This window comes from Babylonia areolata, chromosome 1, assembly GCF_041734735.1.
Source record: "Babylonia areolata isolate BAREFJ2019XMU chromosome 1, ASM4173473v1, whole genome shotgun sequence".
In the NCBI taxonomy this organism is placed as follows: domain Eukaryota; kingdom Metazoa; phylum Mollusca; class Gastropoda; order Neogastropoda; family Buccinidae; genus Babylonia; species Babylonia areolata.
The window spans coordinates 59250988-59323076 of NC_134876.1; the positions used below are offsets into that span (position 1 = coordinate 59250988).

The following is a 72089-nucleotide window of genomic DNA, read 5'->3' on the forward strand; positions in this document are numbered from 1 at the left end:
CAGGTTCATGATTTATTATACATGGTCTGTGGCTCCGTCCAGACAGTGGGGAGGGGAGGGGGGTTGAAGCCCGGGTGAGGGGGGAGGAGGGAGCTGCAGGGGGTCGGGGTGAGGGCTACGCAGGGAATGTGGGATTGGAAGTTGTCTGCATGTTCCACTAGGAAGTGTGTGTGTGTGTGTGTGTGTGTGTGTGTGTGTGTGTGTGTGTGTGTGTTGTGTGTGTGTGTGTGTGTGTGTGTGTGTGTGTGTGTGTGTGTGTGTGTGTGTGTGTGTTTGTGTGCGTTGTGTGTATATGTGTGTTTATTTGAGTACAAATCTGTGTGTGTGTGTGTGTGTGTGTGTGTGTGTGTGTGTGTGTATCGGTGTCGGTGTCGGTGTCGGTGGGTGTCTGTCTGTATTATTCAGCCGATGAATAGAACGCTTATGTTTTTTTGTTGTTGTTTGGTTGTTGTTGTTGTTTTATTGTTGTTGTTATTTTGTTGTTGCTGTTGTTGTTGCTTTGTTTGTTTGGTCTTTTTTTTTTTTTACATGACCAGTGTATGGAAAGGAAAATCGAGGACGAAAAGGCGTATATATAAAAACCGAAACTATAGTAAGGTATACAAGCTGGCAAAATAGGAAGACAGAGGACACGCCACTTATAAGTGTTGTTTTTAAGAAAGAAAATAGGAAGAGGGGGGAAAAAAGGACACACACACACACACACACACACACACACACACACACACGACAAAAATACCCTATACATGCACACACACACACACACACACACACACACACACACACTCACGAACACACTGACATGCTCGCGCACACACAAACACCCACCCACAGACCACCATCCCCCCTTCCCTCCCCACTCCCCACCCCAACACACACACGCACACTACATGATGATTTCAGAAGAGGGTAAAGTGGGGCAGACAATTAGCTATGCTTCATCACACCCAAAGGCCTGTTTGAATAGATGGGTTTTCAAGTTTGTTTTGAAAGAGGACAGCGTTGGTAAGTGACGGAGACCCAGAGGAAAAAACATTCCAGAGAGAAGGTGCTTGATACTGAAAGGCCCTTTGGCCAAATGTCTTTGAATACAATGCAATACAATTAACAGACAGAGACTGAGACGAATAATGTGTGAACTACAAGAAGGATCGATCCCTAGGCCGGCATTTCATACCTTTGTAGACTGCATGCTTTTTTCAGGCGCCAAATGCCATTCACACTCCATGCAATCCACGAAAGGCGCAACGATTCGCAACGATTTCCATCTACGAGGTGACGACACTGCTTGAGGTGTTTCCACAACTGGTTCTCAGCTGCCAGTCGAAGTCCCTCAAGTGCGGTGTACTGTTTCACAACACACTTGTGTTCCTCAGTCAGTATTTCTGCTCCATCATTTTCTTTTTCTTTTTTTCTTTCTTTCTTTTTCTGCTTTTTTCTTTTTTTTTTCTTTTTTTTTTTTTTTGTCTGGTAACATTCCAGCTCTGAAATGGCCTCATTGATATCCAACCAACGACAACAACAACAAAAACCGAGTCGCGCCGCGCTGTCCGCGGAGAGAAGCACGAATTTCACAGAGAAATATGTTGTGACAATACAATACAATACAATACAATACATCATGGCTTAAAAAAAAACTTGTCACACACAAAGACAACTGACCACATGATGTACGTAAGCCCGTTAATCCTTACACACACGCGCGCGCGCGCGCAAACGGGAAAGCAGGCACAATTAAAATTCGTGCTAAAGCACCTAAACCCAACATGCCTCGAGCCTTGACATTCTGTTATTGAATTTGTCACAACTGGATTGGAAAGAAAAATATAATATGATCATCTAATGACGTTAAAAATAAAAACGATGCGTTAAAAGGCAAAAACCCTCCAGCAGGGTAACCCGCATTTCCTGAATGCTAAAACATAATTACATAAATAAATGAATACAGTTCAACAAAAACAGCCTGGTAATTATCAGCATCAGAACAGACAAAAAGGATTTCCAGCCAAAAAATGTGAGTCAATAAACCGGAAAGAGAGAAAATGAGGAAGGGAGAGAACACATCATTTTTGTCTTGAGAGCGAAAACAAATAAGAGTGACAAGAAAGACAACGTTCCTTGCACAGAATTTCCAAAGCTACTGATGCTACATAAAGCTGACAGAGCGGGCCTCTAGCATCTCCATGTAGGGGAGGTAGGGGGGGGGCGGTGAGGACGGGGCAGGGGACATGAGGGGTGTGGGGAGGCGTTGGGGGCTGGAAGTGGAGGTGGAGGGAGCGCTGCGGGATATCAGTCTGTAATCACATTTCTGCACCTAGAACCTTCAGACAGAAAGGCGCGGCTGATGGAACGCAGTGCGCAACTGATTTAAAGGTCCTAAAATCACAGTGTTCTTGTGCAATAATGATTTGAAACGCGTCGGAGAATCCTTGAGAAACATACGTTGGTAGCATTTGCAAACTTTATATCCGAAAAACATAGTTAAAGTAACACTTTTCTGAGCTTTGGGGGGAAAAAGTGTACTTTTTTGTGACTTTATCAGTGTCGAGTGTCTGCTGTTTCATGCATTTTTATTATTCCAAATTCGAAACAATCTTTTGAATTTTATGTTGCATTTTCAAAGTGATTTTGCATGACTGCAAAAGTTTAAAACCGTGTTTTGGTGATCTTAAAGTACTTTGATTTGACAGTGTCATGCATCTCTCTCTCTCTCTTTCTCTCTCTCACACACACACACACACACACACACACACACACACAGATACTGATAGCCACCAAACAGAACAGACAGAAAGACAAACAGGCAGAGGCAATACTCCCACACCATTTATACTGGCGCAGTAATGGAATCACAACGTGGTCATATTTCAATGCAATACTACCTGTCAAACTAGAAATGTTCAGAGCAGACGTCTTGCAAGCATCAACCCTTTGGCAGCGGAACCATGTGAAATGAGATCAGTGTGGCAATGGTCTGAGGTGCAGTACTACTTTTGTGTACTTTTAAGTCGTGCAACTGATTTCACTGAGCAAAAGTAATGCAGTCCTAAGAGGAACGAGTCTAAATAAATAATGGTGACTGATATCCTGACCTTTGAGATCAATCTTATCTCAGTGGGGGGGAGGGAGCAGGGGGGGGGGAGTACTTTACTAACAAGCATACTCGTCAGCAACAAAAGGTTAAACCACTTGGAGATTTGAGACTGGGATCTCTCCCACACCTCTTAGAGCTTGTGTGGAAGAAAAAACAACTCGCATGTGTGATTATCTCACTGTCTCTCGCGAGTGTCAGAGTCATTGTCAATGTGTCTGTCTCCCCCTCTCTGTCCCTCCAAAATACTTCAAAAGAAATCTAATCTATCGGTTCTATTTATTTCCATCCACCCTCTCAACAACAAAAGAACTACTGATTTATTGTTACCTCTTGATATTGCCATCAGTCCATCTTTCACTCATTTCGCATTCTCCAGTCTTTTTCAGTATTTCTGCAAACGTAGCAAACTGCGTGCATCCACATAACTCTGACACAAGGAAAAGTTTGCATGTCCTTCCCAATCTGTTCTCAGTCAGTGAAGGGCATGAGGACATGCCATTTCCCAATCTTGTTTTCAATCGTTGACCATTCCCTTGTGTGCAAAACTTGTCAACATTCGCTGCTGTCGCCATCGTTATCGCCAGTTACAACACTGATGATCAAACATGATGGTTACACAACACGAAAACCACGTCACATTTCTGAATGTCCATCTTCGTCCCCCTTCCCCTCCCCTTTCATCTACCAGCCCCCTTCTTCATCTTTCCATATAGCTCGTCTTCCATGCTGGAGAACAATCCGCAACATACATATAACAGCAGCAGAAGCATCAACAATAACAACAACAGCAACTCAGAAGCAGCACAACAACAACAACAACAGAAACAAAAACAACGTTGTTAATGCACCTCCACCAAATTCCACGAAGCCAGCTGAAATCGATGAAACCAGAGAATATGATGTCCCCGTCACTGGCACAAACAATCCATTATCGTGTCCATAACCCCGCTATTTTTAACACGCCCTGTCTTTCTTCACTTTATCTTTCTTTTCTTTTGTGCCTTTCCTGTCTGTCTGTTTAGTAGTCTGTTATTTAGAGCGATATGCTGTGCAAAATATCAAGCAGTCTAGCTAATATTCAGTACATATAAAATACTGGAGACGTCTGGTAGGTCTAAGGTGCAGTCATCGATCGATCGATTAATTGAGGAATTAGGACCAGGGGCAACTACTAATGTTCTTCTTATTCTTTCGTGGGCTGCAACTCCCACGTTCACTCGTATGTACACGAGTGGACTTTCGTGTGTATGACCGTTTTTACCCCGCCATGTAGGCAGTCATACTCCGTTTTCGGGGGTGCGCATGCTAGGTATGTTCTTGTTTCCAAAAGCCACCGAACACTGACATGGATTACAGGATCTTAAACGTGCGTATTTGATCTTATGCTTGCGTATACACACGAAGGGGGTTCAGGCACTAGCAGGTTTGCACATACGTTGACCGGGGAGATCGGAAAAAAATCTCCACCCTTTACCCACCAGGCGCCGCCGCTACCGATATTCCAACCCGGGACCCTCAGATTTAAAGTCCAACGCGTTAACCACTCGGCTATTGCGCCCGTCACTGATCCACACTCCCCTGCAGCCACAACTTTTGGCAACAAAAGACCATATGCCTTCGACATTAAATGCCAGTGCAAGTTCCTTGATATAAAATGGCATGACTGTATTTCAAATGGAGAGGTAGATCCCATCGGGCTCTCGTGTCAACCATATCATGTGCAAACGGTGTCTCCGCTGACTGGGACACGTGCAGGTCGGAGAAGGAGGGGACGGGCCAAACTGAACTGTCGGCAAACAGCAAAGAAATACGTAGACGTGTCTCCAGACGATGGGGATGACACCAGGAACCAGACTGAGGACCATGGAAAATGGGGCGCCTCATGCTGCCATAGACACAGAGGCATGAAAGTCGGCTACAAAGCGCAGGTCACGGCTGGTCAAAAGAACGCCCCCTTCTCCGTTCCACGTTACTTTACAATGCTTTACAACGCTTAACTGATTTATAGAAATGGTCAATGGCAGTGAGGGGAAAACTTTCTGAGCGCAAAGGTATGCAGACAGCGGATTTTAGTGTAACCATTGTTTTTTTTTCAGGCTATGTTTGGGGGGGTGTTCTCTTCTTTTTTATCATCTATGTATTCATTTACTTTTTGACTTGTCTGATTTTTATTTCTTGTGGAGGAAAGGATTGTCATGGCCATGCTTTTGTTTCTCCTTCCACAAATTACTCGATCTTTGTTTTCATGCTAGGTTTAGAGGGTGTGCGTTCCCTTTACTCATTCATTTATCTATCTTTTCATCTGTATTTCATTTTGTAGAGGAAGAGAAATGAGTTGTCATGACCAAGACTGTGTAATGTTATTTCTCTGTGTCCTGTGCGCAATGCCTCCGTCTCACAAACCGTCATGAAATCACATTTGTGTGAAATATTAGGACAGCGCCGTGATACTGCCACAGAATTCTTTCTGTGAAGCCAAACGTTAGTGTCCATACTTCACCATACACTTCCCAGTAGCCAACGATTTTCTGTCATATACTTTATGGGGCATTGTTAAAATAGGGTTCTACCAAGAGAGAAGTCCTGACCGCAGAACCACGCCACAAACGTCAGATCCACTGTTCGTTGGTATATATATATATATATATATATATATATATATATATATATATATATATATATATATATATCTGTGTGTGTGTGTGTGTGTGTGTGTGTGTGTGTGTGTGTGTGTGTGTGTGTAATCTCTGATTCTGGGTTGTACTTAGAAAGTCTTCTCAACTCAAGAATCAAAACGTTTCAACTCATTTGATTATGTCGATGGTTTCTCACCACCTTCATACGCAAAACTAACCCAGGAAAGTTTTGGGTTGGTCAGGCTGTGAGTGAACTGAGTTCACTGCTGCATTAAGATTCCTGGCCAAAGACGCCTTGCCATGGTGTTGTAAAAGACACTGACTTCAATTCACTGTCATGATTATGTTCTTATTGATTGCAGCCCAGCCCAGACCGCGTACAACCATATCAGGACTGAAAACATATATATATAATTATAAATCAGCAACAACAAATGACCTCATCATGTACATGTTGGTATACTTCCGTTACTTCTAATAAGACAAAAATTTGCGAAAAGTCTAGCACCTAATCGAATCTGCCAAAGCACATCGCTTTGGAGGATTTAAAACAAAAATTACAGGCACAATTACTACTGTTTTGAAGTACCTTTTTCCATTATTTGCCTTGAGCATTCCCACAATTTTCACAACAGGAATAATTATGTATGTATGTATGCATGTATGTGTAATTAACTGCGTAAAATGAAACCCCGAACATTCTCTTTTTATAATCTTGCACTGCCAAAAACTGCCAACTGGCCCCATATTTTTTACTGGTCGCTAAAAATATATTTAAAAAAAAGCTTTCCAATCATCAACTCCAGACGAGACAAAAAACAAAAACAAAAACAAAAAAACGAAGAAGAGTGTGCAGCAGAGAAAATGGTGATGAATGAACGGTGAAGACAAAAAATGAGTAATGGAAAGACAAGTATCAGAGACGGGGGGGTGGGGGGGGGGGGGAGGAAAAGAGAAATGACAGACATGAGAGAAGAAAACTTGAGCACAGAATTTCCAGACAGCAGAAATACTGTTTATAAGTCAGTAGCTTAAACCTCGACATCCCCATGGGGAAAAGGAAATTGGTGGACTTGTGCCAGGTGGAGGGGGAGAGGTGGTGTAGTTGAGGAGCTGCTGATGGGGGTGGGGGTGGGGCAGGGGGTTGGGGGGGGGGAGGCGGAGGGCAGTTGCAGCCTACCAGCCGTTTCTGTGCATGTAGCATTTAAACAAATTATTGTGGCTGACGAAACAAGAGACTTCCAAGGGACGGAACACGGCTTCCAAGGGATTCAAATATTTCACTTCATAGTGTCATGCAGCAATATGTCAGTCTGTCAGTCCCTGGGAGAGAGAGAGAGAGACAGAGACAGAGACAATGTATAGCAAAAGTTTTCTCTACTGCAAAACGTTGCAACTCGATTGAATATTTCGGTGGTATCTCACCACCTTTATCAGTAAAACTGATCCAGGGAAGGAAGTCTTGGGTTGAACTGTGAGTGAATCCAGTTCACTGCTGCCTTCACGTTGTTTGACCACAGATGCCCAGCCGTGGCGTTGTAACAGACTGTCACAGACTGAAGGGAGTTCCAGGCAAATATCAAGGTTCAGGCTGGGCTTTCTCATCTTGATTTGGACGGCTGGCTTTTTTTCACCTTCCTCCTCCAGAAACGGGTTTCCATGCACCACACCGATGTCCCAACGATGACTGTGTGATGCAAGAGTATATGCAACTTCTTTATCAATGTAGCCTATTAATTGAGTAACAACTTGGTAAGACTTCAAAGAAAAAAATAATGCATAAAAATGAAAAGAAAAAAAAACAAAAAAAACAACAAAAAACATACTGAAATGATAATCCTCCAAAGGGATGTGCTTTGGCAGATTCGATTAGGTGCTAGACTTTTCGCCAATTGATCGTTGAACTCCACTTCAAGCAATCAAGTACATACACGAAAAGTTAATATAATGGAGGCGCCGTTGGTGGCAGAATCGGTTGGATATTGAACCTCTGATCCAGTGTTCACTAGTGGTCAGGGATACAGGTCCCATTTGTGCAGCGTCCATGAGAAATGTACTTCAATTATTCCGCATTTTCCTCGCTCCACCAAGTTTAGAATGGGTACATAACTTCGACTTGCATGGATTTAAACGGCGGAATGAAAGGACTGGCCGTTCTATACCAAACCATAGACACAGTGGACACGAATTCACTGCCCCAATGGCCACAAAAGTCTATGGGACTCATTAAGCTTTAAATCCACCAAAGGCGATTCGACAAAAAGAAAACAGAAACACCTCTGATGTGTCTGTTCAATGGCGCATCCTGCCTTATTTCATTAGTCTTCATAAAACATGGAAGGGTTTCCACTCCTCAGGGACCACTGGGCGGTCAGTAATAAGATACACAAGTGGTAGTGGTGGTGGTGGTGGTGGTTGTGGTGGTGTTGTGTGTGTGGTGTGTGTGTGTGTGTGCGTCCCCGTGGAGACATGTGTGCAGTCAACAAAAACAAACAGTATTGGCTGCAAGACAGGCGAAGGGATGCAGACAATGGGACGTCGATGGTGACGATAAAAGGAGTGGGAAGTACATGGATGACAAAGGGAGAGAGGGAGAGAAAGAGAGAGCGCGTGTGTGCATGTGAGTGAGTGTGACTGTGCGTGTGTGCATGGGGGTGTCTATGTGAATGCGTGCATGTTTGCCTTGTGTAATTATGGCTGTGCTTTGGTATTAAATATTTGATTTCCTAATGCAATTGGTTTCACGACGACATCCCCACTTTTCTTTCTTTTTCTGTTTTTATTGCTACGGTTATGAGGCGGACGATGTAGTTTTGAAGGCAATTTTCGATTTTGTTTGTTTTCTCATTAGAAAAAAAACAACAATCAGTAATGGTGGTAGAAAAAAATATTGTTGTCACATTTATGTTCAAAATGCAAAAGCCCATTTACATGAAGAAACTGACAATTACGGCCACACACACACACACACACACACACACACACACACACACACACACACACAACATACGTGCAAACGTGCATATATACACATATACATATCGTCACACACACACACACACACACACACACACACACACACACACACACACACCACCGCACGCAATACACATCACATCACATCAAATCACACTCGTACTCTCGCACTCACTTTTATAGGTCTGAGAGCTTGAAAGCTTTCATCCGCCTTTCAGTTAAGTAGACACACATTATAGGTAAATGGGGAAAGTGCTTCTGTGTGTGTGTGTGTGTGTGTGTGTGTGTGTGTGTGCGTGCGTGCTTGCGTGCGTGTGTGTGTGTGTGAGGATGGAGGAGTTCTTTCCAGTTTTTGTTTGTTTTGTTTTGTTGTGGGTTTTTTTGTTGTTGTTTTTTGTGGGGTTTTCTGGGGGGCAGAAGCCCTTAGTGACCATGTTGTAGATTAGACTAGAGGTAAAAAAATAATAATAAAAAAAAAAAGAATGAAAGAGAAGTGAAGGCAGACAAGAAGGAGAAGAAGAAGAAGACATGGAAAACAGGACATAGCATTTTCAGATTTCCATTGGACTAAGTACGCTGCAGTCGTTTTTGCGCTTCCTTTAAACTGCACGTGATCATCCTGCTTCAACACACCTGTGAGGCTCTACAACACAAAGCTCCACATTCCAACACCAAGCCAGCTTTTCCTTTTTATGTGCTGACGTTGGCTGCCGACTCCAAAGAGGATCAAACTAACAACACCACAAAAACACTCGTATTCTAACGCGTGCACACACACGCGCGCGCGCACGGAGAGAGAGAGAGAGAGAGCGTTCACACATACACACTCATATACACAAACATATACGCTCCTGCATGCGTACGTTTACACACACACACACACACACACACACACACACACACACACACACACACACACACACACACACACACACACACACACACATTTTCGAAACAGAAGAAAAGGGTATTAGATACGAAAAACAGACAAACGAGAGGTGAAGCAGACGAAACGCTATTGATGAATGGATATAGAAATGGAGTAATGTGCTTCTAGAACTTTTCGTTCGCGCGTGCGTACGCGTGTGTGTGTATATGTGTGTGTGTGTTTGTCTCTGTGTGTGTATGTGTGTAAAACAAAATACCAGAACATTGTATCAGCATTCTGCACAGTTTCAGTGTAGAAGTGGAGGCATTCATCTTAAGGTCGATACTTTTTCAGCCCCCACCCCGTTCCTCCACCCAGATAGAGACGGAGAAAGACAGACAAAGACAGAGGCAAAGATGGGGAGACAGAGACAGAGACAGGGTCAGAGAGACAGTGAGTTGGAAAGGAAAGGGTGTGAGAGAACGGATGAAGTCCAGAAGACCGACTGTGGACTGAAAAAACAACCAGCGTTTAGCTTGTCATGGTCTTGATACGCCCCCCACCCCACTCACGGCCCCTTCAACTAAACACACACACACACACACACACACACACACACACACACACACATATATATATATATATATATATATATATATATATATATATATATATGTATATAATAACCGCGCACGCATACACACGCACACATACTCACGGACGGACACACACACGCAAATACATGGAGAGACATAAAGAGATGAAACGCAGACATACAGACCTCCAGAGACACAGACAGGGGCAGAGACAGCCACAGTCGGAGACCGAGTGAGACAGAGAAAGGGGTTGGAGAGAAAAAGACACAGACCTCCCAGTGATGAAATCACTATAATTATCTCTCGATTCGCGGTAGGGGAAAAATTAGTAAGTAGAGCAGGGAGGAACTAAGCCGGGATGGGCCGAAAGTACACGCTATTTATATTTTATACCAGACTGAAACCTTTTTACTTGGGCTGGTAGAGAAACAGAGACAGAGAGGGAGAGATGGGGGGGGTGGGGGTGGGGGGGAGAGTATGTGGGCCAACATCTATTATTTATGGATGTGTCTCAACTTTGTCTGTCCAAAACAATAAGGCCACGCCAAGCCTTTACTCTTTACACCTCATGCAACATTGATGCTCATCTGCCACAGAAAGAAAAACGAACAACATTTAGAGGCGCCAGACTTGTGACGAGACTGAACACAAACCAGATTTGTCTTCTACAATCCTCTAGTGGTAGACTCTTAAGGAGGGAGGTGGGGAGGGGTGAGTTCCAGCAAAGGGGAACTCAAGTGTATCGCGCCAAAAAACACCCTCAGTTTAGGTTAAAATTGAATGAATAAAAATCAACTGTGGAAGTTATAAAAAAGCGGGGGGAAGGTGGTGAATACTAAAGGTGAATCTCGGTTCCAAAGAGTTTGTTTGTTTTTTGGGGGGGTTGTTGTTGCTGTTTTTCGGGTGGGGGTGGGGAGGGGGAAGGCGTGGAGGTCAATGCCGGATTTAAAACCTGCAATTTTCACACCATTACATGCCAGAAATTCTGAAGTAGTGCCAACACGCATTCAATCGTTCAGATTCTCCCCTGAATGCCCCTTGCACACGCACCTGCACTCACACTCATACACACGCGCGAACGCACACGCACGCAAAAAAAACAACCAACAAACAAATAAAAACACTCACACACGCGCCCAAACCACATGCACACACATACGCGCGCGCGCGCGCGTGCGCCGCACGCACACACACACACACACGCACACACACACACACACACACACACACACACACACAGAGCAAGTCCCAGTTCTCTTCTCCACAACAACCCTTGCCCGATATTCCCACAGGTCGATGACTCCAGGTCCAAGATATTTGTATATGTGTGTGTCTGTGTCTGTGTGTGTTTGTGTGTGCTTACTGTGTCTGTGTAAGTACCTGCGTGTGTACGTAGGTACGTATGTAAATGTGTGTGCGTGTCTGTGTACGTGCCTGCGTGTGGACATAGATACGTATGTACATGTGTGTGCATGTGTAAGAGAGCGCGTACGCGTGTGTGTCTGTCTGTCTGTGGGCGCGCGCGCCAACATGCCTGCACTCACGTGTGTGTCAGAGATATACTGGTTCTGCACCAGTCACCAAGGACAAAAACAAGGCGATCACACAACTGAACGAATAGATCGATGTCTGGGAAGGAGGGAAGGGAGGGGGGGGAGAGTGAGGAAGGAAGAAGGAAAGGAAGGGGATGGAGGAGAAAGTTAGAAAGGAAAGAAGGAAGAGAGTATGGAAGGAAGGAATGGAGGTAGGGAGGGAGGGAGGGGGTGAGGGAGGGAGGAAAGAAGGAAAGGAAGGGAGGGAGGGAGGAAGGGAGGATGATGAAATGGGAAAGTGTTTTGCTGCCAGCCGGAGCGACACTTCACCAACCTGAGAACAAACATCAACGTGCCAGTCAGTCACCACGTCTTTCCCGGCCGTCCACCTCGGTGTAACAGCCTCAAACTACCCCCTCTGTTTTTTTTCCCCGGGGGTCATTCTGGGCTATTTGGACCCAACCCCCCCACCCCCCTCCCCCGACGGGTTTAATTAAGCTATATATAAATGAAGGCGGTCGTTCTGCGCCAGCCTTTACTGACCTGTCCCACCTCCTCTATAAGGGTAAGGAGAGGATTCCAACAAGGGTGTGTGTGTGGGGGGGGTGGGGGGGGGCTGAGGGGGGACGTCAGTTCTAACTGGCTGAAGTTCTCCACTGGGGGTCATTACAGGTTAATCTGCACAGACCCTGCGGTTACTCACAGATTTGTCTCCCCTCAAGATAAAATCAAACGGGGGTAGGAATATGCTGCTGTTACACCGGTCCTTTCTCCATTTGGTGTGAAATACGAACGCAACATCCGTCCCGGCCTGAAGACAGCGTGGCAACGGACAACAACCAACCACCAACGGGCAACATTGCAGGGAGGACACTGTCTGGGCGTCACTGATAAAGGACTGGATGGATGGCTAGGGGCGAAGGGGGTGGGGGTGGGGGTTGCAGATGTGGGGAGGTGGGGGGAGGGGGTGAGACAAGCCGGAACTGAATCCTACACACAGACACAGACACAGACACACACACACTACACTACACTACACAGACACACACACCACACACACAGACACACACACACCACACATACAAGCACACACACACATACATACACACACGCGCGCGCGGACAGATATGAAGAACGAGAGGGGGAGGGGGGGGGGTTCAAATGGCGAACGGGAAACAACTATCTCCTTGTCTATCGATTCTGAGCTGGTCAAATGCGTAAAGCGGCATCCGTCGAAAAGACTTTCTTGCATCTTTGTCAAGATCATATTCATATTGGCAACCTACAACAATCCAGTAATAGTCTACACGATCCTAATCTTACGTGATATATAGATTGGAGAGACACCCGGAATAGCAAGTGTCAGAAATACGAAATTTATATAAATATAGCTGATTCAGTGTCTTTTTTTTTTTGTTTCAGTAATTCAAACCATTCAAACCAAAAGAAAACCTCTCAGCAGAACCCACGCTTTTTTATGACGCTTGAATTACACACACACACACACACACACACACACACACACACACACACACTGACATACACACACGCGCGCGCGCTCGTGCGCACGCACCGGCACGCACGCACTGACACACAAATACACACAACACACACACTCATACACGTACGCACACACACACACACACACACACACACACACACAAATAATAATAATAACGTCGGAGCCAGTGAACAACAGCTGTAGCCATTGCACTAGAGTCCCTGAATAAAAGAATTTGATCAATGTCCTAATTCAGTTTATCGTGGAACCGAAAAAACGAACACGCATGCTGAGTTGATAACCCAGAGTTGATTACCCCATTGTGTTTGAATTCAAACGCCCACACGTGCCACTCACGTACTCTGGGAGAGGAGGGGGGTACGGGGAGAAGGGGGGGGGGGGTAGGAGGGTGCAGAAAGAGATAGAGTGAGTCAAAACAAAATGACCTGAATCACTGCTGTGGGGCAATCAGTCACAGGTCTTTGGATACTTCAACACAAAAAGCTTCCGTTGATTAATTCTCCATAAACATAGGTCTAAAGCCTCCTAGTAGTGATAGGTTTTAAAGGTATTCAATCATTTTCTGCTCGACATGGGGTTTATACAGAAACTGTTTTCACCACAGTCAGATTGTAGTTAGGACAAGATCGCTCTTTACATATCAATGTTCAGCATTCTGTTTAGCCGGTATGTCCTCAAACGCATTCTGGATCTGCTATGTGTGTACGGTATGTATGTTAATCGATTGTGACATACCATTTGTTATTCGGTTATCTGTACAGTTGATTATAATGCAGTATTCATTATTAGGTTATCTCTAAATGATATACTTTATCTTCCTTTTTCGCCTTTATTTATTTTTATTTTATTTTATTTTGCGGCAGAAGTGATTTTAAACTTATCTCACTGATGCTCATGTTGGTTATATTGAGAACCCAAGAGGAAGGTTAGTATGCACATCAAGCAACAGCTGTTTTGTACTGTGTAGTGGATGATCAATATGACCAACATGTGCATTCGTCAAGGTGATATTTTGAAAACCACTATCCCACCTAAAGCGCAAAACAATTTTAAAGATTAAAAGTTCAACAAAGACTTTTTTTTTACTCTTCTTCCACTGTAGCGACTCTTGCCAGGGACTGAGATTTCACATAGATGATCTGCTGTGACATAAAAAAAAAGTAGTGCAATTTAACACAGTGCAATCTGTATCAGTGTACTTATCACTGATAATCAGTCATTCGCAAGTTACATCGAAACTGGGCCACACGTCTGCTGGGAATCATTGTCCACACATGCGGACAAACACATGACACGATGATCGCAGATTATACAATGTCATTACCTTTTACAAATTGTAAAATATCTATATCTGCTTTTCAAGAGATAGAATGGAAAACGGCGAGGGGCTAAGGAATAGCAGACACACTGCGTTGAATGAACAGTTCTTTGCGACACTTCACTGTTTAAGGGGGGAAAGAAGAAGACAGGAAGAAATAGGAGGAGTTTGTATTATACTCCATATTTGGTGTTACATATACTTACCATGTCAAACTGATGCAAACTAGGCCTATTGGCCAATAGGAGGAGTTTGTGAATACAGTAACTTATTGTTCACTTGCAAACCACCTTTTCCAACCTCTCATGAAATATTGAAGCTCGCCTGCCCTGAGCGGCTTTTCAACTGAAAACAAGGGGAAATGAAGCAGACGACAGTTGACGGAAAGGAAGCAGACGACAGCTGACAGGTTGACCCCCAGAGGTAGGATGCAGCGAAACTGGGGCGTTTGGGTCACCTGTTTGCTAAATGATGGTGGAATTTCCACCAGGCTGTTTTCATTTCCTTCTTCGTCACATTTCTCACGCCTGCACAAAAATCATACACTGAAACGTTTCTCTCGGTTACAGATTACAGATTTACAGAATACTATATTATCTCAACTAGAGAAATTCATTTGTGGTGTAAAACAATACACGGAAATCACAGTCATTCAACATGTATACATAAAAGACATAAAATGTTTAGATGGCAACCCATGCGTACAATAAATAATCACAGTAGATAACAACAACACAACACAAACCTTTAAAAGGTAACTTGGAGTAAATCATACCGACATCATCACAGCCATACATGTGCAACACAAAATCAATTAAAGGATATGAATAAAATAGGCATGAAATAGCATATTAAAAGTAGACATAGGACATAAAAAGATTATAATAACAATGCAATTCAACAATACTTTGATTTAAGATGTCACATTCCACAAACACACATTCTGGCATACTTTTTAAAAAAATTTTTTTATCACAGATCTGATAATTAATTATTGCTGTTTAATAGCTGGATTGAGGTTGGAATAAAGCTGCATTTGGTTCTGATTGTTTTAAATTTTGGAACACAGAACCGTTTGCCTGAAGGTAAGAGTTGGTAATGATCTGCCAGCGTATGGCTGCTGCCACGTGAATTGCATTTGGCTTTCTGTCGTACTGACATTGTACAGTTTGCTTAAGCTGTTCTGTCTCACTCCCACGACCTTACTGCACACATTCAGTCTTCTTCAGTATATTCTTATTCTTCACAGCTAGACCACCATATACCAGCACATAAAAGAGAAAGTTAACACAGATTCAATAAACATCTGTAAAATCCTTGAAGTACTTTCGAATTAACTCAGATGTTTCTGAGTTTCTGCAGACAATAGATGCGAGACTGGCATTTTTTGTGAATGTAAGTTGTATTTGGAGTAAAATTAAGCTTATGATCAATAATAGTTCCTAGGTATTTATATTCATGCACTCTTTCAACCTTTGTATCATTACGGTTTTTTGATTGTTTGTTGTTGTTGTTTTTTCGTTTCATAGTTTGTTGTTTTGTTTTTGTTTTTTCCATACTTTCAGTTAGGAGGAAGGTGGCAGAATGGTTAAAACCCTTCAGTGCCATAGAACGAATCACGTACGTGCATAGTGACGTCACTGATGACGTCATCAGAAGCAGGGGTATCACCCTGGAAGGCTGAAAATCCATACAGTTTATCTGCTATATCTCCAGACCATTTTCTCAGTTTTAGGCTTATTGTTTTGGATATTGTTTTATGACCTGAAACACCACTTTCTGCTGTTTTTCCCATGGCACTGAAGGGGTTTAATTAATAAGATGCTTAGATGCCAATATAGAGAGAGTCCGCGAGGGTGTGGGTTCAAATCCCGCTCTCGCCCCTTATCCCAAGTTTGCCTGGAAAATCAAACTATGCGTCTCATCTTTCGGATGAGACAATAAACCGAGTTCCTGTGTGCAGCACATACTTGGCACACTGTGAAAAGAACCCATGGCAACGAGAGTGTTGTCTTCAGACAAAATTATGCAAAAAGAAATCCAATCTGATAGGTACACAAACATATATGCATGCACTCGAGGCCTGACAAGTGCGTTGGGTTATGCTGCTGTCAGGCATCTGACTAGCAGATGCAGTGTAACGTATATGGATTTGTCGAACGTAGTAACGCCTCCTTGAGAAACTGAAACTCCATACTTTCAAACATTCCTTTCGGTGAAACTTTTACAATGTGCTCTTTTTAACTGCTTGCTTTAGCCTGTGTACATTTGTTTTCCTCTCATAATTTGGTATTCAAATACATGGTGGTTATATAACAGGAAGTATAACTACTGATTGTAAACGCCATTAGCTGTTGGGGAGGTATGAGGCCAGTCCCCACTATTGCTATTGCTGTGAAACTGTCTCCTCCTTGCAGACTGAAAATAGATGTGCTACCACTTACATATATCTGTGAAACTGAAATGTATGTCTGTGTCTGTGTGTGGATACATAGATAGATAGATAGATAGATACAGATGCATTTCTTTTTCCATGCTGTTTTCTGCATCACAAAATGCCAGTGAAATAACAGACTTTTGGCAAGCTGTACTTTATTTCAAAAGCTGACTTTTTCACAGTCAACACATAAGCAATAAATGGCACAGAGATGCACTACAATGTAAGATCACTCATTATATGTATTTGCCACATAACTCAGCAGTCTTCATAATTATGGCCCTGCACAGCTAGCTTGGCTGTAAGCAACAAGGAAAATAATCATGTACATTTGTAGCCTAAAATTTATCAAATACAACCACCCAAGCTGTACTACAGTGCACATATCAGCTTAAATTTTAAGAGAAAAATACATGTTAAATTTTGAAATTAGTACCACAACCACAAATGACCAAGATAATAAGAGAGAGCACTATCATAACTCACTCCAAGATCTTTTCATGTGATACATATTTTGGCAACAACATGCAAGAACTTATTTTTTCTTGAAAAGAAAACACCATCATAACTCATTTCAATATATTTTCATGTGATACATATATATGACGACAATATGCAAGAACTCTTTGTTTTGGTCCTATCAGCACTGATAAAAGTGTACACATCCAGTATGGGAATTAGTGGAGCACACAAGCACACACTGACAAGCATTAAAAATGGTACATGTGAACAAAAACAGCAATGAAACCATGTAAACAAATACACAGACATATAAACAAATATTCTTTTACATTGCAACATTTGATAAACACTTGTGAATTTCTCTGCAAGAGACAATAAAGCTGACTTGACTGTACTTGTGGAGACAAGTAAATAATGCTGCCTTTTGAAGAGGTAAATTAACAGAGAAATCAGAGACACATACATTATAAAATGTACAGCAAGTGACTAATAACAGTTTCACACGCATGATACTTGAGAAACAATAAATTTTACAGTTTTTTTTTCTTTTTTAATGAATGCAGAATTGCATACATATTTTAGTAATGCTTTGTCAGCATTTTATTCATGTTAAAAGTGAAAGGTATCTTCAAATCAGTACTTTCCTTTCCGTGACTGAAACTCATACAGTTCAATAGCAAAAATAAAGATGGACACACAACAAGTCAATTAGGAACTGCATGTAAAATTTATATCAACTATGATAACATCTTTTCTTCAGTTCTTACTAACAGAAAAAAGAAAAGAAATATGGGTGGCACTACACTGTGTCGATACACTCTTCCTAGAGAGAGCAGCCCAAATTTCACAGACTTGATTTATCTATTATTATCAGGAGTGCTCTACTACGCAAACTTCCAACAGAGTTAAACACAAAACTGTAACATACAAAACAAAAAAACAACAACAAAAAACACCATTAATACAAACCTACAAAACACAGTTCATGACACATTTTCTTAACCATTTAGTTCCTTAGGGCAAATAAGATTACGCCATGCTGAGTACGTCAGCCATTCTGCTTAATTCATCACCCCCAGATAACAAAAAAATCACAAAAAGGCACACACAAAAAACACAACAAAAAAAACCAAAAAAACACCCAACTTCAAAGCCACGCTAAAAATACATAAAAAGGCCATACTGGGGGAGGGGGGGGGGGGGGAAATAAAAACTGCTAGTGCCCATCCCAGTGTTTACAATTTCACCACCTAATCGCCAGAGCAAAACAGCACAGATAGTACATCATAAACTGCGGAAAAGAGAAAAAAGTGTCAAGGCTTGTTCATAAAAAGAAAGGAGAATTGACTGGGAAGGCAGAAAAAGGAGCAACAGTGAAGGAAGAAAAAAGGCAGAAATAAAGAGAGCAACAGAAGAGTGGAAATTTCTAGCACAAAATTCCCAGAAAGTGGGGATGCTAATCATTCTGAAACACAGTTGACAAAGTCATACAAAACAACACGATAAAAACTTTAAAATACACTGATTACAAATACAAAAAACCCTAAAATTTACAAAACCTAATTAGCTGTTCTATAATGCTCTTATTTTCCATTTTCTTCCATTAAAAGTCACAATGAAGGAATGGGAAAATTTGACTAGGCTAAAGAAGTTAGAAAAATAATGAAAGGAGTGGGTGGGGGATTAGATACATTTAAGATTTAGTGTCACTGCTTCCCCTTTTTGGCAAGTATTTCCTGGCTCATTCAAAATGATCATAAACAGGTTAGCTATCAGAATCTGCATGTATCCCAGACTAAACTGTGTACGCAATAACAGTTTCATGTCTTATTTGAAACAGAGCAAAGTCCAGATGAACTTGTACTGAGCCTAAATACAGCTAAACTGCATGACATAGGCAATATTAAAATTTTAGTTTCAAGGAGGTCAAAGTGACTGATCTATTTATGCTACATCTAATCTGCTTTGCCCCCTCCCCCCCCCCCCCCCTCAAAAAATAAAAGTAGATGCCTGACCCAAAGTACTGGTCAGGCCTTGAGTGTGTACCCTACCCAGATTTGTATAAAACAAACAACAAATTACTAAACAACAGTAAACTGTTTGTAAAATACTATGAGGAAGAAAATGTAAGGATTGATTCTGGAAGTTACCCTGTCTCCAGAAAAAAAGAGTATTAAGAACAGGGCTTTGTGAATGGTAGTTACTTAGTACATCCGATCCGAATGATGAGAGAGGAATGTGAGAATGAATTTACTCATCCCTTTTCTTGATAATATTTTTATGAACTGTTCTCTGGCATCATGTTATACATAAACATTGCAACATTTTCCTTTGGCCTTTGTCTTCTGTTCATACTCTCCTATACACTTTCTCTCTCACAATCGTCACATACATATGCTTTCATGTATGCACAAATGTCTCAGTGCATAAGACATTACCCAGAAACATTTGTCCATGTTAACATTCATTCAGAAACATAAAAAGTGAAGTATCATAGTAACAGCAGATATGCATAGACCTGAGGGGTCTTTATTTTCATTGGACACACACACACACACACACACACTTTCACCATTCTCTCAGCCACTGCTTGACACACTCTGGCAATGGCAACTTATCAACATCCTCATCACTCTTCAGACTGTTCTTCACCACTGACATACACTTTCCCTGCAGGGACAGATAGCGGCAGGTTCGAACTCCCAACTCCAGCTCTGTTTCTGTGGCAGTGGAACTGACGATCGGGTACAATGGGCCTTTCCCCCGGGGAAGTCCAGAGAAAGCAACACCCAGATCACGTCCATTACAGGAGAATGCCAGTGTTCCACGATACATGTCCAGGTAACAACCGATCACTGTTAGGCGATCAAAGAATGGCTCACAGTATGTGTGGCTGAGACCATCGTGCCAGGTGTAACCCTTGTAAGACAACCCCCAGCTCTCCTTGTCAGCACCTGAAATCATGCACAGCATGTTGCATGAAAAAAGTGTCCATTCCACTTTATAATCTCCCACGAGAGATTAACATATGGTCATGTAGCTCACAAGACAATCATAAATTACACAGCCAAGAGACATGTATGTGTCTAAAAAGTCTAAACATTCAAAGGGCTCAATAAAAGTACAGTAACACATCTAAGAACACTTTACAAATCCAAAAACAATTAGCAGTATTAAAACAAATGAAACAAAATAAAACCCTCTTGAGTGACATATAGTTATGTACATCAAAGTGATCACATAGATTACATTTCCACATATAAAACTGCATTATTCATCTGAGGATACTGCAATTACAATTATAGCATAAACAGAATACATTTTTTATAGAATCTCTAACAAACATTTGCCGAAGGAAAACAACCAGTTTCTTCATCATGTGATATTTATTGTTGAATAATGTACAAATTATTAAACTTATTCAAAGAACTTTGAACTGAACACAAATCATTAAATGCCAACTATGGTCACAACCTATGCAAACACACACACACACTCTCTCTCTCTCTCTCTCTTCACATACACACACACATTCAACATTATAAGCAATGACTATCAATAATATTTCATACAGATGGTGCTTGCTCAATCCCTCTGCACGATAAACAAACGTCACAGAGAACATGCTATTACAAAACAAAGTTGAGCATAACAAACAATATGAAAAGTAATAAAACTTACCAATGAGATTCACATATTGACAGTAGTCAGAGGCAAGCACGGCATGGCTTGTTCCAACCCCAACCATGACAGATGTGCCTGCAGGTGGCTCCAGGAAGATTATTTCCCAGTAATGTACTCCGTCTTGAAACCCTTTTGTTCCACGCACCGCTGGAAGGACAAATAAAGTGAGATAATATCAATGAAGACAAGCAAGAAACACGCATTTTATGCACATTCATACACACAAATACACACACACATATACTGTCTAATATCACTTCTAATACACACACACATATACTGTCTAATATCACTTCAAGTGGAAAGACGTTAAACTGAAGAATACACACACACAAATACACACACACACAGATTCTGTCTTTCTCACAAACATACACATCCAGACAAATACACATCCAGCACACACACACACACACACACACACACACACACACTCACTCACTCACAGCCTCTCTCACAAACACACATATCCAGGTACATAAATACATAAAACACACACTTCACAACCGGTTCTTTTGGACTTTATACAATTTCAATATTACAACATTGACATAGCTGCCAACCTTCCAGACCCAAAATTAGGAATCCTGTCAGAGAATGGGTTCAGGAGGGGGGCGTGGCGTGAATCAATAAATGAAAACTGTTCCTTATGCTGTGAAGTAAAGTGCTGACAAACCCACTTTTTTGTTGTTGCTGATTTGCTGCCCACACCACATCAAACTTCACTGCTCAATGCCATGTTGGTAAAACAGTACTGGCAGCTTGCTCGTGTGCAGTAACTGTTTTCCAGTTTAAAAACATTGATTGTTGTATGGATCCAGCAAGTGGATTGTTTCTCACTTCTTTTTTTTTTGGGGGGGGGGGGGGGTTGTTTTTGTTTGGTTGGTTGGTTGGGGGTTTTTTTGTTTGTTTGGTTAGTTGTTTGTTTGTTTTTTTGTTTGGTTTTGGGTTTGTTTTTGTTTTTTGTTTTTTTTTGCTGTTGTTGAAATTTGGAAATTTGGAAGAATATGTAGAAAATCGAAATCAGTGCTAAAATTCAGAAAAATTTCTAAAAATCAGGGATGGTTGGCAGATATGCATTAACATGAATTTATAAATATTGAAATCTACAGCACACAGAAGTAGCCTGATACTCACCAACCGTGCCTGTGCTTTCATACACTGGATCAACATGAAAGTAGGCAGCCTCCAGGTTGGACGAGAACTTCACTTCATTGGGTGCACAGTGCTTGTCCCACACCCACTGGTCACAGTCCGCAGAGATCACATGCTCATCAGACCCACTGCGGCCAAGCACTATAGCTGAAAAAAGGTTAATGACAGAAGTTAAAGATAGTGGCGGGTATATACACACACATCACATATATATATATATATATTCCTGATGAGTATTTCTCTTTTATTGTTTGTTGCCCAGCTGACCAAACAGGACCATATAAGGAATGTTAATATCAATAAAAATGACCATCTTCCAATAAATATGAGCAACGGGCATTCCAATAATTAGAAATGAACTGCAAATTTTAAAAGATTGACAGAAGAAAATGAACACATCAATGATCAAGACAAAATATCAAGTTAATAATTTTTTTTTAAAATACTGCTGAGAAGTAAAGGATGGTGAATGAAATACTGAGGCAAAAACCAAGCCCATATTTCCCATTCCCACCATTCCTTAAAGTCCTAAAAACACACAAAAAAGAATATAAACAAAGATCATGTATACATGCATAGTGCATGTGCAGCAACTATTATGTCATGTTATATACTGTGTTGTAATGTGTCATATATCTATTGCAATGTACTAAATTTATAATGTATAGTTCTGCACTGTATTGTACACGTATCGCTTTCTTTTACTTTGAGAAAGGAAAAAATTCTTTAAAAAATAAATAAAAGAAGGGATGACAGTGGATAAAGAATGAGACTGTGAAAGAGAAAGAATAGGAAGTTTTCGCAAAAAAAAAAAAAGGAAAGAAAAAAGAAAAAGGTGCAATCTATGGTGAAAGAGAATCAAAGAATTGAGATAATTGAAGAGAAAGAACTATACATTCAGACTGATCAACAAATAGGCAGACAGATACTTTAAAAGAATGACTTACCCATAATTTGACTGCCTGTAAACTGAATATATTCTTTTGCACTTTCAATTGTACAAGCCTGAGTATTCACGTCTCCAGCAGCTTTAGGCTCCAACGTTTTCTACACTCTGCAAAATACCAAAATAACATGTTATTTTTTTTTACATCTGGAGATTCTAAATTTATTCATGAGTTTATACATCTGTCAACATTCATAAAATCAACCCACAAAATATATGCAATTTCAAAGTATGTAGGTATAGAAAAGATGTATAAACTCATCTGCTATACTGCAACTAACATCAACAATTGATTGTTATTGACACATTTATACTGGAATGAAAAAGCAATGACAACATCCTTTGGCAGCAGATGGGACTGGCCTCTTTATTGTGTGAGTTCAGATGTCATTTGACTGTATGATGGTTTCATTGCAACACCTGTACATGCTGCTTTAACTGGCAGTATAATTATTTGTTTGAAACAAAATAATCAAATATTGGGGAAATTTAATTCCCAATCCGTTCACTGCTGGGCTTCTTTTATTTAAGTTCACCTTTCACTCACGTTTCTTTGTGGCTCAGCCAAAGTGGTTCACACAATGAAATGGGTTGAATGAGGACACACACTCTCACACACTGAAGAAATCAGTGTTTTTCTCAGTTTATAAAGTGACCCCAGGTAACCTAGATAACACATGACCGCATTTCAACGGACGTGCGTGTTGTCATTGCCGCGCTGTTTAGCACGTTGTCACAAAACGAGACCATCCCGTGGGCTTTCCCGGTCACAGCGCTGATAAGCCGAAACAACCATTTCGAGTGACTCGAGAAGTGTGACGAAACGGCATGCCTTCAGTATGAAAGGAAGAATCGTAGGAAGAAACTCACCTAAACTTCAGCAAAAGCCTGTAAGCCTTTCCTCGAACACTGATCATAGCCTTCTGCGTCGTGTCAACCAGATTTTGGCAGTCGTGTCCTGGTCCCCCATATTTGGATGAAGAAAAGCTTACCACCAAATTTGGGAAATCGTGTTGACATTGAATGAAAAGGTCTGCCCATGGCTATCTGGCGATCGTTCTCGTACATTTCCTCATTATTGGCCATTCCTTGCGTTTAAATGGAGCAAAGAGAGTTAATGTCAAGCGTATCCACGAAAGAAAAATCAACTTGATCATTGTCAAACGTCCTGCAAGTCTGTTTTGCAATGTAGAGCACGTGTGTTTTTGTTTTTGTCAGTTCGCAGTTAACATATTGGATTAAAACATGTTTATTCCCAAAGTTGAAGCAAACATTGCCACGTAAGCACTATTAATAATTGTTATGCTCATATAATTCTCATAATAGTTATTTGTCAGAGGCATTTGTAAAAAGAAATGCACCGTAATATGATTTTTTGCATCTCATTTGATCAATTCATAGAACAGCCACTGTCAAGGTCTTTCGGTTTTCATTGGACCAAAAGTAACACACGCCCCCAGTTTAACACCAATCAAAATTCAGCATATGTTTTGTTGTTTCATTGCGGCCTCTTTTCTGGTTGCGCATGCGTTGGCAGTACTTCTCGCTTCCGTTTGGTAAACTGAAGACATTTCAATTCATGGTCTATAAAAATGATGGAATACGAAATTGAAGAAGATAAATTGTAAGTGGCGATTACCTGTTGTGCGTCCACTTCTTGTTCTTTTTTTTTTTTTTATTGTAGCTGTTTGGTGTGTGTGTGTGTAATGTATTTAACAAGAACAGATTGAGCAGAAACGTCTGAGGCATTGGACACATTGAATGTTTCCAGGATATCGAAATCGGTGTCAGTGTTTGGCAGTCCATATCAGCAGTGTGTGTGTGGTGTGTGTGTGTGTGTGTGTGGTGTGAACGCACTTTTGTCTGCGCCTTCTGTGCGCAAGTGTAAGTGACCGCTTGTTTTGCAGATTGGACAGACAACTTTATCTCTGTTCAAGGCTAGTCACTTGAGTGACCCGATATAAAGCCAAGGACACCCAGCCCAGTGATATTCAGGCCTGGTATTGCAACAACCCATTTTGAGCGCTTCACGTGTATTGTCTTGTGATTGAATACAGTTATGTAAATGTGATGATTATGATGAGAAAAGTGATATGACTGATGATGCAGTCTTGCAGGAAAACAATATTAATTATGGTTGATATAATGTATACCGTGTACAATAAAAAGATAGATCACAGAGTGTTCACACATGTCCAGCCCATCTCCTGATGTGAACAAACAGCTGTTACATGTGTTGCAACGTGGCATGTGGCATACGTGTTCCAGCTGTCTGTTTAATTGGCCCCAACCTCCACCCTGCACTAGCGCTCACTCTCTCTCTCTCACTCTCTCTCTGTCTCTCTCTCGTCTGTGTCTGTGTATGTGCGCGCGCGTGTGTGTGTGACTCATACTGTCAATCATCATGCTATAGTGTAACACAGAGAGTGAGAAGGGCACAGACAGCAGGAAGCAAAATGAATTGCTATTGGCGACAGCTGGTTTCCAGTTGGCCCTGTTGTTTTAACAGGCAGGGGCCTGCAGTACAGACACAACACTGCTAAACACCCAGCTCAGTTATGCACAAACTTTTTCCAGATGGATGGTGATTATGAGTACTCTCTAGTGCCTTCAATGGATTTTGAGGAGTTATACACAGACAAGAATAAGCACCAAGCTCTGCCTTGGGAAGATTTTATGTAAGTTTTTCTTTCTTGACAGAAAAAAGGGAAGAAAATGTTTGTGAAATAATTTCCACTTTCAGTTCACTAACCTTTGCCTGGTTTCTTGCGTATGGATTGCATTTTGCTGGATTTGACAGTTGGCTTGGGATGAATCTAAAGCTGAAAATGTAACCATGTGATGCATGCATTTATCCCTTGTTAACAGTTTGTTATAAGCTTGTAATACCTCGAGTACATCACCTTGGCTTATAATTCAGCATATATGTAACAAGTAAAGGGATTAGGAAATTGTTATTGTTCATTGTCACAGTCAAATCTTTTGAGTACAGATCTATACAGTTGATACTCAAACCCCTTTCTCACATTTGTCTTTAGAATATGAAATTATTAACTACATGTGTGTGTATATATCACATGTCACTTGGAGTATGTGTCTGTATATGTCTGGATGTGTTTGTAAACCCCACCTGTCTGTCTACCACTGGGAATGAATATAAGTTGATGTTACACGTAACTCTCACAGCTGTTAACTATAATATGATTACTATATCATAGTATATGTAGTGCAACTATTGAATATATATATATATATATATATATATATATAATACTTTTTTTTTTTAAACTAAAAAACAGTCAAGTATGTTAATGTGTACAAAATATAAGCCTGAAAATTGCTTTTCAATACCTCAATAAGAATTTATATAGAGGAACACTAGAAGATAATAAAGAGAATGTACATGGTTTTCGGACAACTATTAATGTACTGTCATAGGATGGAAAAAATTTATTTCTTGTCAGATACTGGGATAGAATATTATTTTTGGAAGACAGAAAATTGATTTACCGAGAATCATAGTTGTATGTATTCTAAGTCAGTATCTTGATTTATGTAAATCTTTATAGCCAGACACAAGATTGTAGGAAAATCTGGTCTGATTTCTATTTCAGATGTTTTATTAATTTATAAAATGAAATTCTTGAGGTGGTAAACAGATTCAGAGATTGTGGAAAATGTTTCTGGATGACTCTTGACAGTGAAAGTAAAATACAGTTATATCACGTTTCACAATATGTATCCCAAAAATAATTTAATCCCGAATTAATTGCATTCAAAGTAGCAGTTACAGTATGTTTTGTGGAATGTTTTGGGGATGTGTGTTTTAATACTGTTTGTGAAAATTTGGTCTTGTTCGCTCCACCATGTTTCTCCTTCATGGGTGTGTGTGTTCAAAAAAAAAAAAAAGTGGATACTGTCAGAGTAAGGGTCAAACTAAGGTCCCTATAAAAGGTCACCTCAAGAACTGAAACACACACACACACACACACACACACACACAAACTGGTATTTTAAGCCTGAGTTCACCCAGGTCAAGCAAGAAATTGCATGCCTTGATATCAAGTGAATGTCTAGTTGGGTCCAGTACCAGCCAGATCAAACCGGTTATACCACAAGGCCACAGAGCTATTAGTTTGTGAAAGGGTCTACATAGCACTAGTAATACTAGTACTTTTGTATTGATCCTACTGTTTTTATGAACTTTCCCAGCTTCAAAATAAGCGTGGACTGATGATCTGAAAATACTTAAGTTTATGTGTAAATAAATATATATTTACATGTTATTTTATACATGGAATGTTCTCTTGGAACACACAGACACACACACACACACACACACACACACACACACACAAAGAAGAAAAAAAAGCTCAAGTTTGTGTGTAAACAAATGCATCTAAATAATCGCATTTCATATAGGAATGTTCCCTTGTGACAACCACACCCACACACCACGCACCATACACACCACACACACACACACACACACACACACACAGAGTATCTGTGACCTGAATAGACCGAGGTCAAATAACAAACCAGTTAACACCGGTACATAAGTGCCCTATCAGTGCATGTGTGCTGTGTCAGTTATTACTGGTGTATGTATCACCATTCCACAAGACCCAGACAGGAGCATTATTTATTTTTTAACATGACAAAACATTAGTTCTCCATCAGTACACTTATTGATGATGGTTAACACACAGTCATGTTAATACTTAGTCACCTACTACTTGCCCACTAGTTGCAATAGAATATGTCTTAATTACCAAATTTATTAGGGTCACAAGGAATATTGGTGTGAGCATTGGTGGGATAGTACACAAAATATACAAACATAAATTGGAAATCATATACAAACAGTGAACACAAACATAGTTGGAATTTAGATACAATGTAATATTACAGCTACATTAGTGCTCAAGTATGCGCATGCTTGCACTGAGACACATGCACACCCACACACAGCAAACACATGAAAACCTGCCCACACACTCATGCACAGAGTATAACAAAATGTATGCCTATCTGATTTATTGGTAAGTTCATTGAAGAACAAATACACACACACACACACACACACACACACACACACACACACACACACACAATCATGCAAACATATGAATGTGTTTCTCTCTCTCTCTCTCTCTCTCTCTCTCTCTCTCTCTCTCTCTCATGCCCACAGACATATAATGCTGAATGTCATACATGTTTTAAAACAGGACTTTGTGATCGTAATGTTCAGTTCTTGCTCATAATAAAAATTTGGGCATTACATTATGTGGATACAAAAAAAAAAAAAATGAAATGAAATAATGAATTCATTTGCTACACTGAAATAATGTGGTTGTTCTTTTTTGTTGTTAGCATTCTTAAAATTTCAGTTTATATCCATTTGCCATGCTTCTCCTTATCTTTTTACCAGTGGTGTCTGATTGAGCAGCAGAAAACTTTCATCTTTGCCATAGAGTTGGATGGAGGACCCAATGAAACTTATTGATTGTCATGTCACATTTAACCATTTTGTTCCAAGTGTTTCATTAAGAAAAAAAATGTAAAAAGGAACTAGAAATAGAACAGTGGAGCTTTTTTTTGTTTGTTTGTTTTGTTCATTGTAGTTGCTTGTGGTACAACACAAATCTTCAACAACAACAACAAAAACAAACAAAACCAAACTAATGAGAATATTCAAATACAGTATACTTTCATATTTTCTCTCCATGGAACAAAAGGACTTATAATTTTATCTGTACTGGCATCCTGGATGTGATACTGAACTTGAAGAAGGCAAATTAAGCATATGATTCATGTCAACATTGGTAGAATTGGAAGTGTCACTGATTAATTATGGAAAGAAATTGATTGCAGTAGATTAGATAATTAATTGGGAATACAAGATTAGTACTTCAAAATCAAGAATAGTGGCAAAACATGAAATTGGCCTTAACTGACTTGTTTAGTTGTTATGATCAGACTAAATAGAGACGTATGAGAAATATATAGCATTCAGTTTCAAAGCACTGCAAACAAAACATTTAACTTAATCAGTGCATTACTGCTTAGCAAGGTTTTCAGTTACTCAGTGCCAGTTTTATTTGATGTGTTTTGTAGAATATTATTTAATTTGTTTATTGATTGACATCTCTAACTAGTTGGCTTTCAATACGAGTATCTTGTGTACATTATTGTTACTGTAACCTAACAGGCTTTCAATACTTTGTGTACATTATTTGCAGTCTTACAGTCTTTCAATACTTTGCAGCTGTTCTACTTTGTACAGTAGTTGCAGTTTTCTTTGTTCTTTCCTGACACTAGCTTCCCCCCTCCCCTCCCCCTTCCCCCCTCCTTCCCCTCCCCCACCCTCTTTATAGTGGGACTGAAAATATGGTGTGTGGTGGACTTTTGACATGTTGTTTGTAGATGCATGCATAGTCTGGGTATGCTTCTTCAGGTTTGGCTAAAACTTGATTTGTTGCTTCTGGTTTCTTCTTTTGAGTTCAGGCTTTTTTTTCTTGTTTCTTTCTGTTTGATCTCCCTTCCATTTTTCTGTCCCCTCCATCTTTCTCTCTGACCGCTCGCTCTCTCTCTCTCTTTTACCCCCTCCCTTCCCTTCTCCCTTTCTGTCTTTTGGTATTTTTTTCAGCAATCTAGACTAATATATAGTAGTATAAATTGTTTTATATAATTTCTTTGGGATAAACATTTGTTTTTAGTTTTACTTTGACTTTGTCTCTCTCTGTCCCTGGTTGAGTGGTTCAGTGTGGGTGTGTGTGTTTTGCATGACTCTCTCTTTGTGTCACTTTCTCAGTCTCTCTCTCTCTCTCTCTCTCTCTCTCTCTCTCTCTCTCTCTCTCTCTCTCTCTCTGTCTCGATCTCTTGGCCTATATATATATATTGGGTCACTGGAAAGTATGACTGGTGGGGAAAGGTGAGGGTGGAGGGGTCTGATTTACTTGTTTTAAATGTTAAAATCATCATTAAGATAATTGACTTGTCAGGTTGTATTTTTTATTCATAAGATTTTGTCTGCTCAGTACGTGTGTGCGCACGTGCGCGCGCGGTGTGTGTGTGTGTGTGTATGTGTGTGTGTGCATGCTTGCATTTTGTTTGCATCTGTTAGTTTGATATTATTGTGCTTTTTACTTATTGATGAGTTCCATGTATTTTCTAAATTTTACATTATTATAAACTGATTTTGAGAGAACTTGTACATTCTCTAATAATGCCAGTGAAGGATATAACATCTGCTCATTTGTAAAATGATGTTGTTCAATATTATTAATTGCTAGATAATGAAGATACAATTTGTCAGAGATAAAGTACTCTAAATTTTGTTCTTTGTGAAATTTAAAAAACAAAAACTTAAATTAGATTTCTTTTTTCTTTTTTTTTTGTCACAGAAAGATGTTTTTGTTGACAGATTTATTTCTGGCAAACTATTGAAAGTTTTATTAAAAGTTTTTTCATATATCATTTTTGTTAGTTTCTGTCAGATACTTCATTTCATGTGTCTAGGTCACTGAGAGAGTAAGAGTAAGAACAGCAGAGAACTAAATAAGCAAATTGTGCATGCTTTAATTTAAAAGGAACATGGTTTCTTTCACTGGTACAGAATTGTTTTCAGAAAGTTTTGTTTGTTTCGGTTTGCTTTACTTTCTGATGATATTTTGTCGTCGTTTTGTTTATCATGTCATGGTGTTTGATCATAGATGGATTTTGTTGCTTTTGATTGTAAAGAGACAGAAATTGTAGTTAGACAGATGATTATCAATAAAACCCACTCATTAAAGGAAAATATTCTGAATGGGCTTGGAAACGGGTTTGGTTGTTGTTTTTTTGTTTGTTTTTTTTCCTGTTTTTATACATGTATACATACATGTATACATATGACATATTGTGAGAATGAGATAGAAGATTGAGTGAAAGATATAAATTTGTAATATTATCTGTATGACTTGAGTCACTTTATTGGTCAGGTTCATAATTCTGTTAATGAGTATAAATATAAAAGTGTAATATACACACCATATTGCAGGGAGAAAGAGAGAAGGGAGTGGGGTGGGGTGGGGGGGGGGGGTGGCAGTTGGAGATGAGGGCAGAGCGATCAAAGAACACACATGGTTATTTGACAAATTTGTTATGATAGAACTAGAAGAGAAAATGTGTCACATATATAACATATACAGATTTCATTTTGAGGGCCTCTTTAATAATCTTTGCTTAAATCTTTTTCAATAACACTTAATGGAACAAAACTTCCTGTTTTGAACTAATAAATAAATTATTTTTCTTTTCACGAAAAAGGAAGAAAAAAACCCCATTAAATATCAGCTGTCTAATGAGTTGATGTTTTGTGTAGTGTGTGTGAAAAATATATATGAATAACTGAATTTTTAAAAATTGAACGTATAAAAAATAGAAGTCAGTTTTAACCTTCAAGTTCTTATATTGTGTGTGTGGTTTCAGGGGTATGACAGTGACGTCGGGTCATGTCACCCTAAAGAAAGACACACAGAACCTGATTGGAATTAGCATTGGGGGTGGAGCCCCACTGTGTCCCTGTCTCTACGTGGTTCAGGTCTTTGACAACACCCCTGCCGCCAAAGATGGAAACCTGGCCGCCGGAGACGAGATTGTGGGCGTCAATGGCCAGTCTGTCAAGGGCCGCACCAAGGTGGAGGTGGCCAGGCTGATACAGTCTGTAAAGGTGGGGGCAGTTCAGTTCAGTTCAGTTGCTCAAACAGGCGTTGCTGTGTTTGGACAAATCCATGTGTGTGTGTGTGTGTGTGTATATATATATATATATATATATAATTATGTACTACACCACATCTGCTGAGCAGATGCCTGACTGGCAGTGTAATCCAACGTGTTCAGTCAGGCCTTGAGGGGGGAAAAAGATGTTAATGTGTTGTACATAAGTATAATGTATTGATTAAGCTTTGTGTTTGTGTATGAATGTGAGTGTATGTATTTTAAAATAAATTACTGAAGGTGATCTTCCAGAGGGCAGATGCATGTAAAGAAATTTAGAACATGCATTGTAGTGGAGGAAAGCTAGTACATGTGACAACTAAACAACTTTTACATCATTAATTAAACAAGAACGCCTTGAAAATGTTTTCTGTTTTTTTAAACAGCAGATATTCATCTGAATGTACATTATGTTAATGCAATGTACTTTCCCAAAAGCAAAAAGAATCTCAATAATCTTTCATGTAATGTGTCCTTTTCCAATTCACTTATCCCATTTTGGGAACAAACATTTCACAATGATTAATGCAGATGATGAATTATTTTGCTAGGCGTTCAGCTATCTTCCACATGAGTGATCCTGCATGACTGTTATAGACCATAATCTGCCCTTTCAGAGTCTTTTATTGTTAATTTGGTTATCACTTGGTCTTGGATACAGCAGTATACAATCATTCTGTTGCTTATCTTATTGTCACCTGCTCTGAGGTTCTGATATGTATGGTTTTGTATTGTATTATTTTTTGGTAGCAACAGATTTCTATATGTGTAGTTCAGGCTTCACTCCGCAGGGAAAGAATGTCATACGGTCCATTTCACCCCCCCCTTTTTTTTTTCCTTTGCCTGCATGTGTTTCTGGTTTAACTGTCACAGTAAATTTTTCTTCATATTTTTACCAGGGACAACCCTCTTGTTTTGGGTTTTTTTGGTTTTTTGGGGTTTTTTTTTTTTTTGCATGGGCTGGTTTTGGCTTTTTGAGTTTGCTAAGTGTGTGCTGCACACAAAATCTTGATTTATCATCTCATCTGAAAGACTAGCATCCAGACCACCACTCAAGGACCACTTGAGGGGGGAGAAAAAAATCCTTGTCCGATTGAGATGGTCAGACTTCAGTAAAAATTTAATGTCTGCTTGACCTTATTCCCCAGACAGCTGCTACTGTGTGAGTCATATGTATGTTGCTAATGTAATGCCAATCAATAACTCATTAACTGCAGCTGCATTTTCCATTTTCATTTGTGGGTTCATTGTCATCTTGGGTGACGTGAAAGCCAGTTCCAACAAGTAATTAAAAGTGCCAATAAATTTTGAGGTTGTGTAGACATGATACTGGTTTTGACTGGTTTCTTTGCACTGTAAATTTCTCTTAAAATTGTGTGTGTGTGTGTATTTATGTGTGTATGTGAAAATGTGAGCATACCTATACATGTGTCTACAATGTATCTATATGTGTGTGTATGTGTGTGCTTGTGTGTGTGGCTGTGAGCATACATGCATAAGATGTATCTGTGTGTTACAGCAAGAGGTGACAATCAACTACAACAAGCTGCACGCTGATCCTAAGCAAGGCAAAACCTTGGACATAGGTAAAGTTGTCACCAAGGTCTGGCCTTTGAATGCTTCTTCATTGCATTTCTCTTATCAGTTGTTCAGGATTCTTATGTACACACATATGATACATTGATCAGTTTGAACAGCGAGACCTGGTCAGTTGGAGATCTTGTGGTCAATTTTTAGTCCAAACATTTGTTCTCTTTCATTATAGTAATTTCTGTCCCTCCTTCATGCACCAGTCTGCCTTTGTCTCTCTGTCCCTTTTTCTGTTTTTCTCTGTGTCTCCGTCTTGTGTGTGTGTGTGTCTGGTCGGTCGGTTAGTCTGTTTCTCTGTCTCTTGTCTTTGTCTCTGTGTGTGTCTCTAGCTCTCTTCCCCTCGTGTGTTTGTGCAAGCATGCATACTCACTCCCCCTGTTCTGCTTGTCTGTTATTTATGTGTGTATCTTCTGTCTTTCTCTAAAACTAAAACAGTAAAATAAAAGTAACAAACAACAAAAAGTGTTTACTCATATACATGAATGGATATTGTTCCACTAGCAGTTGCACTGGCCATTGTCATTATTTGTCTGTCCGCTGTTTTCCTTTTCATTGCCTGGCTCAGTGTGTCTCTTAAAAGATTGATCTCTTTTGCTCTATTTCGTTTGAAGATTTGGTATTTTCAGCTCAGGACAGTATGTTGAGTATGATCATGTTGTGCTGAAACTCTTATTTGATGGAGAATGTATTTTGTTCATGAAAAGTTTGAAAGCAAATATCTAATTCTGTGTGTGTGTGTGTTTGTGTGTGTGTAAAACAGTTCTCAAGAAAGTGAAGCACAAAGTGGTTGAAAACATGAATTCCAACACAGCCGATGCCCTTGGTCTCAGTCGTGCTATTTTGTGTAATGGTGAGTTGCCGTCTACTGTTCCAGCATGTTGAACATTTTTCACAGTGTGTATGTTCGTATGTGTGCATCTGCACAAATGTTAATGTGGTATGGTGTGTATCTGTGTGAGAACATGTGAGGTATTTAAATGTGTGTGCTCTGCGTAACTTTACCCAACCCATTGTGTTTAACCATTTTACTTGATATGTAACAGGGAAATACTCAGTGGGGTCTCAATCCAATGCAGCAGCTGAGCTGAAATTGTGCATTTGTGTTTTTAACTTCTCACTGGGAAATAAATCAGTATCACTGATATTGTGTTACTGGGAATCCTGTATTTGATCATGGTGGGTGGTTCACCAGAAACCATCTAAAATTCAGTACAGGCTGTGTAGATGAGTTATTTTGCCCAGGTTCGTACATACAGTATGCCATGAGACAAATGTGTCAGAACATGTGTGTGTACTTGTGATAACAGTGTGCAAGTATAGTTCTGTATGACTGATTGCGTATCCAAAAAAAAAACAACCCAAAAAATCTTGATTCTAGAAGATTCTAGAAAAAGAAGTTGTATCTAGAAAATTAAGTTGATTTTCTTAGTGATTTGTTACAAAATGATTTTCTAATGAAATTTATTTTTGTGATTGTGAGACCATATACATGATGTGCATCATGATATAGCTGATGATTGTTTTTCAATAATAATTTCTTAATAGACGACATATTTAAATGTTACCATGAACTTGTGCCCATATCTGTGATTTACATCACTTTCATCGGAAGTGTGCACTGATAGGTTTGTTGCTTTGTTGTGTGTGTGAATGTGTTTTCCAAAAAAATCACGGTCAGTATGATCTTGTATCTGACATTTCAGATGGGCTTTTGAAAAAATTGGAAGAAATGGAGAAGACTGCAGAGATGTATAATGGTCTGATTGGCCACACAAAAAAGTTGCTGAAAGCCATCTTTGAATTGTCACAGTCCCACAAAGGTAACTGTTTCCTTCATTGTGATGTGCTTGGGAAGGGAAAATATGTAAAAATCAGGACTTATTCTTACTGACCACAGTTGCTGAAGTGAGCGGTAATGGTGTTCTGTGTAAGTTTACTGGTAATGAACTGGATGATCATGTGTGGGCCTGGCTGTGGCTTTGTCATTAGCCGTTTTGAAAGGGTCGTCTGAATAACTTTTCAGTGTGTGATTGGGTGCTGCTTCTCATGAAATAATAATCAAAGTAGACACACATGTATATTATATATACATCCTTGGCAAATAGTGAAGCATTTTATTTGTATTTATATTTATCTTTTTATCACATCAGATTTCTCTGTGTGAAATTCGTGCTGCTCTCCCCAGGGAGAGCACATCGCTACACTGCAGCACCACCCTTTTTTTTTATTTTTCCTGCGTGCAGTTTTATTTGTTTTTCCTATCAAAGTGGATTTTTTACAGAATTTTGCCAGGAACAGCCCTTTTGTTGCTGTGGGTTCTTTTATGTGTGCTAAGTGTATGTTGCACACAGGACCTCGGTTTATCATCTCATCCAAATGACTAGCATCCAGACCACCACTAAAGGTCGAGTGGAGGGGGAGAAGATATTGGCGGCTGAGCCGTGATTCGAACCAGCGCGCTCAGATTCTCTCGCTTCCTAGGCGGACACGTTACCTCTAGGCCATCACTCCGCTGGAGACATTAGTGGACATATATCAATGTCTTGGCACTCAAAAGGTTAAGAATAGTGCAGAGGGTTATTGTTATACAGGTGTGAAAACGGTTAATGACAAACTCAAACGTGTTGTTGATTTCTTTGAATCATTTAGTTCATACACACACACACGTGCATGTGCATGCACACTCACTCACACACAAGATACATTGCATGTGAAGCAGAGATATTACATCAGCTATTCTGTGTGGCATTTCGTGGATATGTGATGAGTTTGTTGTGGCATTGGTGCAGCCTTTGGAGAGGTGTTTTCCTCAATCGGTGTGCGTGAGCCTCAGCCAGCGGCCAGCGAGGCGTTTTCAGTGTTTGGAGAGGCACACCGCAACATGGAGAAGTTTGCCATCCGCATGCTGAAGACACTGAAGCCCATGATCTCTGACCTGAACACCTTCCTGCACAAGGCAGTGCCAGACACGCGCCTCACCATCAAGAAATACCTGGACGCCAAGTTTGAGTATCTGGTGAGTGTTTGTATTTGAACATTCATTTTGAATTACAAGGTTAAGTTAAAGGTCCCATACCCTTTTATGGCCACTGGGCTGTGAATTCATATCCATTGTGACCAGGACTTGGCATTGGAAGGTGCGGCCCAGTCCTCTCCTTCCGCAAGCAAAGTCAGGTCCTAGGTCGCACTTGGGTGGACTGAGAAAAATAGAGAAAAGAGCCTGAAACGGGGCCTCAAACTCAGATCACTGATGAATACTGGATCAGAATTCCAACACCTAACCGATTCAGCCACCACATCTTCTATATTTGATCCATGTAAATGTATAAAATTCAGATTAAATTATTCATACATTTTTCATTATCAAAACATCAAAAACATATACCTGGATGAAGATGCTGTGTGATTTGTAGTTTTAGATTATTGTAAAGATCATACACATTTATTATTTTAAAAATATCTTTGTGACTTTTGTTATCAGTGACAGACATTTCCCCTCCTCTCTCAAAATCTAGAAATGAATTTTTTTCTGAAAATTGTCTCTTGTCAGTGTAGTCTAAATGTGAGATTACACTTAACATTTTCCTACCTGAGGAATTTTTAAGTCTACATGAAGTGTACCAAACGGGAAACAGCAGTTTTGTCACCAAGACAGAAAGGATTAAGAGAGGGGACAGTTACAGTTTCTTAAACAAGTACCCAGCAGTGTGATTAAAAACTTTTCTTTCCTTTGGGGGTGAGTGAGTTGCCACACCCACATGTGTACAGTACAGTGCCTCCCCTCCAACCAGCCTAGGATAAGTTCTCAAGGCCAGGTTAGGCATTTGCTGATTTTTTTTGTTTTGTGTGTGTGTTTTTGTTTTGTTGTTGTTTTTGTTGTTGTTGTTGTTGTTTACAGCAGATGTGTAAATATGGATCTGCTCTGAAACTAAAACTGAAATTATCCTTCACCCTGACACACCCTCATGAAAGCAACATGTTGACCAGTGTCCAACAATGTGAGGCCAGGGATTGAGGTCAGATAAGATCAAGGTTATGCCTCCCCCCAAACCCCACCCACCCCCTCCAGTACTACAACACAACTGTTGCTCTGCTCTAGAAGAGCCGGGAAGAGGTCATGGCTGGGTTGGTGGGTCACCTATTTTCACACTTTCAGAAAATGTCTGGGTTGTTGTTGTTGTTTTTTTTGTTGTTGTTTTTTTTGGGTTTTTTTAATAATGATTTTATCTTATGTTATTGCAGATTATATTATTTTGTGGAAGTATTACCAGTGAATAGATTTAAACAAATGTTTACCTTTATTCAGAAAACATATTAAACATATACAAATATAAACAGCAGAGCAACAACAAACTAACAGTTTGTATTTTGCTCAAGGCTTGTTTTCTTTTCTGGAACAAGGAAAGTGGGAAGAAGCTGGAAATTTATTTTGTTTTATTTTTGCTCAGAATTTTCTTCTTTTTTTTTCCCCAAATTGTTTAAAGAGAACATGTGTGTCAGTTTTACTGAAAGAGAACACATGTGTTGTGTGTGGCCAGTTGTACCATCTGAAAAAGACTGTGATGTGTGTTTTCAGTCGTACTGCCTGAAAGTGAAGGAGCTGGATGATGAGGAATACAGCTATGCTGCCCTGCAGGAACCTCTGTACCGTGTGGAGACCGGCAACTACGAGTACAGGTAAGCTTTGTACTGTAGTTTGCTGTACTGTTTTGCTCTGGTTTGGTTTGGTTTGGTTTGGTTTATGTGTGTGTGTTGATGTTGTTGGTTTTTTTGTTTGTTTCTTTCAACTGTCTTTTATTGTACTCTGCTGTACTGAACTACTTTATACTGTATTGTTTTGTACTCAGTTGTGTTGCACTGTACTGTATTATACCTTTTTTGTACTCTTATATTGCTTTGTATTACTTTTGTCATATCAGATTTCTTTCTTCTAGGAAGCAAGAGAATCTGAGTGTGCTGGTTTGAATCACGGCTCAGCCAGCAATATTTTCTCCCTCTCCACTAGACCTTGAGTGGTGGTCTGGACACTAGTCATTCGGATGAGACGATAAACCGAGGTCCCGTGTGCAGCATGCACTTTGCGCACATAAAAGAACACATGGCAACAAAAGGGTTGTTCCTGGTGAAATTCTGTAGAAATATCCACTTCAATAGGAAAAACAAATATAACTGCACACAGGAAAAAACATTTTTTAATGGGTGGCACTGTAGTGTAGCAACGTAGGGAGAGCAGCCTGAATTTCACATAGAGAAATCTGTTGTGATAAAAAAAATATATATATATATATCTAAAAGAAATACAAATTGAAGCCGCTCTCTACAGGGAGAGTGCATCAGTCACCACAGTGCAGCACCAATTGTTTAGTTGTATTGTTCATTTTTTTGTTCTGCCAGGAAGTGTATTTTACTATTAAAGCAGATTTTTCTTTTGCATTTTGCTAGAGGCAGCCCTTTCATTGTCATGGGTTCTTCAATTATGTATGTGATGTGCTGTGCGTTCTTTCTTGTGTTCCTGCAGAGAGTACAGGGGTTTGATGATCTGCAGGTTCACCTTATTGACTTGCATTCAATATAAATATACTACAGGGTTTTTTGTGTTTTTGACATAAACTGTTTTTCATTTGTTTCTTTTTTTCTTTTTCAAACAGATTTATTGAATAAACACGAGTTTGCCATGGTTTGATATGGTATGTTATCATATCATATTACTTTCTGGTCAGAACAGATTTCTGTGTGTGGAATTTGGGCAGGTCTCCTTAGAAAAAGTGGAACACCACACATTTGGTTTTTTTTTCTGTATGCAGGTGCACTTGTTTTACCGTCCATGTTCAATTTTTCTACAGAATTTGGCAAGGGACAAGTTAAGTCCCTTGTTGCTGCAGGTGTTGTTGTTTTTTTTACTTGCTTTGATTGCATGGACCTCACTGTTTATGTTGGGTTACGCTGCTGGTCAGGCATCTGCTTGGCAGATGTGGTGTAGCGCATATGGATTTGACTGAACGCAGTGACGCCTCCTTGAGATACTGATACTGATCTCTGTTTATCAGCTTATTCCAAAGACGGGTGTATAGTTTTTATTCAGACGTGTGCATGATTCCCAATGATGACTGAATGAACAGGTGTGTGCTGGTTTTAATCCCTTCACTGTTAAACCTTGTGAAATGAGATCAGTGTGGTATGAGTTTGAAGTTCAATTTCTGCTTTTTTGTGTGTATATTTTTCATTGGTGTAATCAATTTTGCAGAACAAACAGTAATGCAGTTTCTCAGCAAAGAAGTCCAAGAATGATGACTGACATCCTGACCAGAAAGCTCTGTTCTCTGAGGTGGACAGCCCCTCACTGATGAGCTTACCCGTCAGTAGCATTCTTCGTGGTCATACATTTTGTGTGACACAGTGTATTTATCACACAGAGCTGTATAAAAATAAGAAAGGAGATGATGCCCCTTTCGCCTGTTCCAGGTTAATTCTGAGATGCCGACAGGAGGCCCGAACCCGGTTTGCCAAGATGCGCTCCGATGTTCTGGTGAAGATGGAGTTGCTGGATCAAAAGCATGGTCAGTTACAGTGTTAGCTGTCAAGGTTGTGTTTCACCAGGAGCAAACCTCTTTGGTGTGTCTCCTGTTTTGTTCTCACATTTAACTATTTCAGATCTACTGTGATAATTGCAATGTATATGTCAAGTTTAGTTTAACATTTTAGCATTTTACATCTTTAGCATTTCATGCCTTGTTTGTACACATATTGAATGACTGAGATTCTAGTGTATTTCTCTTATTGGAGGTAATGAAAGTATTATGTGTGTGCATTATTTCACACATTTTTTGTGTGTATTCTTTGAAAGTACAGATGAAAAGATATAAAAGCATCTTACAAGGTCCTGTATTTAAATTTCTTATTCATATGTATGTATGTATGCATATATATATATATATATAGAGGGAGAGAGAGAGAGAGAATATGTGTCTGCAGTGCAAGACATTGTTTTCCAGCTGTAGAAGTTTGTGTTGGCTATGTCCACAATACTATGAATGCTGTGTTGTGTGTTTGCAATGCAAGATATTATATTCCATCTGTGAAAGTTTGTGTTGGCCATATCTACAATACTGTGTATGATGTGTGTGTGCAGTGCAAGACATCGTGTTCCAGCTGCAGAAGTTTGTGTCAGCCATGTCCAAGTACCACACAGACTGCCACGAGGTGATGGCTGGGGCAGTAGTGTTTCCCATCGAGGTGGACCTCACCCGCGGAACCTTCACCTATGACACATCTGGACAGTTTAACGACGGGCAGGACGATGATGAAGAAGATGAAGGGGAAGGTGGGAGGAGGTTACACAGCAGTGATGCATTGTCTGGAGATCTTCTGATCAGCACAGAGTGATAGAAAACACTGCTTTTTGGGGAGGTGGGGGTTGTGGGGACTAGGGGTGGGTGGGGGGGGGCACTGGGAGAAGGGGTCTGACCATTCCAAGAAAAGATTAGCTGTGTTGCTTATTTTGATGTTGTGGCATGGTGATCATGATTTAGATAAAATCAAAAATCTTGTGGGATACAGTGTATCGTTTCAGTACGCAGAATACTGTGTACAGTATCCATTGTTATTGTTCCTGTTTAAAAGAGACCAAGAGCTGTAAAAGAGGTACAGCTGATTTTTCTTCTTTTTAAGTAGACACCCAAAAGCCAGAGCTGGTGATTTGAAAGCAGCGTCAGCAATTAAGTACTTTAGAAGGGGAGGAGTGAAAATAAAAGGATCCTTCCAAATAAAGCAAGTACATCATTTGTAACACTGACTGAGCATAAACAGTTTCAAACAAAACAAATTTCAATCTTCTGTGTGTTTGTTTTGTTTAAAAAATAACAGAGCATGGCTACATCACAGGTCTGTCCATTATATATGCTGATACCCAGTTGAAGGGTTAAAAAAAAAAGGTAATGGAAAGGCAAAAATGAAGTTTGTATGGGCTGTTTTAGTTACTGATTCCGCGTTGTTCAGAAATCTTGTGTTATTTATAAATACTGGGGGCGAGGAGGAAAAAAAAAAAAAAAAAAAAATTATATATATATATAGAGTTCTCCTTGCCATCTCAAAGGTATGTGATGGATTTGAAATAATTTGAAGGATCTTTATTGTTTCACTGTTGTTGTTTTGCTCTTTCTTTTAGTTATCCCATGTACAAATTTTGTGTTCATTCATTTATACTATTTCTTTATGTGCAGATGGTTTATTAGTGCAATATGTGTACTCCATGACATTGTGTTTTTTAAAGCACAAAAAATATTATTGACACAGCATGTTGAATTATTGATTGTCAATCCTGATGGTTTTTTGGTGGGGTGAGGTTGGGGGTGGGGGGTGGGGGGGGGGGGGGTATTCATGGACTGTTTTACAGCAATGTTTGCAAGTGTGTGTATGGTGTTCATGACACTGCCTGATGTTGAATTTTTTTATTTAATTTGGCAGTCCTGATATGACCTTTTGCGGTCAGCTGGACTGTAAGCAGCTTTGTCAAATGCCACTGCCTAATACTTTAAAGCGATCACCGTCTCTGTTGTTCTCTCCACTCCAACCCCACTTCCTACCATTGTAAAATGAGAGGAAGCACAGAGTATAACTTTGGTCCGAGTCTGGCCATATATGAGTGGAGTATATCTGCAGAGAACTTTACAGCTGAAAGAAGTGATACATTATCTGTTTCGTTTGTCTCTCTCACACACACACAGATACACAGACACAGACACACACACACACACACACACACACACACTGACTCACTTAACACACTTGTTTTGTTTTGTTTCTTTCAAACTTAATTTTGTCTTTCTTGTTACTGAATAGTTTTAAAGCCAAGTACAGTTCTTGACTTTGACTTGATATAGTGTTATGAATTTATAACTTGCTGAATGTAGAACATAATCAAGATCTGAAACAAAACACAATCTGATGCAATCTCTAAACTACTTTGGTATATAATATACTGCTCTTTTTTTTTTTTCTCCTTTTTTTTGTAATTAACAAGCTTAGTTTCTGCTGTGCTGTGGCAAGACATGTACAGCCTTGTTGAATGAATGTTCAGTGATGTGGAGGATATGAACCACAGGGAAATGTTTGATAGTTTCAGCAGTATAATTTAAACAAAGTTGTACCTTCTTTTTAAAAGTATAATTCATGAAAATTATGCTTCACGTATGCTATTCAAGACATAATCAGAGGGAAATGTTCGATAGCTGTAGTGGTAACCAACACCATAAAGGTCAAGTTGTTCAGGGTTGGTTTGTTTTTGTTGTTTGCTTTTTTTCTTTTTTTTTTTTTTTTTGCTTTTTTTGTTTGTTTGATTCTCATTAACAGATTTTAGTTTTGACAGGATAACTTAAATTCATAAAGTCTGGGAGTGTTTCTTGTTTGTAGCATAATTTAAGCCCTGAGACAAATCTATAGCTTTATACAGAATGGACAGTGCTTTTAATCAGGAAAAACTTCCTGACTTCTTTCAGTATCATTAATGAAAATGTTGATAATAATAAAGGTACCATGTGGATTAATCTTGTCCAGAACTAAATTAAAGCGGTTTCACACCACTGACCAGTCATTCACATGCATTCATTACTCTTGTTCAGAGGGATGATAGACAAAATTAAAAAGTTCATAAGAAAAGGAAGCTAGAGAAACTGAGACCAGAAAGATGGAGGGGACAGGAGAGAGATTCTGGAAAGGTGTAAATTGTAAGGCCAGTTTAATGTATCTACAAGACAGAGGCGTGTCTCATGCCAGGCTGGCATGGTCACATGTCCTTGGCTTAGAGAATGACACTTATCCGACACTTGTCTTGATGAGGGTCCTTATTCAAAATCAAAAAGCTTTAAACCGATTCTGCAAGTAACATGTTCTTTCTCACATTGGTTGATGGCAAAATCAGAAGAAAAGTCCTATGTGTTGAAGAAATTGGGTATTTTATCGTTTCAGGGTATGTGCTCCATGGACTTAGGTAGTTCTAATTATTGTTATTATTACGGCCATGAGGGTGATCTGTCATCATGAAGTGAGGAATGATGCGGGATTATTTGTGTCTGGCTTTGTGATCATTGTCTTTTTAACAAGATGTGTTATCAAAACATTAAATATATACCAGGGGTTCAGAATTATGGTTTACAATATATATTTAAAAAAAAAAAAAAAATCTGCCAGTATAGTGTCCATGAGGGTCTGGGTTCAATTCTTGGTCTCACCCATTCTCCACAGTCTGACTGGAAATTCAAACTGAGCATTTATCATCTGGATGAGACAATAAACCAAGGTGCTATGTGCAGCACACACTTGGCCTACTGAAAAGAACCCAAGGCAAACAAAAGTGTTGTCCTCTGGCAAATTCTGTTGAAGAAATTCACTCTGATAGGTAAACACAAATAAAAAGAAAATTATATTCATACACTCAAGGCCTGACTTGCGTTATGCTGCTGTCAAGCATCTACCTAGCAAGATGTGGTCTAGCATGATTTTATGGATTTGTCTGAATGCATTGACACCTCCTTGAGAAACTGAAACTTCTCCACAGCATACTCGTTCGAAAGACTGTAGTATACACATGTATAAACAGTAGTTATCTTTAGAGTAATGCACACTTGATGCATACGCTGTTGCCATCTTTCAATAATTCATGCAGACTTTGCTTTTTGGTTTGTATATGGTCTGCTTTCACTTATTACCATGTGATAAATTTAACCTTGGTAAAAAGTGAATAACTTAAAAACAATTTTTTGGTGATGTTATCCATAATTCCTGTGTGTCATTCCTGTTTTTGCTGAAATTTTGTTTTTTTGTTCTGTGCAATAAATGTTTACACATGAAAATGGTGTTTCTGTGTGATCTCTTGTCATCTTTACCATGTGAGTAACTTGTACATTATTCTGAATACAGTGTACATGTACTGTGTGTGTGTGTACACATTCCTGGATTCTTCTTCATCCCACAAAGACCGCAACGATATATTCATTGGAATCAGTTGCTATTTACTTGGCAGTCAAGACTGCATATAGCTGCCCAGTTAGTGTGTCTATCTTTTCTACTTCTTTGGTCTTCCTCTGTGTGCCTTGTCTGATTTCTTTCTCTACTTCTCATATTCTCTCTTACACACATACTCGTGCATGCCTACACACACATATTAACATCCACCCAGTCACTTTGTGATTTTTAAAAATGTAGCTGCCGTCCACTGGCTACAACAGCTACACATTCTCAGCCACAGCCTCATCACTGTACAAATCCCTATGAAATACGCTGATGTTATTCTCCCCAATATAGAGAAAGCACAATAACAAAAATCTGTGCCACCGCAAGACCGAAAAACAAGAGGACAAAGGAAACTGCATACAAAGCCCTTAAGTGTACTATCCTTGAATATGCAGCCTCTGTGTAAGACCCTTCAAAGCCAGTGAGATCCAGGCCACTGAAAAGATCCAGCACTGAGCAGCAAGTTCAGACTGGCATCCTGCCTGTGACTCAACAGAGTAACTTTCAACCGCCCCACCTCCCCCAACCTTTCTGTTTCATAAATTGCTTCAACCCGCCTTCTTCCAGTACCCCACCTTTTTTCTTCTTTTTTTTCCTTCATTGCATGGTAAGTAGTGTAGGGCTAGGGCTATGCCAGTCAGGTGTATTCCCGGGGACCACTACAGTAGCCGGATTGACCTAGCTGGAGACGTAAACATGCCAGTGGAATACCCCCCCGAAACCCTCCCACCTCCTCTCGACTAACAGCACTTCCCTCAGCAACCCAGTCAGACTGTGCTCTACAGCAACCTCTCACAAAATGAGTTTCATCGGCATACTGATCATACCATGAGGGTCTGGGTCCGATTCACACCCTCGCCCTTTCTCCCAAGTTTGGAAAATCTGTGTCTAGTCATTCAGTTAAGATGACTAGTAAACTGGGGTCCCACTGATGTACAGCATGCACTTGGCATACTGGAAAAAAACAAACAAAAAAAACATGGCAATAAAAGTGTTGTCTTCTTCAAAATTCTGCAGAAGAAATCCACTCTAACACGTACACAAGCATATCATTATTATTCACTTGAGGCTTGTCCAGCAGGTTGGGTTATGCTGCTGATAGGTTTCTGCCTAGCAGATGTGGTGTGGCATATATGGTTTTGTCCAAAAGCAGTAACGTCTCTTTGAGAAACTAAAACAAACTGATGCTGGTTGTCACGTGCAAATAATTTACATCTTATAGTGGGGCATTAGCGTATGTGATCACATGGAAGAAACAAAGCAGCAGTACACAGCGCATCCCTTGAATATGCAGCAGCCTATTGGAGTTCCCAACACTTAAAAGCATGCATCCAGAATAGATAATGTTCTTTTGTGGACTGTCAGGTTTAATACACACACACACACACACACACACACACACACACAGGTTACGATCATTGATCTATATATATATTTTAGATCGGTGGTTTGGATGTGGTGGTTATGTGCCGGAATGACCATCCTCAAGATCGTGGACACAGAAGGAAAATAAAAGTTTGCGTGCTCTTCCGAATAAGAATCCATGCCATTTGAACATAATCTTCAAACGGTTTGACTTGGAAGATTTGCTTGTTAGCATCAACGTAGGCCCAACGCTAATGAGAACTAAACATGGATGCTGGATACGTACTTACTGGATATAAAAAATATAATGATAAAAAAGAAGAAATATCAACATTCGGTAGGACACACACACACTAGTACGTGGCATGCATCGATGAAAGGATAATGTGTGGCGGAAGGAATGGATCTTCAGCGAATCTTCTCATGGATCGAGTCCATAGATGGTATACTGGTTACGTGTTCAATCCTTGAAATGGTATCCCTCTTAGGTTCCTCTCTCTCTCTCTCTCTCTCTCTCTCTCTCTCTCTCGCACACACGCACACACACACACACACACACACACACACACACACTGAAATACTCACATAGTCTATAACATTGACAAGCAAACGCATGACAATATAAGCTGAAAATTTAGTTTGTTAAAATTCCAAAGACAAAATCCTTTCTTTCCAAAGATATTCAGAGATAAGCAGTTGATGAGCTGTTGAGGTTGTTCCAATGTACCTTTTTTTTTTTATTTACCTGGCTTTAATTTGTGCAAGCTGAATCGGTAGCATGCTAAACAGCATTGACTGGACGAAGTTGTACACCCCGGCGCCTCCTCTCCGTAGGTGATCCAGGGGGCCGGATCTTTACTATTCTGGCAAGTCTGTAATTTACAAATTCCTCCATTCCAGCTGAGGTCTACAAAGAAGGTGGTATGGCGCTGACTGAGAAGCTTCATCAGCTGTTCCACCTCATCTGGCAGTATGAGGCAGTTCCACAGGACTTCAAAGACGCTTCCATAATACACCTCAGTGTACAAGCGCAAAGGAAATCGTCAGGCCTGTGACAACCATCGTGGAATATCCCTGCTGTCCATCGTAGGCAAGACTCTGGCCAGAGTGCTACTCAACCGTCTCATAGCGCACCTTGAGCAAGGTCTCCTACCAGAGAGCCAGTGTGGCTTCCGGAAAGAACGCGGGGCTATCGACATGGTGTTTGCTGCCAGGCAGCTCCAGGAGAAATGTCAGGAACAGAACGCCGACCTTTACTCCACGTACGTCGATCTGACGAAGGCCTTCGATACTGTTAGCAGAGATGGCCTTTGGAGAATCATGGCGAAGTACGAGTGTCCCAGAAAGTTCACTGATCACCATCATACGGCAACTACACGATGGGATGCTGGCCCGAGTCCAAGACAACGGAGAGACTTCAGAACCATTCCCTGTCTCCAACAGAGTCAAGCAAGGGTGTGTTCTTGCCCCCACCCTGTTCAGTGTCATGTTTTCAGCCATGCTGACAGATGCCTTCAGAGACGCTGACGTATGCATTGGCATCAGGTACCGCACAGATGGCTCACTCTTTAACCTCAGGAGGCTTCAAGCAAAAACCAAGGTGAGGACAGACACCGTCAACGACTTCCTGTTTGCTGATGACTGCGCTCTCAACGCTGCCTCCGAAGCTGACATGCAACACAGTGTCGACAAGTTCTCTGCTGCCTGTGATAACTTTGGCCTCACAATCAGCACAAAGAAGACTGAGGTGATGCACCAGCCAGCTCCAGGAAAGCCTTACGACGTTGAACCAAACATCTTCATCAACGGGCAACGACTGAACGCGGTGGACAAGTTCACATACCTGGGCAGTACACTCTCTCGCACAGTTGTCATCGACGACGAGGTGAATGCCAGACTCGCCAAAGCCAGCGCTGCCTTCGGCAGACTCCATAAGAACGTTTGGAACAGGAGAGGCATCACCCTGGAGACGAAGCTCAAAGTATACAAGGCCATAGTTCTCACCACACTGCTCTATGGATGTGAATCATGGACAGTCTACAAACGCCACGCCAAAAAGCTGAACCACTTCCACACCACCAGCCTCAGAAAACTTCTCGGCATAAAGTGGCAAGAGAAGATCCCTGACATAGAGGTGCTCACTCGTGCAAGCTTGCCCAGCATCTACACCATCTTGATGCAGGCCCAGCTGCGTTGGGCAGGCCATGTAGTTTGCATGTCAGACCACTGTCTCCCCAAGAAACTGCTGTACGGCGAACTCCAACATGGCAAGCGCTCCCATGGAGGCCAAAAGAAGTGCTTCAAAGACACTCTGAAAGCTTCTTTGAAGGCCTTCAACATCAGCCACGACACATGGGAGCTGAATGCAATGGACAGACCAAAGCCGGTGGCGTTCAGCTGTCCACAAAGGCGCCAAATCCGGTGAGGCCAACAGAATCGCTGCAGCAGAGCAACGCAGACAGGCCAGGAAAAGCAGTGCCAGCAAGTCCCCGACAGCCGCCACCATCCCCTGTCCACACCGTCAGAACCTTCCTGGCGTGGATTGGCCTGATCAGTCATCTGCGCATCCACAGAGCCCAACCCACCCACCCCCAGGATGACTAGATGGTCCTCGTCGATCCCGACGGACGAACCACACACTCTGGCAAGTCTGTAATTTACAAATTCCTCATCTCGCTGTGGCTTGACCGAGCCGTAACAAAGTATCTTCTTCTCCTGCAGGGCCTCCTTCACGGCCGCGTCTTTCAAGTCCACCACACTGTGACCTTTCTCCACCCGCTTCCGAGTCCACGTCTCTTGGTCCCCATGTTCTTGAGCGTCGATCAGTGTCAATGAGGGTGTCTCTGAGCGTGCGCAATGCTTCTCCGTTACTGATCATGTTGCCGGTGTCTTTGTGCTCCAGTCTCTCTCTGACGATCTTCTGTTTCTCGTCTTGGATGTCTGTGTTCTTCTTGAGTTTGTGCAAGTTGATTGGTACCTCTCAGTTGTGTCACCTTCAGCCGTTCTTTCTCTGCAGCATGGTTTTCTTCTCCGCCATCCACATCACGACTGGTCGGCAGTTGGTGTTTGGACGAACATTACAACGGTACTGCACTGGCGTCATGAACTGTGTTCATGCTGGATGTTATACTTTAAAGATGAACTGAGTCCATCTCGGTCGATGCAGACAGATTATCAGTATCCTGTACCACGCTTGGGTGTGGTTGGAACGGTGCTGGACTGAAGAGAGCGTTGGTTTTGACTGGGTCATGTGCTGCCGGTGTAAAGACCGACGATAAAGGAGTTGGTGCCCGTTATAGCAGCACTGACTCTGGCTGTGCTGGTGTTACCTTGGGGCCCCAGGTGTGGGGTCCATGAACTTCTCTCCTTTCCACTCTGCCGCTGAAGTCCGTCAGAGTCCCCCTTACATCTAGATACTCTTAGTCTGGTACTTGGCAAAGACTGGTATGAGAGTTGCACAAAAAAGTCGTTCTTTCAGTCCTCATCCGAGTACGAGTCATTGCATGGTGCGTACAGTACACGGTGCTTGGAAATAATTGATGGCTCTCTCCTTTCCCTCAATTAATCCTGATCTTGATGATCCTCAGTCTGAGACTCAGTGGTTACAGATGTTCTCACGGCAGAAATATTCAATCTTGGTCATGTCACGGTCTTGGGTCAGGATGAACCCCACGCCGTGAGTTGCTCTCCGTCGGAGGCTGACTCGGACTCAGTCAGTGAATATGGTCTACTCCACTCCAGATGAGAACATAATTGGAGTCAGTGAATTTCCTTGCATAGTATGGTCCAGATCCGAGATGTTGGGCTGGGTCACGTGACGTCTAGTCAACAACTTGCGGTTAATTGTAGATCTCTGGTTCCTTAATTTGTCTCTCAAACCACAAACATTTCATGTAACATGCAGTTTTCTCTAGCCGAGCTCTTTGTCCTTTTCTGTTTCCAGGTCGATTTCCGTTTCGATCCGTCTGTTTTGTTTTATTTTATTTTATTGACTGTAATTGACATCCACTGCATGGTAAGCCGCCTGGTTCGGCTTTACCAGAGACCCATTCAAATTAACCAGATTTACCAGAGCCCCATTCAAGTTAGCCAGATTTACCCGGCAGAGCCCCATTCAAATTAACCAGATTTACCCGACCCGGCAGAGCCCCATTCAAATTAACCAGATTTACCACTGTACCAGAGTCCCATTCAAGTTAGCCAGATTTACCCAGCAGAGCTCCAATCAAATTAGCCAGATTTACCAAAGCCCCATTCAAGTTAACCAGACGTCCCAGGCTCGACGGTAACCCAGAATGGTCAGTTCATGGGGAGGCCCACGCCACTTTCCATCCTCGCAATGCCTTAAAATTAATTCTTTGTCTCAGTGTTACCACCTGGGGCCCCCAGCTCCCATTTGGGAGGCGACGTAGATATTCGTGCAGTAACTCGAATGGGAGATCAGTATTAGTATCGCCAGTATCAGTAGCTGAAGCAGGCGTCACTGCGTTCGGACAAATCCATATATGCTACACCACATCTGCCAAGTCATAGATGCTTGACCAGCAGCCGCATAACCCAAAGCTGGATCAGTTGTACTAAAGCAGCGCTATGTGCAATGAGGAACTTGAAGCGCTTACTGTCCATGTAATGATAATAAGTAATAAAATCAGATATATTAATATTAATTATATTAATAATAATAATAATAATATAATGAATCTGTTATATTATTATTGTTATTATTAGTGTTATTATTATTATTATTCAGTATCTTTTTCTATATTCAATTTTCACAAAAGTACACAGAAAGCAACATGGGAAACAAAACAGTAAAGATACACAAGAAACATAACTGAGTTTCACTGACTAACGCTTATCCTTATCAACAAAATAGTGCATTCGCAAGATCGACGTACTTCAGTCTTACACGCGAGCACGTTCCCGAGCACTCACCCCTCCCCTGTCCACCTCACATGTTTTTATCACTGATCTAAAAAGAGAATGGACACTATTAATTTTAGATCAATGATTTTTATCCATCAGTGCACTTTACTTCATTTACAGTGTTCATTAAATTATTGTTATATAATATATCATTATCATTATTATAAGTTATAAACAAAACAAAACACAAAAACGAAAACGAAAACAACAACAAAACCAACAAATCAACCAACCAACCAACAACAAACACACCAAAACTGGCAGACAACACGGGTTGAAAATCTAAAATGGTATTCTCATTTGGGAACACTACAGATTCCTCCGTGGGCCGTGTTAACAAATTCCGCCATATTCCTTCGCCTGGTTGCTCCCGAGGTTGAACGACTGTAAAAAAATTGTCAGGAAGCAGGGTGCAAATTCCCTGCAAAAAGCCATCAGCATGACGGCACATGATCAAGTACGAGCTATGCTCGATGAACTTATGGGAACTGCCCGAGATGGTGAGTGGGTTCTCAATTATTTTCTGATTGACATCCCAGACTGTCGTGTGCTCAAAATCGTGGAAATAGTAAAATGGCGATGGGCTGCCAGTTTGACTGACCGATTTTTTAATTATTGCATTTAAAGAAAAGCTGATTGATTGTAACAATGTAAGTAATAAACGAAGACGACTGTTTTCTTTTTAGCTTATTGGTATGCTTATTGATCAATACAGATTCGGAGACAAGAAATTTGTTGACACGCGTTCATGACGGATGTTGTCGATGTGCGGGAATGAGAAAATGAGACACGAACTCACTTGAATTTATTGCTACATAGATATTACAAGGTATGCAGAACATAGTGAAGTCATTTAGGTGGTTGTGGTGGAAGGAGTCTTACAAGTTGAATATTGTCGCAGGTTTACATACACTACATAAAATTCCGGGTCCTTACTTTATTAACCGTTAATGGCAGTTACTGTATTGCTTGCTGTGAATACAGAATAGGTAGGACCGTAAGACCTGTATCGCCACGCATGCAAGTAGTAGTTCAAATTTGATGATGAGCAGGCGTAGTAAAGGCGTCAAGCACAACAAGTTCAAGTACTTACTCACTGTTTAGGGTTAAACTCGAATGATCATGAGTACTTCTTGGTTTTTAATGATGATGATAAAAACTTATCTACCTAGGAGTGAACAAATGAGAGAAAAAACAAATTCGGATGGATGTCTGTCTATGCAAGGTTGTATTAGTTGTGATTTTAGTGTTTAAACACATTTTCTTTAGGTTTACTCATAAATATACATTGTACAGCATGTTTAACATGGAAAAGTGCGATATATGTAAAATAGATTATGATTGTTAAAAAAAAATCAAAATCATTCTTAACAACAATCATAACAATTACAATTTACATTCAGTGATTTACTTCCTTCTTTCTTTTTTCTAATAATAATAAAGAGTCAAAGACTAGTTTAAGAGGATACAATTAATCTGGCAGACATTGCTTTGGATAAGTGTTGGTGTCTGTTCCATTCTTCCAAGATATGATTTCACATGATTTTTATGAAGGTTAACACAAGTGCAGGCCGAATCTTTCACATCCACACTTCATTTTTCTTGTGTTTTCCTAAAAATGCGTACAATTTCAAGAAACTGTTGTTAGAATAGCGTAAAACTAAAAGTCAAATTGGTACCATGGCTCAAGACACTAAACTAGAAGCTAAATTAATTTGCTGAGTATGTTTCATATTGCTAGCAATCATACCAATCATTTTCAGAGAGTTTTCTTGATTTGTTTGATTATTTTGTTGATGCAAATTACAATATCCCATTGATTGAATGATAGTTTCTGAAAACTGGTCAGCAGATCAGTAAAAGCCAATAAATTTACATTGATCAGATCTTCATTGTTTTGAAAAGTTTTGAAGACTGTTTTACAAATGTGTGACAACAGGGGGCAGGTTACAGCTGCTGGGAATTCTTAGTAACTTTTAATGGTTGAAGATCAAAGGCTGTAACTGTAAGGTTTGGGTATTGTTTTTTTTGTTTTTTTTTATCTGCTGTTACTATGTGGTGTGTTCATTCAGTATTCTTCTTTAAAAAAGAAAAAAAGAATTATTAATCAATTTTTTCCCCATTTTTATATTAGCTTTTAAAATAATATTTATGCTACATTTGAGTGTAACTGCTTTGAAAAAGTGAATGAAATTATTGAATTTGAATTTTACAAGTGATGATAATATTTTTTTACCTTAAGGTCATCTTTTACCAGAAAATATGAATTGATTGAAACTAATGAAAGAAATCAGGGGAAAATGAATGATATTCTAAAGCAATAAAACTTTTATGAAGACCTAAAGAAACACATATCATCAGGTGGATTTGTCCTTTGAACATGAGACATGTCCAAGTGTTGTAGATTATTTTTGAAAGACTAAAACAAAAGAAACAACACCACCAACAAAAACCCCACAAAACAAACATATCAAAACAGGACAGATTTAGCTGTGTTGTATAAATCATTAGTGGAAGATATTGTCGACATAATCCATACAATTACAAATATTGAAATAACTTTTCAGCTGTAATCTGCCATATCATCTGTGCTATCTCTTGCTTAAAGTCTTAACTCCCTCTTTCCATTTTTATCTTTAACTGACTGCCAATTCCTGTGTAGATCTCTCTCTCTCCCTCTTTCTAAAATCTCTGTGTGCAAATGTGTGCCCCCTGTATTTTCCACTTCTTATGCAATTTTACATCTTACTCAAATAGATCAGTGTGGTGGACAAATAGCTAGACAGCTGGATTTCTTGCTAGAATTGTTCATTTGGCGATGGTCAGATGGTTAGAGCACTGGGTTCTTGCCTGAGTTTCCCAAATTTGATCCCCAGTTTAAGCGCACCTGGTGGGTTAAGGGTGGAGATCTTTCCTGTCTCACAGGTCATGTTGTGCAGACCTGCTTGTGCCTGAACCCCCTTTGAATGCAGAAGATCAAATATGCATATTAAAGAATTATAATCTTGTCAGCATTCAGCGGGTTAAAGAAAGAAGAACATACCCAGCATACACCCCCCTGAAAACAGAGTATGGCTGTCTAAATGGTGAAATGAATAAGATAGCAATTATGGACTTAAAAGAATTCATGTCTGTGTGAGTTGAGTGTGTGCAATTGAAAGACACAGGAAACGAATGATAAGCACCCAAAGGCAGCTCTCATTCAGCTTTACTCGCTAACTCAGGTAGGCAGCCTGTTGTGCAAATGACTGTGTAAAGCACTTTGAGCATGGTCTTAGACTGAGGATAGGCGTTAGATAAACTCGTATCTGTATCATCACCATTATCAATGCATTGGTTTTTGTATATATTGTTATTCAGGGTCAGTATTGATTTTAAACTTGAGGGTTGTTACCTGTTTCGTTGTGTGTAAAAAGAACAAAACGACATGAATATTTGACTGGTAAACAACGTGATCAGTGTGTGACTTCTTTTGATCAGTGCTGAAAGTTTTGTTTGCCTTTATATATATATATATATATATATGATGCGAGAGAAAGAGAGAGAGAGGGTGTGAAGGGCAGGTATGTGTAAATGTTTTTAATATTAACTTATCAAGATTGTTTTTTGTATTACGTCTGAATTGGTTTTACATCTAGTCTTTCTGATCCCTATTTTCAAGGGAACAATGTGTTGTGGGACAAAGCAATTCTTCCCATGGTGAGAGGGCTGGCCGTGAGTTGTGAAAATTTCCCTTCGAACTGTTTTTTTTTTTTTTTTTTTTTTCCTTCCTTTTTTTTTTTTTAATTATTATTTTTTTTATCATTCAAACAAACATTTACTTAAAGTACACATTACATAACCTTTCCATTTGCACTTGACAGTTATATGGTTGTTAATCTTAAAATGGTATTGTTTTTAAACAGTCTGATATTTATGGTAAACAGGAGCCATAACAAAACAAAACAATTTTGAGAGATCTGGCATTGGTATTGGTAATTTTTTTATCAGCACCTTATTGACTCGAGTGTGTAAACAGTGAGTCTATGTAATCACCTAATCTCTGTTGTGTGTATGTGTGGGAACATGTGTGTGTGTGTGCATTTGTTTGTGGTAAACACTCTTAGTAAAAATTACATTTTCCTAGTTCAAAGTTGGTACAGGTGGCATAGAACCGATCTTTGTAATGCTAGGATGGTAGTTTTGAAATTGAATAACACTTATGATTATCTCCTTTAACTGTAAGTTTAACAAAGACTGCATCTTTCCTCCAGTTTTCACCAGACTGGAGATAGTTGCTTGAAATTCAAGTCTTGAGAAAAGGTCACACCATAGTAAAATAGAAAAAGCTTTTTTCACAAAAACGGTCTGCATTGAGTCTTCATATTTGGTATATTTGGGTTTGGTCATAGTGAGAAGAAAAAGAAAAAAATGTGGTAAAAACTGATAAAGAGAATCAGTGTCAAGTTGTTAATAACAAAGTAATATAATCAGTGGGGAAGTATGAGAGCCTTTTAGTGTTATAGGGCAGGATTGTCATCCAATTTTCATTGAAGATTTAAAGCCTGAACCGGACTATAAATGGCGGGCGATTTGAATCAAGCCAGTTTCTCACCAGAGTCTGACACTGTGACGTCGGTGAAGGTTTATTCAAAATAAAAGCCTAATAAAGCTGTGGTTTGGCTTCATTTATGGCAGAGAGCGAGATTTGCCTAGCAGCTTCTAATCTAGACCTGAATTGACTTTGGAAAGTACAAAATGTGTCAGCTACACGTAATACAAAATTTGAATGCAGAGAAAAGGGGCGCAACCGAAACCTTGCTCTCGGGAGTTAAGACTTTAATTTACTTTTTAGTATTACTATTAGTAACATATTAACAATATTTCTTTTCTTTTTTTCTTTTTCTTTTTTTTACCCCCCTTTGTTTTAAACCAGAATTGAGAAACCTTGTATATGAAATTAAAGGTTCTGTAAAAGTGTCCATTCTTCAGTAGTGTTAGATTATTTCTGTGTAGGATTATATATGGTATCACACGCGAGTCTTGAAGGCCTTGTCATAGTGGAAATGATTAAAATTATTGAAAGCTTTTTTTTTCCAAATATATATATTTTTTTTTATAAGTTAATGAAATGTGTGATGACATTTCATATTTGAAATTTAATTCCTTTGCCCATCTCTTCCACTTCTGAGTAGAAACCTACTCGAAAACAGTTCAGTGCCAAAATAAATCATTCTTGAATAGTGTTATCAGTTCTGTTATGTCATTTCACAATTCATGTACTTAATTGTATACAGGAAATTTATAATGTGTTGATTTTTCCAGTAATTTATAGTGTTTATTACAAACTTTAGCTTTTGACTGTGTTTGAAAGTGCCTGTATAAGTGTATTGACATTCTTGATTATAATACTAATAGTGTAGAATATATAAAAGTTTTTTAAACTCCACTTTAGAATATTGCAAAGATAACAAACAATATTTTGTGTTTCTCGATACAGAATATTAATGACATAAGCATTTTGAAATTTGTTATAGAAAAATAAAAAGGTACGATAAAATGAATTAAAGGAGTATGAAATAATTGCATATTGATAGCATTTTGTTGCTACAGTTTTATTTTGATGATTGTTTTGATCTAAATAAAGAAAGCTGTTATTACAATGTATTATTGTTGTAAGACCAGACTGTTTTGATTTGAAAAAGAAAGCTGTTGTTACAATGTATTATTATTAATGTTGTTGTTAGACCAGGCCTGATGGCCCAAACGATTGGTAAGTCCTGTGTTTTCCAGGCATGTTATCAATAGCTGAGGTTAGGTGGCTGACACTCAAGCAAGGATAATGTCTGCCAAAGCAGCGCACTACACACTGGGGCTGAGATTTCATCTGATCTACCAGTTGCCATCGTTAACACCATATGCCACAGTGTGTATCATGGTGTATTGTGTGGATTGTGTAGGACTGAAAATCTGGCTGCAATTAAAGTCCCTTGTAGTTGATCTGTCACTGTCAGAAGTACTGTGCATGTCTGTTGTGTGTCATTGTCCAGAAATTGTACTGGTAGATGGGGAAGTTTTTATTCCAACTCTGAATGTGTGCTGTCCATCATCGCCCAGAAGTTCTATGATTAGACAGAGAAGTTTTTATTTCAACTGTTGAGTGCAGACAGCTATAAAAGATGTGTGTTTGCATTAAATTCACACAAACTGCTGATGCAGACACCTACCCACCCACACGCTTTGTAAACTATAATTGTTAATGTTAAAAGAAAAACTACAAAGACATCAGAAGGAGATAAAAACAGCAACAACAAAAACAAACAAAAAACAAAACAAACCGGAACTCCAGTCATGGTCTGTTTTGTTTGAGTTCAAAACTGACTGGATGAGTTATGTTTATAAAATTCATGCCCACCACTTAAGTGTTGGTCATAGATCAATTTGACTGTTGGGAAGCTATATCTCATTGGTGCACTCTGAAATGGGGAGCGGTGGGATGTGTTAAGATTAAAAAAAAAAAAAAAAAAAATTAATGTGTAAGTAATTGTTAGTTGCCTTATTGGTCTTGGTAAATGAATAAAGATGGTTGATGATAAATGTTCAAGTATTCATTTGATTCTACATTGAAGTTCTGTTTTCGAGGGCTGTATGGTGTATACACAACATTTTAAGGCATGTCAAAGTAAGATACCCTTCTCCTGTTTATATCCACACCAGATTTCATGGTACCAAATAAGTGTGCAGTACTATATTGTTCTAGTTTCCCTCTTAGATTCCACCCATGCTGATTAGCAACTTAAAAGGCGAAGCCAGATTTTTAGTCCATTGTGTGTTGTATACTGGAATATGTACTTGTGGACTTCCCTTTTTTAGATGTACATATTGTTGCACTCTTGATCTGAAAAGGGTCATCAGTAATGTAAAATGCTTTAGTAATGTAATCTTATATTGCACATGTTTCTTCTAATAATCTTTTTCCCATGGCAGCTGTGCTCAAGAGGTTTTCAGCTTCATATGTTTTGTGTTGAGCAAAGTAATGTTCTGATACACTGTTTGAATAAATGTTGTTGAATTTGGAATAACATGATGTTGACTGCTATGGTTTATTCTAGGGGATAGCTCAAGCTACAAAGTGAAGTTTGATGACCCTCGGGTATGTAAGAGCTTCCTGCTAGGCTGTTGCCCACATGACATTCTCTCTAGCACGGTGAGTGAGTTTTAACCAGTCTTCTTTTCTTTTTTCAATAGCACGCTTCTTTCTCCTGGGTCTTGATGTTGAATGGGTATGGCTAGGATATGGGTACGTAATGACGCTGTGAGTTGACCTTTTCTTGTTTTCTCTTGCATTTTAAGACCACGTGACTTTGCCCTTGCCACCATGAGTATGTGCTGTTATTAAGGTGAAGGTCATGTTCATACCTCTAGCATGGTTTGATGGGCAAGGGCAGTCCATATTACATTTTGTTACAACTTACATAATATTGGCTGGACTGAAGCTCAAATCGGTTTTATTGGAGCTTTAAACAGAACAATAATTGCATATTTCAACTTATTTGTTATATTTCACTGAAAAATACTGAATGTAAAATAAAATTCTTGTGTTGACAGATCAAATGGCTTGTACATCAATATGTATTGTAACTAATCAGAAGTTGTAATCAGGAGAGAGGTTTTGATTTGTGCGTTTTACAAGTCCAGTAACTGAGTAGCAGAATATTCCATTACTTTCCAGTGGTATTCATGTTAGTAAGCTTTTTTTTTATTTTTTATTTTATTTACAGCAGTGGTAGTTTGATTTTTAAAGAAAAGGCTGTGTCAATAATATGTGCTACATATCATTGAAAACTAAGTTAATTCTCAGATTTTATGTGTTATGTGTGTTCAGTGTACATTAATGAAAAGATGTTTACTTCATACACATTTGACTTGTTGATTATACTACTTCAGTATTTGTAGTTCAATAGCCTTTGCTTTAGATGGTAAAGCTTTAACATGTTATATAATTATGATTTTGGAATTAGTACACTCCAGTCAGATATAGTAAGAAGGGTTCGTTCATTTGAAATAATGCTGGAGTCAGATGTTTTGCCGAGGCCAATATTTCATATATTGTGCTGAAGAAAAACTGGTGAATGCATGAAGGAAAGTAGGATGGAGGGAGAAGATTGATTTGTGTGATGAAAATCAAAATGTTGAATTGTCATCAATCCATCAAACATCAGCAAACGTTACAATTTACAATAGAAGAATCCTAATGAGGCACATTTAATGAGCATAACAGAGTTATGGAGCAGTGCCCATTCGGTGGAATTATAATACCACAGAACTCAAGTTGGGGGGAGATAATTTGCAACTGTTATTTTATGATATATATTATTTAATAATTATGCCTGAAAGATTTATTACGTGCGTTTGATGATAGTGAGCTGTATTCTTTTTTTTTTTTTTCTTTTTTTTTAATAGATATTCTCAAGCACATGAAGTTAAATGGATATGAAAAGTTTCACAGTATTCGATGACAGAAGCTGTTGTGATTGATAGTGGTTGTAGTCAGAAAGATCAGCATACCACGGCACCATTGGCCCTTCTGTGAATAATCATAAATATGTATCATGAATATACGGATATCGATTTACACAATTATGTGAATAGATTGAGTAGGCTTCCAGTTTTCATGTCAGTCTCATGCTGACAGTCAAATCTAATGCGAAAATATGGAATTATTATTAAGTCTAAACTTCCACATTGCTACATTCATATCTTTCCACCCTACTCCTTCCCTGTTTTCCCCGACTTATCATTCATCCCCACTTCCTCATCTCATACTTTTTAAACAATAACATCCAATTGGGAAAAATTAATACTTCAACAAAGTGTCTACAATCACTAGTATGTGTGACTTATATATGTGGATTGGTCTGAATGCAGTGACACCTTCCTGAGAAACTGAAACTTGAAATGACAGGACATTAAACAGAAATCTGCTCCACTCCACATTCAAGTAAATAGTAGCGAAGTTGACTTCATTGAGTCTTACAAACACTGCTGTCGCCAAATGCTGTGAAACTGTCCATATGAGATTTAGGCAATTTGACATTTTTTAGTAGACCTTACCATCCAGCAGAATTCAAATCGACAACTTTTCGTGATATGTCACCTGTCTTGCAGTGTTTGTATATGTACACATGTATTTGTTTACATGTCAAGTTGTGTGCGTGTATGTGCATGGTTGTGTGTATATGAGTAAATATGCTTGCGTGTGTATAAATTCAAACAAAAAAAGTTTAAAATTAAAAATTGCTCATGCATGTCTGTTTTTTCAAGGCTTCTGATAGTAATACTTTTTATCTAGGGAAGTCCTTAGACTGTTTCAGATATGTTCAGAGTTTCTAGTGAATTAGAGGTCTTCAGCCAGATCAGGTGTTTAATAGTTAAAAAAAAAAAAAAAAAAAAAAAAAGTCAATGCTTTATGCTTGCTAAATTTCCAGCCACTTCAGCCGTCTGCAGGGGTTCCTTTTTGTTTCCTTCCAAGCATCAGACCAATCACCATCTAGGTTTTAATTTTTTTTTCTCTCGGTACTCAGTGTTTCATGTCCACAGTTGTGACTGTAAATTCTGTGATGACATTGAGATTATTGACTGACTTTTGCAGATGGAGTGTTGTATGAGCAGATTTCTGAAGACAAGTAGTGGGTGCGGGGGATTCTGTCATGACATAGATTTGTTTTCTAATTATTGACCAGTATTTAAAAAAATTGGTCTTCAAAATTTCAGAGGATTTCACCTCTTGTTGATTGTGAACGAAGTGTCGCCTTTCTTTTGTGCTATCCGTGCACATATGTGTTATCAGAAGCCTTTTTTTTATGTGCCAGGAATTGTTTATATCTTAATTAAGAGACTTGAATTCCATAATGAATGAGTGAGTGTGTTTTTCTGATTTTGTGTTGATTTCCCCTTTGCACAGCGCATGGACCTGGGGGAATGTCCCAACATCCATGACCTGGCCTACAAAGCTGACTATGAGCGGGCAGCCAAGAACAAGGACTACTACTATGACATCGATGTGAGTGGGTTGCCCCATCGCTATTCTTCAAATCTTGCACAGTGAATATGTGGAGAAAGCAGTAATTTGCCTTGAAGGTTAAGGACAGGAAAGTGATCAAGAGTTTGGTAGATGTGTGTCTGTGCATGTAAGTGTGCTGAATTGAATGTTACATGAGAAGTTTGTATTTATTGTCTCAAGATTGATGCTACATCCATGGATTTTGAAAACGGAAATATTCCCCTCTTTGTTAGATCTGCCTTTTCAATATTTTTTTTGTTAGACGAGATAAATGATGAAGAATTGCTTGAGGTCATTTATATATGTCTCATGACTGGATACATTTGTGTTTTCAGCTTTGACTTGTCTTCATAATTAAGCGCGTTGGGTTATGCTGCTGGTCAGGCATCTGCTCAACAGATGTGGTGTAGCGTGTATGGATTTGTCCGAACGCAGTGACGCCTCCTTGAGAAAGTGAAACTGAAACTGAAACTTCATAATTTCAGCTTGATGATTACATTTGTCAAAATACTTACTCCAACTCTCTATTTCATCTGTGGCAATTGCAAATAACCATTTCAGCTGGAGTCTCATTGTGAAAATGTGTGTTACAGGCAATGGAACATCTGCAGAATTTCATATCAGACTGTGACCGGAAAACTGAGATGGCCAAGCGTCGCCTGAAGGAGACCCAAGAGGAACTCAGTGAAGAAGCTAACGCCAAGGTATCTTTCTTCACTTCTTTTTGTAGATCTCTCTGTGTCTGTTGTTTTTTTGGGTTTTTTTTTGGGGTTGTGTGTACACAGTAAAAGTCTGTGTAATCAATATGTATTGGTTGCCTGTTTATTCATCCATGTTTGTGTGTCCATGAGTAAACTTTAACAGTGTCCTGTTTATTTCTTCCTTTTCCACCCCAGGAACTGCTATATCAGTATGATTTTTTTTTAATTTTAATTATCCATATGTGTTCAGTTAGGTCACAAAGTTTACATTTTCAGTGAGTGGTCTTTTTAGGCATTGAAGTAGTTGCACTGTTTTCTTGTTAATGTCAACATGAAATATGGCTTTGGCTGTGTGTGCAGGCGGACCAGATACACCAGCTGGGGGAGCAGATAGGAACCAAGATGGCCACAGCTGAGGAGATGGGGGCTGAGGGCTTGGTGGATGAGTCCCTCAAGCTGATGGAGGAAATTGAGGAGATCAAGAAGCAGAAGGCTCAGCTGGAGGTAAATGCGCACAAGCACACAACAGTGAAAGCAGCCTGACCTTCACGCAAAACTAAATCTCCTATGGCAAGAAATTGATTCAGTGCAGAAGGCACAGCTGTAGGCGAAGACACACTTGCACACACACACAGCTAGAGCAACCCGAATTTCAAAAAGAAAGGTAGCGCTTACGGCAAGTAAATGATTCAGTTGTATACTGGAGAAAAAAGTGAATGTGATGTGCAGTGATGCTCTTGCACATTGGTACTGATCTAATTTGTTTTGCAGATTGAGTTCCGGAACTCGATGCCGGCCTCCAGTTACCAGCAGCAGAAGCTGCGTGTGTGTGAGGTATGCGGGGCCTACCTGGGCATCCATGACAATGACCGCCGCCTTGCTGATCACTTTGGAGGCAAGCTGCACCTGGGCTTCATCACCATCCGCACCAAATTGGAGGAACTGAAGGTGGGGACAGGCTGTGATGGGAATGTGTGGTGATGTCCAAGCTGTGGGGTTGACAGACAGTGAATGTATGTTCATTGTCAACGGTGTGGAAGAAGAAAATGATTAGTGTCAGAGAAAGTCTCCAGCTACTATGTCAAGAGTGTTTGGCATCATGGATTTCTGACAGGGAGAAAGTGTTTTTCAAAGCCCCCCCACTGTTATATTTTGCCCTTGTCATTTCTTACCCACCATTGATTAAAGTGTGCTGTCAGTTCAGAATGGGAAGATGACAGTAAAGTGCCTACCACAAATGGATGTGTCTTTTGATTTTTACACATTTCTTTATCATCATTGCTGGTGTCAGTGAAGAGCTCTCAGAATTGGTTGATGCCAAGTTTTATGATAAAAAGCAGCTCAGACAGCAGTATCATCATGTTGTTTCATTTGGGTTTCTGTGTCATTGTCAAGAAAGACAGACAAATTATCACAGGTTCAGTGACAATTCATGCTGTACTGTCATGTGGGCATCGATTTGAGATTTCATAAAATGTTTTGATACCTTGTTAGTTGTAGGTGAAAAATGTTTCAGTAATTTTTTCTTTCATTTTGCCAGTGACATCTCTCATAGATTTTGACAGTTGCTTGTTTAAAATGATGGATCGTTTAAAATTTACTGGGTGCTACTCGTTTGATTACTAGATTGCTCTTATTGTTTGCAGAAACAGCTGTGCTGAGAAATTAAGATGAAAGTGTCTGTTGTTGAAAGAATGTTCAAAATTTAATAGTGGAATTGAAGTTTATGTATTTAGTTGAAGGTTTGTGTTTTACCTGTTGTTGTGCAGTAAATGGTGGCCATTTAATTAAAGGGTTGTGTTTTGCCTGTTTCAGCAGATGGTGGCAAATTGCTGCATTTAGTTGAAGGGTTGTGTGTTGCCTGTTTCAGCAAATGGTGGCTGACCGGCGTGCCCAGCGGGAGAAGGAGAGGGAGGAGATGAGGAAGAAGCGGGAGGAGGAGCTGGCCAAGCAGCGCAGTCGTAGCAGGAGCCGTGAGCGATCCCGGGACAAGGACCGTCGCCGCCGCTCTCGCAGCAGGGACAGCAACCGCAGGAAGAGGAGGTCTGATTTCTTCTTTACTTTTTCCCCCCCGTTTTTAACACCTTGATTGCTGAGCCTCTATGAAATGAGATCCATGTGGCATGAATTTTAGGTCTTATCTCAGTGAGATGACAGCCATTTACTGATGAGCATGTTCAGCAGCAGTCAAGGGGTGAAATTTATTTATGTATAGTATAAAGATGTCATCATATAATATTTATTTTGTAATTTATCTATTTTAACCCTGGTAGTGCTGAGTTGTGCTTCTGTAGTTTCAAACTCATTGGCTGGGGTAGTCTGAGTGTGAATGTTAATATGATATAATTGTTTGTTTGTTACCACCAGACAGCCAATTCAGAAGTGCAGATCATATTAACACCATTTTGGAACAGAGAGAAACTGCTGTCTTTGATTTTTTCCCCCTCTTATAGTAAGGCTGAAAATAAAGAAAAACAGACAAGCAAAACAAATGGCATAAGAGGGCATGAAATATACAGCTATAAATTTGGTTGAATCACTACAGTTTTGCTTTGTTTTACATCATTTTTATTTCAGCTTAGTGCATTTTACAATGTAAATTAACCATCAGCAGATCATTAAGTCATTGGAAGGGGAAAAAAAAAGGGGGGGGGGGGCTGTAATCATGGCATGCGAAAATGTGTTCAAAACACTTAATTTTGAACACTAATTCTTTCATAGACTCTATCAAGACAGTTAACTTTGCATTCCAAGGCTCTGCATGAAACATGCAGAGAGAGATTTTTCAGATTTGTGTAACTCATCAAGTTAACTTACACACACACACACACACACACACACACACATATACATACAAGAAAGGGGAGAAGGTTACATTAAAAAAAAACAACACCTCCAGACCATCTGATAAATGGCTACCCCTTTAGAGACACTTTCCTCAGAACAAAAAATTGTGTGCAGGAAACTGGAGCCTTTTAAAAGTTTGTATCCAATAACTAGTGTTGTGTCATGATGTAGGGTTATTTCAGTTTTGTGGTGGCACTGCCCCGTGTGTTGATGTAATGTTCCTTTGTCAGTGACTGTGATGATGATGTGCTGATTTATCAGTGACTGTGATGATGATGTGCTTTTTTGTCAGTGACTGTTGTGATGTAGTGCTCCTTTGTTGCTGTGTGGTGATGTAGTGCTCCTTTGCTACTGTGTGGTGATGTAAAGCTCCTTTGTTGCTGTGTGGTGATGTAGTGCTCCTTTGCTACTGTGTGGTGATGTAAAGCTCCTTTGTTGCTGTGTGGTGATGTAGTGCTCCTTTGTTACTGTGTGGTGATGTAATGCTCCTTTGTTGCTGTGTGGTGATGTAGTGCTCCTTTGTTACTGTGTGGTGATGTAATGCTCCTTTGTTGCTGTGTGGTGATGTAGTACTCTGTCACTGACTGCAGGTCAAGGTCACGCTCCAGAGATCACAGACGTCGCAGAAGTCGCTCCCGTGATCGGCGTTCTACTTCCAGCTCTCGCCGCAGGTGGGTCATAAGAAAACTCAAGTTGTTAAAAAACAACAACAAAAAAAAACAAAAAAACTCAAGTTGTTAATGCACGTTTGTACCAGTGTTAACACCTGGCACAGAGCAGTTGAAGAAGAACTCCAGAACCTGAAGCATGCATGGGGTGCCTACCATTCAGAAAACCAACAAGAGTGGGGGTTCTTCATTGCTGCCCTACATAAAGGGCAGAAAGTACCAGCATCATGGCAGGAAGAACAATTAAAATACCAGTGGCATTCATTACAGCCAATTTGAACTTGTAGAGTGGAATAGTACAGAAAAAATACCAGTAGAATTCATATATATCAGTCAGCGATGGATAGAATTAGATTTTGTAAAAAGGGAGAATCTTGAGTGAGTTTGGTTATGGTTTGCAATTGCTCAAAATGTAACAGTTTGATGTAATCATTGTTGAAGTATATTTTGAAAGAAGCAAATGGTGATTCATTAGGTAAGGAGAAATTGTGGTATGTCCACGGTCCAGTTTTATGACTCGCAGATGTACAGATTGTGAATTGTTCAGTATCGTTACTCATGTCTGCCTGCACTGTGTGTAACTGAATTACCTGATTCCTGTAGGAGGTCCCGTTCTCGTTCCCGCCGTTCCAGGTCTCGGTCAGGTAGCCGCTCCAAGAGAAGCCGGCGATCCCGTCGTTCAAGGAGTACCTCCAGTTCTCGTCGCAGGAGACGAAGGAGAAGATCTTCCGAGTCAGAAAGTGACAAAAGCAGGTTAGGGGTGAAAGCATAGCCTAGTATACGAAAAGTGCATCAAGTGTATACATTTATATTAAAGAAAGTGCATGGGCACTTACACACACATCTACATATACTCGCACACACACACACACACACACTCTCTCTCTCCCTCTCTCTCACTCACACAGAGATAAAGAGGAGGATAGCATTAAAATAATATCAGATACTTATATTTTACTGCTGACTCATTGAAGACCCTTTTTAGTTTTACATGTGTCATAAAAGACAAAATTCAGATTTTTTGAAAGGTGCTTTTTTTTCCCCATTCATTTATGTTTTGGACTTTGGAAGAAGTTAAATTTGTGACAATCCTGAAATTCAGACATTAATTTTATCATGATTTGAGGCATGACTTGAATGTGAAATATATCTTGAAATGTAATTGTAACTATTTGTTTTTGTCATGTTTTCAGCCTTGATGTAGCAGTGAAGTGATGTGTGTATGCATGCTGTTATTATAATGTGCTATGTAAAGAGTGATGTTCCCTAGGAATGGTGGTGTGAATGTATGTATGGGATGTGCTGTATGTTGTCTTGTAACATGCTATGCTAGGAGTGTCGTTCTGAAGGAATGGTGGTAGGAATTACGTATGTGAGCTGTACATGGTCTTGTAATGTGCTGTGTTAGTAGTAGTGTTCTGTAGGGAATGGTGGTGAGAATGTGTATATGTGTGGTGCATGTAGCCTCATGACATGCTATGTTAGGATTTTTTTTTTGTTTATTGGGAATGGCGGTAAGAATGTATGTATGTACGTGTGCTCTATGTTATATTGAAATGTTTTTTCATTAGGAGTGTTGTTCCTAGGAATGGTGGTGACTAGAAGAGGGCCTGGCAGCAGACATGGACAGCTCCTGACATGGGTGGCACAACCCTGGGTGTCTTGTACAAGGTGAAGCACGGTGGCCATCTGCTAGATTCTGAATTTGAATAAACCCATTGGTTATAGGACTTGATTCTGTTATGTATCATGGCTTTTGTCTCTTTTATTCATGGACTGCACAGATCTGTTTACCCATACAATTTGTGTTTAGTAAATTTTTGTATCCTCTCCACTGTGTAGATTGGAAAAGAGAAACATAGACAACTTATTTTTAGTGTCATTGTTGTTTCCATGTGCCAAGGTGACTGATAATGCTTGATCAATCAGTGATGATCTGCATTAAGTCACACAAACATGCTGAAACATTGCATCAGTCCTAAAGTTAACCCACCATGCTGTCAGTATTGAGAGATTGTGAAGAAAGGGGTACTTTACTTGTATGGTGAGCCTTGAACTATCAATGAGAAAGCACATTTTATAGATTTTTAATTGTTCCAGAAACTTGTGGAAGTTGCATCCAGTAGAATTATAAGGGTAAACAGGTCTGTGACTGCCCCATTTGTTAAAGTTATTGTTAAAGTTTGCTCTCTTGTTAAATTTTTTTGTCTTTTTTTTATTTTTTATTATGTAGCAGCATTTATTTTTTATTTTGCATATTTTTTCTGTTGATGAGCTATAGGAGTAAGGATTACAAAAGAAAAAAAGGATGGTCTATTCTGTTTTGGTGAAATCCTTGAAAAGTGATAAGCATTAGCATCATTGCAGTCGCTCTTTTTGTATATTACAATAAGTGGGTGGGATTTTTTTTTTTTTTTTTTTTTTCAGAATTAGTTTTTCCTATTCTCAGTATGCATGCTGTTAAAAGCATAAGTAACCCTCTGAGCTTCCTGTTAATATCATTAGAGCCTGTCCATCAAACGTTTTGGGGGGCAGGGAGTTGTATGTGTGTTTACAAAGGGTGAATTTACATCTAGTCACTTTTGCAAAGCTCAGTATGCACACACATACTGTTTTGCGTAATGTACACCTGGCGCATTTTGAACTGTGCTGAAAGAAAAAGAAAATCCTCCTGGCTTCTGAGCGCAAATTTCTGTTTACGGACTAATCTTCCAGACTCAGGGCTTTTGTTTCATATTCTTTCAACAAAGCATGTAATGGATTTTTCTGCCATCTCTTGAGCTGAAACTAAACTGCAAGTGATGCTTGACATGTGGCCCACTAATGACTCGCTTTTAAAGAAAGGCCATGCCAGAGCACCAGCACAGCATGCCAAGGCAAGTGTAAAACAGCTTGTCACGGCTGGCCATGTCCATGAAAAGTACATGAGTAAATGTCCCCAAAACAGGATGTAAGTAATTGTCCCCATTTCAGTTTTTGTGTGTGTTTGAGTGTCTGGTTAATTTTGAGAATGCATTTCCTTAGTAGATCTTCAAATTGGATATTGTTGTGGGCATGCATAGAGTAACTTATTAAAAAAATCTGTGTATGCCTGTGTTAGTCTTTGTACAATTAAATCTTACAAATCACAGGAACAGCTGCACTGCAACAGTAATATTTAAACGTGTGAAATGAAATAAATTTTTATCATGACTATGGGTAACAAATGAAAGTTATAGCGTTTGTGCTTTTAGTAACAAATGAAGAAAGTTGTAGCATTTGTGCTTTTTTTCTTAAGAGTTTTCAGTTGACATTGACAAAAACTTTACTAAACACATGCCTGACAGTTGCCCAAATTTACCCATTCCTATAATGCTCAAGGTTATGGCAGATATTGATCTGCTTGTGTGCTTGTGTGATCATTTTTCACTCATTCTAATGTTTTTAGTACAATCAGTACTGGAGTGTTTGGAATATCAGAATAGTAAAAAAAAAAAAAAAAAAAGTGTTACCTTGATCTTGGTTCAAGGTGACAAGTTAAGAAACAGGGCTAAAGAATAAAAATTTTTAAAAAACTAAAAGGAATACCCCACTTGCAGCACACCTGACCTCGTTCTCTCATGGACTCCCGGCCAGCAGTCCACACTAAGTTGTCTGTGTTAGGTTGCCATGATGCCACTCACATGAGTTGACCCAAACACTACTGCTGTATCATTTCACTGATGTTTAGCAGTCCCTGTTCTGTTATGTAATTCATAGACTTTGTTCAAGACTGCTACATAATGCATGAAGTGGCTCAGCTGTTCATGGCTAGGTAGCAGATTGAACCTTTCAACAAAACTGAATATTTCATTTAAAAAAAAAGAATTAGGGGAGTAGCAAATGTCTCCCAGAAGGTGGTGGTTTTTTTGTTTGTTTTTTGTGAGGGGGTAGGGGGTATGGCAGGGTTGAAATACAACTATTCATTAACAGATTTGCTGTAGTTTGAACATTTCAGTTGTTGACCGGAACTTGTGAATACATTTGGCAGACCTTATCAGTGAATTTTCTCAGCAATACCATGGCTGAACTGGCTTCAGCTCTGATCATATTGTACACACCTTCTATGTTACCATGGTTGAATAAAGGTGATGGGAATCATATTACAAGAATTTGGTCTTGGCTGTTCTCCACATTAATGTGTGTATGTTTTCCTTGGATTTGATAAAGGTTTGGGTTTATTATAGTTTGGATTTGCATTGTGTCAACTTCTTCCACAATAGAAGGAATTGTGTGTGTCTGTGTGTGCCTGAGTCACTTTTAAGGTAAGAGGAACAAAAACAATGCTTTAACAGAGAAGGGGGAAAAGATAGGTGTGAACCATGGTAATTGGGGAGGGGGAGTAAACACTAACCATGCAATGATTGTGTGGCCTAACCATGCAATGATTGTGTGTTAGTATAATTACATGACTTAGTCTCTGACTGCTGTTGGCGAAGATTTGTGGTATTTTTCACTGAGAACAAGAGTACATCGAGTTAAAAGTTGGAAAGAAAAAAGGTTACAACATGTTATATTTCTGCAAACCTAAGTCAGCTTTGGCTTGACTATTTTTTGTTAATGTATGGTGACTGTTTAATTAACATGAGGTCCCCTCTTCCTGACTGCCCTTTAATTGTCAGCAGCTTGCATTTCAATCAAAAAAGGAGAATGGCATGCAACAATTTTCCATATCTGGGGATGTAAGAGAGATGTGTAATTGAATGTTTTATCGTTGCAGTTGATGTTTAATTTCTTTCTTTTTTTTTTTTTAATTTTGGAATGATTTCAGCAAGCTGTTGTAAATAAAACTTTTGTTTGAACTCAAGAAACAGTTTGTTTTTTATGCTTGCTTTGTGCATCCTCTTCATGTTTCATCATCTGTTGCTCCAGTTTTCTTTTTTATTTCACTGTGTATTCTTAGTCCATGCACATTATTTTTCCACAAGAAAAGCCTTTGCAATTTTTTAGTTTCTTCCAAGCAGTACACTAATGAGCAGAAAGTAAGGTAACACCAGGATGAGTATTTGTTGCCCATTCTATGTTAATTGCCTGTGTACTGGCACATGTTTGGCATTAGATGTGATAGTTGGATGGTTAGGAGATTGAACTTGTTCCATGGGTCATGCCGCCCTGGAGAGAAACGTGTGAAGATTATTCTTGTCCCACCTTTATCATGTATCACAAAATCAGATATATGCATGAATTCAGTAAGTTAGTATTGGATCAAAAGATTTTTCTGTCATTTCACAGTATTTGCCTATCCTTCAACTTTAACAGCAAACACCATCACTGAGTAACAAAGAAATGAACTTGGGCATTTTTTTATAGAAGTGAGTAAGCTTTTTTGTGAAAAATTTTATATATTTGAAAATGATGTGTGAAGGCTGAAAAACAACTGCATTTTGATATGCTGTGAATCAGATCACATACTATCCCGCCACAATTCGAGTCCCATTGATCAGACCTGCTCTACTGTTATCCTGAGAATGATATATATGAGAAATGCACAAAAACATCCAGAAAACCATAGGCTAAGTCTTCATTGTTTATGTGATTCCTGTCGCAAAACCCCCCCACCCCCCCAAAAAAAAACAAACTGATAATGCTAAGAACATGTGGGAAGGTGATTGTTGGGGTGTGGGGGTTTCCAGTGTATACCATTTCGATCCAAATTATTTCTATGCTGTCCATCAGAAAGGTGTCAAAAGCTGTGTGCTGGAAACAGAGCAGTTACATCTCAGGCAACACATAGATCAGCGATTTGTTGTGTTTGATCAGAATATTGATATATGGAAGTTTCAAACATGTTTTAATTACACATACTTAACCATGACCCAACTAGTGCAGACTCACCCTGGCAAGTCAGAAGTGGTCTGTGGTGTCGCCAACTCATCCACTCAAACTCAGACCCCTTAGCGCGAACCTCACTTGTCAGATTCCAATAGTCCCCTGAGCTCAAGCCAAACTCATTGCCTAGCCTTCAATGCCATCAAACTCTAGTACTATCAGTCATTCCTTTCGTGGCGGGTCGCTGATCAGAGCAGAACATAATGCTGAGGACCTCTCTCAGGACATCTCTTCTAGCAGGACATCTCCATTTTCCCATGATTTCAGCCGGACTTTTTGTCCAAAATACCCAAAGTCACTGCCTCAGCATGGATCATTCAACTGGTCATCGCCCTCTTTGTCTCAGGCAGCATACACCGGTGTCTCTGCCTTCTCAGGTCCCCAAGTATCTTCCTAAATAGATCACCCAAATGATACACATTTGTCCTTTGCAACCCTGGTCATTTTCCATGTGCAGCTGTGATCTGTCCTGAGGCCTCTGGAATAAACCCGGCCACACTCAAACGTGAAAACCTCAGGGACAACTGTGGGATGCTAGCCCAAGGGCCACAATGTTTTTCTAGCAGGCCATTACGGTTACCACATCCTAAAAACAGAGAAGGCAAACCCTCTGCCTTGTCATGTTATTCTGCACCAGTAGGAAAAAAATTCTAGTTTGCATCAGTTTGACATGGTAAGTATATGTAAACACCAAACATGGAGTATAATACAAACTCCTCCTTTTAATTACGTTTAACTATCATACCGTGACCCACACTATACACCCTCCTGGCCGCCCCGCTTCTTCTCAGTGTTGGATGCTACAATGCTATATTTTACACTGCCATCAAAGAGGATGCTGCTTCCGGTAACACAAGGGAGGTAACTACCAAGGGAGGCTATTTGCTGCAGCTTCTTTTGATTTCTCCGTGTAGCAGACTAGTAGTCTGGACAGGACAGGAATCCAGACCCCTGCCGGAGTCTGCACCAGTGGGTCACGGTAAGTATATTACACAGGAAACGAATGATGACCGCCCAATAGCAGCTTCAGTCAACTCTATCCAGGAAGGCAGCCTGTTGTGCAAATGACCCCGCTGTTTGTAAAGTGCTTAGAGCGTGGTCTATGAC

General features: G+C 39.7%; 3 protein-coding genes across 13 annotated transcripts; 2 read left to right on the top strand and 1 right to left on the bottom strand.

Moving 5' to 3' along the window:
- Nucleotides 1–17114: 17114 nt before the first annotated feature.
- On the bottom strand, nt 17115–24392 carry LOC143284766 (SPRY domain-containing SOCS box protein 3-like). Of its 3 annotated transcripts, none has more exons than XM_076591740.1 (5): nt 24097–24392; nt 23228–23334; nt 22263–22427; nt 21123–21272; nt 17115–20395 (listed from the first exon to the last, which is right to left on the bottom strand). In XM_076591740.1, the coding sequence occupies exons 2-5, from the start codon at nt 23229–23231 to the stop codon at nt 20010–20012; spliced, it is 705 nt and encodes a 234-aa protein (XP_076447855.1). In that variant the 5' UTR covers nt 23232–23334; nt 24097–24392; the 3' UTR covers nt 17115–20009. The 3 variants fall into 3 exon arrangements, with proteins under 3 accessions (XP_076447855.1, XP_076447865.1, XP_076447875.1); XM_076591750.1 differs by lacking the exon at nt 24097–24392 and adding an exon at nt 23774–23921; XM_076591760.1 differs by lacking the exon at nt 24097–24392 and adding an exon at nt 23763–23784.
- Nucleotides 24393–24751: 359 nt separating this feature from the next.
- On the top strand, nt 24752–44429 carry LOC143284747 (PRKCA-binding protein-like). Of its 3 annotated transcripts, XM_076591715.1 has the most exons (10): nt 24763–24850; nt 25804–25904; nt 31702–31942; nt 33509–33575; nt 34340–34429; nt 35283–35399; nt 36369–36595; nt 38156–38256; nt 40042–40136; nt 40709–44429. In XM_076591715.1, exons 2-10 carry the CDS (start codon nt 25804–25806, stop codon nt 40960–40962), a joined length of 1293 nt encoding a protein of 430 aa, XP_076447830.1. In that variant the 5' UTR covers nt 24763–24850; the 3' UTR covers nt 40963–44429. The 3 variants fall into 3 exon arrangements, with proteins under 3 accessions (XP_076447838.1, XP_076447830.1, XP_076447844.1); XM_076591723.1 differs by lacking the exon at nt 25804–25904 and having other exon boundaries at nt 24752–24850; XM_076591729.1 differs by lacking the exons at nt 24763–24850; nt 25804–25904 and adding an exon at nt 24951–25226.
- Nucleotides 44430–51220: 6791 nt separating this feature from the next.
- Nucleotides 51221–68981, top strand: LOC143284777 (putative RNA-binding protein Alsin2). Of its 7 annotated transcripts, none has more exons than XM_076591794.1 (12): nt 51240–51377; nt 54539–54591; nt 56650–56782; nt 58105–58156; nt 60821–60919; nt 61513–61623; nt 61981–62124; nt 62392–62568; nt 63491–63663; nt 65058–65138; nt 65739–65888; nt 66722–68981. In XM_076591794.1, the coding sequence occupies exons 4-12, from the start codon at nt 58136–58138 to the stop codon at nt 66735–66737; spliced, it is 972 nt and encodes a 323-aa protein (XP_076447909.1). In that variant the 5' UTR covers nt 51240–51377; nt 54539–54591; nt 56650–56782; nt 58105–58135; the 3' UTR covers nt 66738–68981. The 7 variants fall into 7 exon arrangements, with proteins under 7 accessions (XP_076447890.1, XP_076447909.1, XP_076447927.1 ...); XM_076591812.1 differs by lacking the exon at nt 58105–58156 and adding an exon at nt 57969–58063 and having other exon boundaries at nt 54539–54576; XM_076591784.1 differs by having other exon boundaries at nt 54539–54576.
- The last annotated feature ends 3108 nt before the right edge of the window (nt 68982–72089 follow it).

Coding starts and splice junctions, on each gene's coding strand:
- LOC143284777 (XM_076591775.1), top strand. CDS start 51,317: ATGACGGCACATGATCAAGTACGAGCTATGCTCGATGAACTTATGGGA. Junction 58,064..60,820: donor ATGACATTCTCTCTAGCACG/GTGAGTGAGTTT, acceptor CCCTTTGCACAG/CGCATGGACCTGGGGGAATG. Junction 63,664..65,057: donor AGCAACCGCAGGAAGAGGAG/GTCTGATTTCTT, acceptor CACTGACTGCAG/GTCAAGGTCACGCTCCAGAG.
- LOC143284747 (XM_076591715.1), top strand. CDS start 25,804: ATGGATGGTGATTATGAGTACTCTCTAGTGCCTTCAATGGATTTTGAG. Junction 31,943..33,508: donor GGCTGATACAGTCTGTAAAG/GTGGGGGCAGTT, acceptor TGTGTGTTACAG/CAAGAGGTGACAATCAACTA. Junction 40,137..40,708: donor GTTGCTGGATCAAAAGCATG/GTCAGTTACAGT, acceptor GTGTGTGTGCAG/TGCAAGACATCGTGTTCCAG.
- LOC143284766 (XM_076591740.1), bottom strand. Junction 21,273..22,262: donor TGAAAGCACAGGCACGGTTG/GTGAGTATCAGG, acceptor TTGTCCTTCCAG/CGGTGCGTGGAACAAAAGGG. Junction 20,396..21,122: donor TCAATATGTGAATCTCATTG/GTAAGTTTTATT, acceptor GCATGATTTCAG/GTGCTGACAAGGAGAGCTGG.